The sequence below is a fragment of the Pholcus phalangioides genome, unplaced genomic scaffold, assembly GCF_987345545.1.
Source record: "Pholcus phalangioides strain wild (caught in Gottingen) unplaced genomic scaffold, Ppha-v1.0 ptg000018l_1, whole genome shotgun sequence".
Lineage (NCBI taxonomy): Eukaryota > Metazoa > Arthropoda > Arachnida > Araneae > Pholcidae > Pholcus > Pholcus phalangioides.
The window spans coordinates 16,480,388-16,552,476 of NW_028301611.1; the positions used below are offsets into that span (position 1 = coordinate 16,480,388).

At 36.1% G+C, this 72,089-nt stretch overlaps 2 protein-coding genes across 2 annotated transcripts; both read left to right on the plus strand.

The window, feature by feature from the left end:
* The first annotated feature begins 18,742 nt into the window (after positions 1 to 18,742).
* On the plus strand, positions 18,743 to 30,118 carry LOC149071774 (uncharacterized). Its single transcript, XM_089247769.1, has 3 exons — positions 18,743 to 18,992; positions 21,467 to 21,629; positions 29,867 to 30,118. Exons 1-3 carry the CDS (start codon positions 18,762 to 18,764, stop codon positions 29,881 to 29,883), a joined length of 411 nt encoding a protein of 136 aa, XP_089103895.1. The 5' UTR covers positions 18,743 to 18,761; the 3' UTR covers positions 29,884 to 30,118.
* On the plus strand, positions 30,020 to 46,422 carry LOC149071775 (polycystin-1-like protein 2). The gene is made up of 8 exons (XM_089248009.1): positions 30,020 to 30,169; positions 30,376 to 30,597; positions 32,514 to 32,594; positions 36,018 to 36,217; positions 38,852 to 39,025; positions 42,871 to 43,167; positions 44,396 to 45,068; positions 46,353 to 46,422. Exons 1-8 carry the CDS (start codon positions 30,020 to 30,022, stop codon positions 46,371 to 46,373), a joined length of 1,818 nt encoding a protein of 605 aa, XP_089104135.1. The 3' UTR covers positions 46,374 to 46,422.
* The last annotated feature ends 25,667 nt before the right edge of the window (positions 46,423 to 72,089 follow it).

Genomic DNA, 72,089 nt, shown 5'->3' on the forward strand with positions numbered 1-72,089 from the left:
GAAAAAAAAATGTATGTAAAAATTATTTTATATATAGTTCCTTATGGGCAGGTAATGTTCCACTCTGTATTTTCAAGACAAATAGATATATTATAAATGATCAAGTAAATTCTGACTAGTGCGAACACAAGCATCAGACTTTGGTGCTCCACATTCAGAATTCATAACTATGAGATAGGGCGTTCCATTTCATATGCATCTATCATGAATATCCTCATTAAAAAAATTATTTTCAATCACTGTAATTGAATAAAATTCAAAGACTACAAATTTTCCGTTTAAATTATCATGAATCTTTGTGTCGAAGGATAAATGTATGTCGGAATAGAATTTGCTAATGAAAAAAAATTGAAAAACTCCAATAACGACATGATACGCGATGATTAGATTTATTAAAAAATAACATTTATAATTAATTCAAAAATATTCATCGAGTTTTAAAAGTCCTTGAGTTGAAAATTTCAAAGGGAAAAACTAAAAATGAACGCAATTACGATTATATGAATAGTTATGAGATCAATATTCAGCTCATTATTTATTTAATTTTAATAATATTACTTTGTCGTAGGAACTTCGAGAAATTTTAGTCTTTATTCTTTACAAACGAGGTTTCTAAAATTTTATTTGAATAGAAAATCAGAATTTTCACATTCGTTTTGAGAAAAATATAATAGAATTTTAATGTTGGTTTTTGAAAATTGGATCGTGAAATTTTATGTGATAATAGAATTTTATGTAAGAATAGATAAGAAACTCGTCGCAGAATCTCTGGAAGTTGTAAATTAATATTCTATAATTAAACAACTGATGGTAGTTCAATGAAATGCATTGATTCATAATGACAATTTTTTTTGAAGACTTAGTAAGACATTGCTATACAAAACGGTGCTCTAGAAAAACTGGCGTTAAATATAAGATTGAAGGAAGTCATTGTGATCAAAGGATAGCCTACCGAATCGCCATACGGATTGCTGATACTGAGTGCATGGGTAACCTCAAATTATTAGAGAACCGTTGATCCTAGAAGCATACTTCCAGTTAGAAAAATATCCAAATTCCGTGTAGTACACAAATGCCATTAATATGCATAGTTATAAAAAAAAATAACATTTCATACGGATACCCTGTGCTCAATAACCCAATTACAAAGTTATCATCATGCCTCTGCCGATGCCAACAAAAACTTCCACGTTTTTATGTGCAATATCAACTGAGATATTCGAATTCGAGAAATGGAGCGAAGTTAGGAAAAAATAGTATTGAATGCAAGGAAAACCAATTTACCCACATTTAATGCTTTTTTCACAAACAAAAAAAAAATTTCCCGTTTTTTTCGAAGTCGAATATATCAGTAAATATTGCACTTAGAAACCTAGTTTTTTTCCATCGGGAGAGGCAGGACAACTACTTCGTGATTGAGTTTTTGAGCACAGGGTGCCGTTATGTAAAGTTAACATTTAATAACAATACAACCTCTTGAAATATGAAAATGAAATATCTAAGTATACACGTAATTTGGGCACTTTTCTAATTGGAAGTATGCTTCGAGGATCAAAGGCTGGCCAGCGAAATACTATACACCTGTTACCTATGCACTCTGTATATTACTTCAAGTTTCGTTTATATGCATACATAGATTATCTCAGCAGAGTCAGCAATCATACCGACATCATCACACACACATTCGGACAGAGAATCGTTTATTTATTTGTCCCTTACGGGGAACAAGAGTCGTATTTGGGAATGATGAGCGAATCACGCATCTAGATGTATATTAGTGAACACTGCTAGTAAGGGACAATAAATAATAAGAGAAAAACATTCTTAGTGGAAGTTACCTCATAAGTAAATGCAAAACATCTTATTTTAAATGCTTGAATGGCTGAACGAAGCATATCAATAAATAAACAGATATCAATGGCAATAATCAAAAAGGTAAACTTGGAAATAATTGAAAGTAGGCAGTACAGCAACTGTGCGAACTACCGTAATTAACAAGGTAGCAAAGTAATTGTCTCTGAAATGTATTTTGTGTTTGTTTTTGCGAATAAGAAAAAAAGTAGACGCAGTCGTTTCTGCAGGGAAATGACCTCACGCGTGACGTCAACTGGTACCACATCATGAAACAACACTTGTTATATATCCCTTGGATTATCCAAGACATTTAAACTGCAAGTCTCCTTTACTGACACGCCTGGACCCATGCCTGAAAATAATTATTATAGAAAAAAGAAAGTGAAAAGAAATAAGCAACAACCAATGAGAATAATCAATCAGCAACCAAAAAAAAAACAAACAATAGGAGTAATCAAATAGTTGAATGTTTGATTCTTTCCATTAGTTGTTATTTCCTATCGAAATTTTGCATTTCTCTGCGTCATACGATGACTTTAAGTGCTGACTCAGAAATAAATATATTGATGAGTATAACTATTGTGCGCTTTGTTATTTCTGTAGGGATATTTCGAGATTTTAGACTTGGGTATGGAAGCAGTAATAGTCGGAGGAAGCGTTAGATTCCATCATATAACGGAAATCTTAGAAGTTGATGCAACTCCCTCTCGAAATCGTAATTCTAAGAAAATAAAGTAAGTGTATAACTCACACAAAAGAAAGAAGTATATATATATATAATAGTTCATGTTCATTTTCTAGACACTTTTTTTTCCTTCTTATCTAAGAATTGTTATTGAAGTACCAATAACTTTACTAAAATTGTGGAATTTCTTAAGTTAGTTATGATAATACTGTTTATTAATAATTCAAAAATTTTGATAGATACACCTGGTTTTGTGAATCTGATCCACCCGATCATGCGAACTGCTTCGGTGCTAGGAAACCATTAACTACTCAAGGTAACTTCAGTGCATAAAAATTTAACATAATGTCCTTATACTGAAAATATAGTGGATGAAAAAGTTTTGTTGCACCTTTTTCGGCTAATTGTGAAGATACTCATCGATATTTTATCTCGACTTGAAGGGTGATCTTATGATCATATTACATCGAGGGTGATATAATGATCGTTGCATTTGTCAAACCAATGATAGAGCTATAAAGTCAGTGCTCAAGAAACAACGTAATGAAATATTTTGAGTACTTGAGTAAAACTTATTCCTATTCTCGTCTCAATTTCAGAATCTGTCTTGAAGCTCTCTCCTGGCAGCTTGCAATCAGCTAAATATTATTTCACTCTGATAGTTTCTAATCCTGTAAATGGAGCAGAGTCTAAAGTGAATCAGACGGTGATTGTTGGTAACTCGCCTACGTTATACATAAAGTACGTAATCTCATAAAAACATTTTTACTGTTACTGCTCAGTTCTTCTCGTTACTCAACAAGGTTTAGGTCGTCAGTAAGGGTCGATTCATTCATCTACAGACACTCACCGAGTCGTGTAAGACGCGACGAAACTTCTTTAACATAAAATCAATGAACGTATTCATATCTATCATATCGTGACTGCGCAGACGGACATTTTTATGTTAAAGATTGTTTGTCGCGTCTCACACGACACGGTGAGTGCCTGTAGATGTGAATTCATCCTTAAACTCAACACTTGATAAGTCAAAAGTAAATAACATAATTTTATTTTCGTAAATATTAGGCCAACTTGAAAATGTACATGGTGGCGAAATAATATTGCATGATTCATTTTTCCATTCTAATGGTTTTTCCTCAGATACGATATTCCCATAAATTTACTGAAAAATTAAAGGAAATGGTATTACACACGACAAGATAAACGGTTTTTGCAATGGAACCTAGGGTCGCAAATTATTTTTTCCAGTAACCACAGGGCCACACTCGCATCAAGTTTTGCCCAAAACGCCCCAGGTTGCTCATGGGCAAGTAGTGTGGCCACTCAACCATTGGCAATGATCGTCAAATGTTGGAGGCCGGAAGGAATTGGAAGGCTGGACGAACAGAACAATAAGTAATTTTAAGCTTCTAACCCAGGCCAAAGGTGCCGCCTTCCTTTCCGATCTTCCAACACTGGCCCACACATTGGACGAAGTAATCCAAAAATTACAACATTCAGAGCATTTTGGAAGAAAATACTCGCAAAAAGGCATTGAACCAAGATGGACCAGTGTGTAGCCAGCCTATGCCGCAGCTGTTTCTTTGTATCGGGGGAAGGCACATACTGTAAGCAAATATTTGTAAACGACTATTGGGGCCAGGCTTGACACGAGTGCGGTAACTCATGTTCAAGTGCAATTTGAGCCACAGCCACCAGAAAAGGGGGGGGGCGAAAGTTATCTTAGCCTGAGGGGAAAAATATTTTCCATATTCACATTGCCGTTACAGAGTAAAAGAGACGCATATCAGGAATCACAATTATATAACAATCGCAACATGAATAGAATATTTTTGCCCCTTATCGTAATTGTGTTCGACTGAAAAAAGAAATTCCCCTGTTGATTCTCATGAGATGCCACGGCTGTCATATTTACGCGACTTCTCAAGTGGGGGTTATGCATGTGTCTCTCGATTAAGTGGATTACGACCATCCGTTCCATTGGAAAAATTATATATCGTGACATGTACTATTAACCTTCTTATTTTGACAGTATTTATGTATGTTAACTGAGCGGTGATCCAGTCCATATCTCATTTTGGCGATCGAGTTTTAGGACGCACTGTATATAAATATTATCTATATGATTATATTTAAATGAGATAATTTTATCCATTTAAATACATCGTCAGCCATCAAACTGTTTTTTCTTATCAACAGGTGCTATTTCAATTGCCGGAAGAAAACCAATCCAAATATACCTTTAGAAATGGTGGCGGGGTGTTCAAAATGTGACCAGATGTATTTCAGGTGGACCGTCAAGGAAGCTTCTAGCAAGAGGCAAAACAGAGCAGACCCCGTTGAAAAATTACCTTACATCCGGGAGCGAAGAGGATGGACCGCTAAATCAGCATCAACAGTAAAATTTGTTGAAAATATCGAAATCCACAGCATAGAACGAGCAAGAGGCGGGAATGTACCCAGTACCATACAAATCAGAACGAAAAAAAGATCGTTGGCGAACCCTAGAGTGGATAACATAACACATCCGGTGGTCGGAAGAAATTCTGAAACTTCAAGTGAGCACATTTTCCGTGTACAGTTCCAAAAAGAAAAAGATGAGACGAAATGTTCATTCAATGGTACTGGTGCGTATTTCAATCTACATGCTGAGTGTCTGGAACCAAAAAAAAGGTATTCCGTCCTCTTGGAAGGTAAGTTGACAATCGATAAGTATTAGAAATTAATTATGATTAAAATCTGTAACATACTCTTGTCAATAGTGAAGAGAAACTTCCATTTCCTTGCACTTATTCTTGCATAGGTATGACCTCCACTGGTAGGACATCCAAGGCCACTTACGATTTGGTCACGAACTCCGCGCCCACCAAAGGCAATTGCACCATCAGCCCCAGTAGTGGGGAGGCCCTTCGTACTCGTTTCACCGTCGAATGCAATGGTTTCAAGGATCCGGATGGACCGCTGTCTTTTCAGTTATTCTACAAGAACTATTTTAATATGTTGCCGCGATTGAAGCCGGAGATCCCGAAATTATACCGAGGTGAGACCTCTCTCTCTATGTGTGTGTGTGTACCTTCATTCCAATGTGGGGATCAACATCATTTAGTGAAGTTTTCCCTATCTGATCAATATCATTTCTTCAATCAAAATCAATCATTTTAGGGGGATTTTAGCGAAAAGTTTCATCACAGACAGCAGACAGACCTCCAACACGATACTCGCATAACAAGATGATTCAGGCGTTTGTTATTTTCACTTGAAGTCATGGAAGGCAGATGACAACACCACTTTAGGCGGTATTATACTATAAACGTTTGGTAAAATTAGTTTTAAAAAAAACTTGAGGAAAATAGAATACAACCAATAAGATATATTGGTTGCATTCACTCGAATGTAACTGATAAGCTTATTGGTTACATTTTCAAGTTTTATAAAACTTTTATAGTTTAATAGTGGCCTCGAAAACGAAACACGCATGTGACTCCGACAACATAAATACGTTATGGTAACATATACTCACAACACACATTTTGAAATATACAAATTCCTCAGAAGAATGCTTACGAGATGCATGGGCGGTTACAATGTATCGGGATTACAACTTCTTGGAAAGTCAGGAAACTGTGAAAAATGGCCAGGAAAAAAATGTTTGACAATATTCAGTCAAATATAGGTGACGGCAATGAGGAGGTGCTAGTTAAATTTGAAAATATGAACATTCATTTACACGCACGTACAAGCTACTCGCGGCATAATATACCACGTTCGAATCTCTGACGATCCGTTGTAAGGTTACAATCTTTGGCAAGATGAAAAATGCTACAACGCGAGCGTGACATCACAGGGCAACATCAATGATCGGTCACTACAGAAAATGAACGAATTTTTATATACCTGTCGAATCCCGTTTTTACGAATACCGTTACAGCGAAAATCTCGTTTTAACGAGATTTCCCACTTTCCCATTCTCCCTGATAAGTTTATATAGGGAGAATGCAAAAACCTGGAATTCTTTTATAACGAAATTTCGTTATGACGAAGTGATTTCTCTGGTTTCTTGGAGTTCTTTATAACAGGATTCAACTGTATCCATGACAAATATATGAATCAGTGACATTATAATATTTTTATATTAAAAAAAATTTAAATTTTCGTTTCAATTTAAATGTTGATAAGACAAAATTGAATCATTTTTAACAGTATATAATCATCACTGTATTCATTCTACGGTTAATTTGGTTATTTTCAGGCCTCGAAATCGAGCGGTCATTTCTACCATTTACTGAAGATTTGATCTTACCGGATGGGATTCGCTCGAGAGATTATATGAGTACTTTGGATATCGTCGCAGTTGATGTATACGGAATGACTACTACATTACAGTTGAGCGTCCAGGTAATTCTATACAAAATATATGACTGACACATATTGGTGGTTGCCATTTATAAAATAACTTACGGCGTCAATTTATTTTGGATTTTAGCTTTGGATCGCCTGTGAGTAATATTTCGGCAAAAAAGCAATGTGAAGTTGAATTGCCGATATTTGGTTCATCGTCACATTTTCTTCCATGTTATTCACTATCAATATAATTGCGATAAATGTTCATATAGTAATCTGTCACTTATGCGTCAGAAACAAGAAAAAAAAAGACGTATAATTGAGAGATGCGTGTGAGTGAAAATCAAGAAACATGCACGCAAAAAATACCTATCACATGAAAATTGACAGACGCAATATATTTCAATGTATGTCTTGTATATTTCAATGCAGATACTTGTTTCATTCACAGAACACATAAAGTAATATTTCTTCATCAAAATCAATATAAACGAACCTAAAATCGAACATTGTTTTTGTTTCCGTAAGCTGTTTTTTTTATTTGTACGACTGAAAGTTAGTTATATAAATTGCGAAGAGTTTCTAGCTCTTTTAAAACCTTTTTCAGACATCCCTCAATTACTTAAATTGTCCTCCACATTGATTGTTATCCGCAATCGTTGCTATGTGCATTTTCGAAACAATGTCTTGTAGTTCGAATTCATTTATTATAAAACTTTCATTCGTTCATTTTGAATGCAATCAATAATTGCTTTCATTTATATACACATTTTAGGTATGGGAAATGTAGCACATTCCTTACAGACTGGAATGAATACTCAAACATGAAATACAATCTCTTGCGAAAACATATGTGCCATCTTTCTAAAACACTTGCCATTGGTTGCAAGTGATTAATTCTCATCAACATTCTCTCTCACCACATCATTCAAACTAGCCTTTTCAGTTGAAATAGCCGCGATTGTGCATGGGCTTGGTTGATTGATACTGATAAATATCATTGAACATTGTTTCAATCATAAACTCTCTGCTGTAGATAGGTGAGAGTTAACTTCACTCACGGTCAGCGGACCGGCTTTGAAGAAACAACGAGGTACTCCACATCGGGCTTTCCATCCGGGAGAATCATACCATTTACCTAGGGCGATGGTATAATGTGTAGCCTCGTGCGTGGTCATCAATCCTACCCTTGCGAGTAAATACCCCCTTAAAGCATACTTCTTTTGGGGTGTTGGCTGAGTGCGCAAGCCCAGGCCTTCACCAAATTTCATTAGGAACCTTTCAGGTCACTACTCTCACCGTCGTGTTTTGGATCGGACCTCTGCACACACAACATCACTTTATTCACTAAGACGGATCATGGATCATTGGTCGTCCTCCTTCAATTACTAACACGCCCCTATACGAGAAGGCATGAATGATTTAGAGGTTGAGCCTAATCTCCTCTTTGTTAGGACATACCGATAGGTACAGGATTGCCATCACTCCCTGTCTTGGAGGATCATGAGTAACAAGTCGCCACCTCTCGGGGAGGAGGGAACAGCGTCTTTCTCACATCGATTCCTCGTGATTTAATTAAGAGGGCATTAGAGAGCCCACAAACGCTAGTTTGGATATTCCCCTAGTTCGGAGCTACATTGAATATATTGTTCGGGTCCACCAACCGGCTGCCTTAGCTCTTGAAAGCCTCCCAGTTGGAATTGCCCCGAACGAGCTCGTCTCGTCCTCTTATGCCCCCGGGTTCTAATCAAAGCAAGGACCCGGTGATCTTAACTCCTTCCCCACCGTCAAACCCCTAATGCACTACCGGATCCAGACTCCACCAGGGTCATCCACTGGTCATGCCAACTTTGGCGACGCTTACCTACCGACGGATCGAACAGAACATCTATGTCGATATAGTCACATTAATCAAAGAGGTGATGAGTATTACAGAATTGGAAATGAAGTTCCTTGGCGAAGGTACGGTGATTGGCCTGAGCAAAGTCTCGTTTGCACGTTGTGTTTCCGAATATACCACAAAGACACTCTCACAGCATGTGGATGTGCGTCGTCCTATTGTAACAATGTGCGATGTATCTGGGTGAATATGTGCTTTATTGTGCTTCATCTACATCACAATGAAAATCGTATGCAAGCGTCAGTTCAGGAAATTTCAGAAATAATCTGTTAATTGTACATTCTAAATTTTATATGACACAGATTTGCATAATCTAGAGATTTGATTTCACCAGCGCTATCTATCGACAGAAATGTGAACTAATTATTTGTCCCTGTATAACAAAAAAAAAATCATAATAATTTCTCTACGTGAGTCACTTGTTAGCAGACCGCATTCAAATATATGCGATTCCTTTCATTTTTATGAATTTTGAAACCATTTATGAATGTATGGGGAAAACCTGTATATCATCACATTAAAGTTGCTTTTTCCACCAGGTCAGCCCACCACTAAGAATTTCAATATACGAAATTCAGAGAATAGCATCGCATGAACCGGGTTATTTGCGTGACATTTTCCACGTCAGAGGAAACTATAGGGGTAAGATATATTCTCTTTCAATATTTTAACGAGAAAGATAAATAACATCACATTACATATTTCTGAATAATATTAAATTAGTAGAGAGCACTTAACATAATTCAGAAAAGAAATGTAGGTCTTACAATCTACTGTCGATCACTACCGTTTGTTTGGATTTTTTCTTCGAATGATGAACCAAGTCGAATTCCCTCGATTGGATTCCAAGGGACCCCCCCCCCCTTAAAACATGGTTGAATTACACCCGGGCTGGGCAGCTTAAGCTTTAGATAGACACTATACCAGAAACAATAATTTACTCTGGAGCGTCAGAAACAAATTTCAAATTGAATATCTTAATAAAGGAAGCCTCGTTATACAACTTCTTTATATTATAAGTGTAAGCAATTATCAGGACCGCAACTAGGGGAGGGCAGAAGGATCTGATGCTCCGAACGCTGAACCACGAAGGGTGCAGTGTTTACTCTTCCCCGGTTAAAAAATTACGAGGAAGAAACGGTCAAAATTGATACTGGTCCTGGGTGACATAGTAAATTTGTCTTGTTGGTTGCGGCCCTCTAAATGATCATGATACCCTTGCACACAAGGGTGGGCTGAAGGTGCAACGGGGACGATTCCCGTCATTTTTTTTATTGTATCACAATATAAGTTCACTATAGTGGGGGACCGCCCAAGGTCCCAGCTTAGGGAATCTGCTGAAGGTTGTGAGATCCATGATAATGATAGATTACCAATAAGCGCTGTATGTATGTCAAGTTAACTGGCGTAGTTAAGAATATTAAAATTATCTTGGATCAAAATGCGGGTTAGTTTCTTTGAAAGCGGGACGCATGGTCGCGTTTACTTTTTTTGGTAAAGAATTGTGTGTGACATTTTATTAAGCGAAAATCGGGTTTATCCCACGGTCACCGGTTAATGTCTGTCAGTCACCCGCCAGGGTCTTCTTTAGAAGCGGCACATGAGGCTTTGCACTCGGGTGGCAAGTAAGCTAACCGCCCCTACGTTGAGGAGTGAAAATAGTCCTTAAAAGTTTTAGGAAATTTTTTTCAATGAAATTATTTCGTTCCGATGAAAAACAAATACTCCTCCCTCTTTTTACAAAAAAATACCCATAAAATTTTGGAGAAGAGCGAAATTACTCTTGAAAATTATATTTTTGGATAACACTGCTCCCGACGTGTGTGGTGTCGCATTTTCCTTTTTGGAATTTTAATATCCAAGCCCTCTTCGGAATGTACACAGGGTATGTGATCGGAAAAGTGTTTACGTACTGGCCACCACTCAGAGTCATTCACAGCCCAATCAGGATAGCCCATGTTATGTCAACTACACATGTCTCATACCCTGGCAGAGCCTATACCAGCTTGACCAATCTCCTGTTCATATGCAGAGTCCATGGTTTTATGCGGTTTTCTTACCCGTATACCTCCAACAGGCCGATACAACTTAAAACACGACTCATCAGCCCAAGGCAACGTATTTCCAGTAGTCAACAGTAGCATGTTGGTGTCGGCGAGCCAATGTAAGGCGCACAATTCTGTGCCTTGCGGTATGTCTACTCGAGTGGGCCTTCGGCTACAAAAGTCCATCTCAGCGAGAGACCGCTGTACAGTTCGTATGCTAACACTTGTTGACACCCCCAACATTGGAAGTTATTCGAGGCTGTGTGTGTGTTGCAAGTCTACCTCGTTAAACGATTATTGACAGCCGTCGGTGGTCCCGTTCCGTTCGTGGTCTTTTCCCGCCTGCACCTTTGTAGAATATTTGATGATTTTTCCGGATTCTTCATATTCACGTTACGCTCTGGTTGTGTGTAAAAATAAAAATTTCCTCTCTACCTCGGGAATTCTGTGACTCACCTCACGAGCACCTCCTACTACCTGCTCACCGCGTTACGTTACGTCGATTGTTTGAATTTCTCTTTTGTGAACGCTAGTCTGTACCAGTTTTCCTGGCACTTCAGTGTTTATTCTAATCAAAAATAAACATTTTTTTTTTCCATTTATTTAATAATATTTGATATGTTTTGTTTTGAACGTGTATAGCCGGTTTGGATCTCGTTTGTTCGACAGCACAAGTTTTGAATTCAGAACGATTCAAGAGTTTCACTGATATACATGACCGTAAAAAAGTACGTTTTTCATAGTCATCAGTTGCTCTAAACTCATTTGATCCGTGGTTCCTAATGAGCTATGATGAGTATTTCTCATTTGCATAAACTGATTAAGATGTGTAGTATAAATGGTTATTTTGAAGGATCATTGATTAAGTTCGTTAAATATAACAAGTTAAGACCTCTAAAACTCGCATACTGTTTGTTACCGATTTAACTGAACGTTTCTGATAATTTTCTTCAGATACGAAAAGAATTCTTAGATATACTGAGAGGGTTACCCGTAAATTCTTATGGTGTTGCCAAAGACGTTATCACAGCTGTTGAATTTCTGACTCGTACTTCTCCAGGAGAGGTGGATCTGCAAACAACGGTAATGATATTCTACAGACAGATTTTATATTTAAATAAAAAAACAACTTGTATAAAATTATTTCAAAATTTATGCACTCCCTATACTCATTTAATATTTTATGTTATGTGTTTACTTTTTTCATAGAATCCATGCTGGAAATTTTACTTGTAAGGAAAAATTTACACTTCACATATGTGATTACATTACACTGCTGAACAAAACAAAAAAAAATCGTGTTCTTAAAGAAGTTCCGACAGTTTTAGAAGATTTTATTCTTGGGATGATATTTTCAAAACTGGGAGATGTTACTTCTACTGGATTGTCAAAAAATGCATATTCCTTACTATTTCGATGTAATTTGAAGCCACTAATTTATATATGAGGCTTTTCATTTTTGCATTTTATTCACTATACCTCGAATACTAGTGCCAATCTGACAAAACCAATGCCAGATTCGGAATCATCGTCCAAAGATCATCCTCAAATCACTGAAATATCTTTGCCAATGATATACTCTGTAGTCGGGCTTCAATATGAAGAATTTTGATTTAATTAATTTTTTTTTTTTTTTAATTCTCACTCGATACAGCGATAACAACACGATTAATCTTACTGGATACAACGATTTTCCTTGATTTAACGAATTAAAATTATCAGGTTTTACCTATTCATTAAATCGCAGTTCCACAGAAATACAGTGGAACTGCGATTTAATGAATCAGTAAAACCAACACATACAACTGTTGCTATTTTTGCATCTAAAATGTCTCATTTATAAGGGAATATACATACAATTCATATATAAAAATATTTTCTTTTCCGAAGATGAATGCTGTTGATACCATACAGGGCATTATAAACAAACTCTCAGACATCATATTGTACGAAGAACACGTTCCTGATGACGATCTTTTTGAGACGCTGCTGTAAGTACAAACTTTGATGTTTGAACAAAACGAACTTCATCAGCTGATAAGAAACATTTTTTCCGAAGCAAAAATTCAAAAATTTAGCAAACTTTTCCCACCAAAACTTCTGAAGAAAGAGCACTTTTCACGCGTACTTGTTTATAATTGCTGTAAGAAGCATCTTTTTATATTGATTTTCTCATCTTTTTTCGCCTTGTCTCTGAGCACTTGTCCTACTTTGCATAATAAATAATACAGTCAGTAGCAGGTAACTTCAGGATGTCTATAAAAAAAAAGGCCAAGTTCTATTTCGACCGCAAATTTACTTTTGAATATGCAATTATACTCTAACCGTTTATCTCAGGTTGTTGAAATCCATGTATTTTCTTATCATGTTAAGAATTATATTTATTCCTATAATATAAACGTTCTTGGTTTTTTAGTGTAGTGATGAAATGAATTTTTACCTAGAACGACGGTAGCGGTAGTTTTGACCGTTACAGAGCTATTAAACTGATATGATTGTGAAAAATGCTAAAATCGACAGTCATTTTATTTGCAGAATGATATTAAGGAAACACACACTTACAGATCACGGTTCTATCACCATGTTTGCTTTTCTTCAGTACCCATTTCGTAACATTCAAAGGTGCACATTTGAAGAAGCTCGTCGTCGTACGTTATTTGATTTATACAACGTATCTATGGATCTTGAGATGCTAGCACTGCATTACATTCTCTGGTACAATGTCGAACGACGAAACGATTCTCATCGTTTTTTTTGTTTCTTCATGCTATAAATTCACTATAAAGGAGCCCCGAGGGCCGTCACTGAAATCCCGGTCCAGGGTCCTGATGGATAGTTCGGGGAGTCATTATCTTATCAATATCATGCTTTCGACTGAGAAAAATACATAAATAATTGTACAGTTGGAAGCAGATTAAATCTATGTCTAGAGTATTATGCACACACAAAATCTAAATCGGAAATTTCTGCTCGAAAATTATCAAATATTATTTCTCTGTACTGAGTTTCTGTTTTCGACAAAATAATTACATTCAGTGCACAATGCAATCGGCATCGAAAAGATGTCTCGCAGAAGTGAAAGCTGTATTTTACATTGCTCAGGATTTTGCGGTGATTGAGAGTTTTTTCGTTCCACACATTAATCCAATCTCCTCACAAATTTCTCAAGTTATTATTCTTCGAACCTTGTAGGTTCGCTGGGTATATAGGTTTGCTGGCCTACAAGATCACCATTCATAACAACAGGATTGTTTAATAGATAGAGAGAATTTCATCGATTGAAAAATGGAACAATTTCTGAAAAGCGTGTTTTGGGTTGCCCGCCCCGTTTTAGTCAAGCCTCTATTTCAAGTAACAAAACACGGGGCTATTCGTTGTCATAACGAACCCCTTCGTCCAATATCTCACAAAAATGTGTACGCGAACAGGGATTTATTGGAAATTGAGTCAAAGAAACCGAACAGATACTGCTCTAAGAAGTTCTGGAAAAGAAAAATAATTTACGTTGATTTTCTTCTATAACGATCAAAACGATTACTGCCCGTCGTTTTAGGCAGTTCGAAATAATTTCCAATTTTAAATAGTACCAATAAATTTCCCCGTTAAAAGCAACCAATAACAACGAAATTACAGTCTTTTATAAGATAAAACTCCTATACTATAACGAAACAATATTTCTCTATAACAAAACATAATCCACTAGTCAATATTTCTCTCGACGCATTATTCATGTACCTCAACCGAAGAATCATTCAATCTTTACTCAATGATTTTTGAATACATTATAAAAATTTTAATACGGTATATGTGTATGAATCTATTTACATTTTGGCTAGCTCAATTATATATCTCTGGAACGGTAAAAATTGTTCCAAAATAAGAAATGCACACACACCCATATATATATATACGCTATACCGTACACCGAATGAAATAGCTACTGAAACGAAAATATAATATATGCATGTGAGAATTTGGATCTCATGTTTAGGAATTGCACCTGAGAAGTCGTTCTAGTTTAAACATACATAAATTTCTTTTTGCTTATTCTTATCTTCGGAACGGGAGTGAAGGTTTGCATCTAAAGTAGGTGTTTACTATGCAGTATATATGTATGTATATTTCTCGAGGTTAAAGGCAAGTTTCTTATTTTTTAGTTTCCTTTTGCAATTTCCTTCAGACATCGAATAACAAGTGCGTATATATAATATTATTTTTTCCCCTGGAAAATGAGAAAGTAAAATGTAGGTGAGAAATAGGCGCATATCTGTGAAGATGGTTCCACATTTAAACGAGGTATCAAAAGAAAGAAATATTTGATTCGAGAAACTGGTATTTTTCAGAACGAAAAACTTTTTGTCTGATTGGAAACGATTTTCCTCAATATTTTCACGTACAGCTGAAATTGTTCCATGTTTGAATATTTTGACCGAAACAAATGAATCTAAATGGTAACTCTAAGGCCGGGGTTACACTATAAAACTTTAATAACTGTTCTTTTATAAAACTTGAAAAATTTCGCCAATAAGCGAATCTATTACCGATACGATTAGTGGTTACATTTTTCAAGTTTTGTAAACAAAATTTTCTATAACTTTTATAGTGTAATGCTGCCCTTAGAAATGATTCTCTGTATGTATCTTTGTACAGTGCTCGTCACTCAATGTGATTGCGTTGGGACTCCGGTGTTTCTCCGATAACAATGGCCGATTGAAAACTATATGCATATTGTCAATCTTTTTATGTAACAAAACACGGGATTAATGTTTTTCATAACAAGCTCTTTTGTCCAAAATTCTAAAAAAATCAGTACTTGAACAAGACTTTATTGCACAAGTATGTTAAAACAATATTTATTCAGTCTTTTTAAGAATTTTCGGTAAAAAATAATAATTTATATCGGTTTTTTTTTTTTTTTTTTAAATTGCGATCAAAATGACCAGTATAGTCATTCTAGATATTTCGAAAGATCCGTCGTTTAGTGTGAAATCAATCTTTCGCATCTTCTAGAGGCGTCACCAATCTTTGTCAGGGGTATCGCAGAGAGCTGTAGAAATGGTTTGTGTGCCTATTTATGCTTTGAAAGGGTAATTTCACAAGTGAAAATCGCTATGGACTATCATAGTGACGGAATCGCGCCCGGGTTTGAACTCTACAGGGGTGCATAGTGGTGGTCAGCTGAAATTGGTTTGCTGTGTTTCCCAACTTGTAGGAGCGAATGCGAGACAATCTCTCCGTTATAAAGTCTCACCACAGCGAGCCTCCGGCCTACAGCGGTACAAATATCCAATCATTACAGTTCACTCATAGTTAGAAAAATTGATGACAGCATCATATAACAAACATATTACACTGAAACAAACTTCACTATCATTGTCAACGCCGGCGCCGCGTTTTTTTAAACCATCAAATAAAAACATACACATATCTTGGTAAGGGAAATCACTAAAACGTTAATTTCATCGACAGCGCTACACTGTCCAAGTAATCGAATACTGCTCTTTATGCCGTTTCAACTCGCCATCCGACAATGCAAAATGATGAGTATTAAGTAATGTTTCGATGATGTCTGATCTGTGTTGTTATAATGTAATCTACAAATATATACGACCGCTATACCAATCAAAGCATTGCACTACCGTCATAATCGTAATTGTTTGTAAGTTTGAATTGATCATTGATTCATCGGCCTCGGATGAATTTTAGTTATATATGCACTACTATTATTATAACTATTGTCTTCATTTTCTTCAGATCAAGTTGTGGTGTAGCCTCGTTTGCAATGAAAAAGTCTGTCATTGAAAACGTTGTCTATCAGCGAGTTTTAGCGAGAATTCACGAGAGACACATTGAAGAAGGAATCGAAATGGTAAGTTAATTTACCCTACAACACTGAACCTTCCTTACACAGCGTGCATAGGTGACAGGACGTATGACATTTTAATGGCGAATCGTTGATCCAAGAGGCACACTTCCAATTAGAAAAAGTATCGAAAAATATTTGGATCGGGAAAACCGTTTTACCCGGACTTATTTTAATGCTGATTTTCTCCAACATTCCTCCGTTTTCGGAATACCTCAGTGGATATTGTACTGGGAAACGGAGAATTTGTTTGGCATCAAGAGAGACATTGCAACAACTGGGTTTTTGAGCACAGTGTTCGTATTAAAATTTTATTTTTTTATTTTAATAACCATACAACCACTTGAAACATGAATGACATATCTGAGTACTACGCGTTATATTTGGATATTTTCTCTAATTGGATGTGTGGCTTCAGAGTCAACAGTTCGATAACAAAATTGCATACCCCTTTTACTTATGCACTCTGCACATAGATACCAGACGTAGCCCAGGCTCTGTTTCATGAGGGATGTAAGCCCTTTACCCCGAACGGTTAAAACATTTATCAGAGATGGATTCGAACCCACGCCCACATTAGTGGACCAAAATTACCATTCTCCGTAGAACGGAGAAGGTTACACTTTGAGTCTGGCGCCTTAGACCGCTCGGCCACCCTGACATACTTTATCTGCATATAGATAGGGAATTTTCTTCTACTCATGCAGCAAAATAAACTACATGGAAGCATTTATTCTTGGACTCAAAGTTAATTTTTTATGAATCGAACTATTTGCATACCCTTCGAAAAAATGGTGCCTTACAAGTAAGAGGCCGTTCAAGTATTACGTAAGCAAATTTTTAGCCATTTTTGACCCCCTCCCCCCTTGTCAGCAAAATTTCATCATCAGCTCTGCCCCTCTGAATCCCAACTCATATTTTCATAAAGGGTGGTTGCTGACGTAAGCATTATCCAAACCCCCCCCCCCTCCCCCTTGCAGCAAATCGGAACCCCTCCCCCATCGATGATGACGTAATACTTGAACGGCCCCTAATGGGTCCCAAGGTGAAAAAGGTTCCTTAAAAAATAATTATGAAAAAAATTAAGCACATGCATCTCACCTACAAACACATAAAAACAAAAAAAAATAGCGGTGGGGTGCCATTATTAAAGCTGTAAAAAATTATAAAAATAAAAAAAAAATGGCTACTCATCACATCTCGCAATTCTTGGCGATACCTATAAAGAAATTGTTTTCGCGGTTTTTTAGACACTATAGCTTTCTTTTTTCTTTCCTTCCTTCTTTTTTCTGTCCTCTACTAACACCTTCTATAGCAGAAAGCCTCCGCGAGAAGATTTGACGTCACTGAAATCGTCCATTTCACTTGTAACCATTGGGTATAGCAGTCCTACGTATAAGAAACCTTTACCTTTTTTTTCCATTATATTGACTGACTATAGGTGAAATGGATGACTTCAGTGACGTCAGGATCTTCGCGAGGGGTCTTTCTGCTATAGCAGGTATTGGCTGTACCTGTAATCTTGTTCTGCCTGAATGACGTTTCTCTGGGGTTGCGGGATTTTCAAATTCCTCCTTGGGCTCTGGTGGCGTTTAGAATATTAATATCTATATATATATTTTTTGAATGACCTATAATAATCCTGCTTGAATTAAATGAAGGGAATCGGTTTATAATATTTCTAAAACTTTACGAAGATGTCACCTTTGGACCGTTTTCTTGTCAGTTGAGTACAGGCTTTTTTTTTGTTTGGACATAGTTTTAGTTACGTTGCGAAAAATGGAAATGAATTACTTATTTGTGGAAATTTTTATTTTGCATAATCACTCGCAACCCCCTCCCCCCCACCTCAGTTCATTATTGCCCCACCAAGGAGGTCACGATCCTCACTTTGGGAACCATAGAGGAAACATGGCGCAATGCATGTTTGATTCAGTTGTAGTTGAAATTTTGACGCTCATGATCGCTGGGTAATTAAAGGGAAAAAAAATTGTATTGGGGTTGCGTATGTGTTTTTAAATTAGTTGGATTTCGTTTTCTTTTCAGAAATGCAGTATCACAAAGAGAGCGATGAGAGTGATAGCCGACATTACATATTTATTCCTTAAAGTCACCAGAACGCAAAGACACAATTCAGTAATATCTAACGAGTTTAGCTTATTGCTGCAAAACATGTACACCAGTCAGAGATCTTTGCAATATTCTGTATACGCGTCAATAGGCGGCACACTAAAGCTACCCAGAGTGATGGACATTGTAGATGTAGATGACCAGGATACAGCATCTAGATTGATGGTACAAGTAAGTGGAAATAATTGTAAAATCACTACCTGTTAAAAAAAAATTATTATCTAATAATTATAGAAGAACTTAACAGTTCGTCCCGAGAATATTCGGGCTTCTCAGTTTTACATCTTTTATTTTTCATATTTATTCTCATAACGGTGACAATAGTGTTATATATATCCGGTTATCACGCATGATCACCGACTATTTTAGTGTGTTTGATAATCTCCTGAAATTTACCACTTTTACCGGTGAATTGTGCATAATCATTAACCGTGGTCGATAAACATGATGAATCTTACTAGATTCATCACATTTGCCAGATTTTATGCGTGTAATCAGCAATTCTTATTGATAAATAAATATGATAAATCAGTTCAATAATATGTATTACTTAATTAAATGATTGGACTTGTGAGCCAGAGTCTAAACAGAATGTACTTATCTCTGATGTAACTAACTTTTCTGAACATTCCTACTTGAGAAATTTAGGAAACGGACCAGGATACTATCATCTCTCATTTAACAAATTTTGCGTCCGAACGCGGATGATCTCTCACTTTACCGATTTTACGATCGTACACAGATACAATACGATGTCTCATTATAACGCTTGGGTATTATGTGTGATTACCTGTAAAAGTTGGCAACGATGCTTGGGTATTATGCATAATGGCCAGTAAAAACATTGTTATAGTAACACTGGATGTACCGGAAAAACAGGGATCAATGCGAACGAAGGATGAAAAAAAAACGTAATTACCATATTTCTATATAAATCTTCAAGTTTTGGTAACTAACCTATTTGCTACATTTTTCCTGTGAAAAAAAAGTTCAGATGGTCAAATACGATTTCGCCATACACTGATATCGATTAGACAGTCGACGCTTGATATAAAGACCACATTCGGCCCATCGAAAATGGACGTTATATTGGGAAGGTCGTTGTACGAAAGTAAAATCGTCATTCTATGAAAACATTTAGGAAGTGTCCTACCGATCATCGTAATGGAATGATCTCTATCAAGTAGGTTCGTTATATCGAGCGTCGACTCTGTCACGATTTGAGCGGCAAGTGTAAGGTAACAGATGAGATGACATGGAGGGGGGGGGGGGGCGCTCAATTGCTTTTAAAACATACCTCCATCCTAATATGTGTACATTCATCTTAACTAAACCCCGAAACTTCTCCAACTCCTAATCCCATCTCGTCTGTAATCACCACAAAATTTGTTAATCGCGACAGTACCCAATTGTCCGGGGAAAATATGTTGTAAAAAAGTTTGTATGTTTTTTTGACACTAAATAAAGTGTTCCAGACTCTGCCACGAAGCTGGGCTGGAAGAGATCTCGGCAACGGAATAAGTCCAGTGGCAAAGTTCTGGCGTTCATTCATTCATTCATTCATGTCACGATTTGAAAATGTATAATTCTTTTTCGCTGCACATATTTTGCCATGCTGGATAATGACTAATTACATTGACAAGAGTGAAATTGCGTCTGACATGAAAACATACCACCCCGAATGGTTTTGGTCTGCTGAATATGAATATCTCCATGGAAATGTTTAATGGCTCTTTATTGTTTTTGAGATATTTTCATTTCAAGCGTGAAAAAAGGGTTTGACGAGCGATATCTGCAGATAACAATGAAAGTGCGTCCGACATGTACATACATGATTCTGAATAATTTTGACCTGCTGAGCACGAATATTGCCATGAAAAAGTTCTGTGATAAATTTATGACACTTTTGTCGGAGATAAAACTTCTTAGCTTATAGATTATGGAAATATTATAAAAGTACTATTCGCGTGCATATCTGTGACACTAAAACAACACCAAAAGCGAGAGATAACTCTCAGTTAAAACCGTAAAATAAGCAATTAAAATGTTAAAATTCAGCACGTTTCGGGTGCTGATGTTCTATGCTAAAAAATAATTTTGAGCAGTGACGTCACGCAGCAAATCGAACACCACGCCCACTGAGCCAAGGCGGCAAGAGCGAGTTCAAACGTGTAGCGACAGCGTCCACCACTGGATGGCGCTGTCCACTTAATAGCGAAAAGAGTGCGCCTGCGCGATGGTGGAACTGGACTCGGGATTTTGTCGCTCAAACGAGACAGCCACGCGGTACACTCGTTCTTGTAGGTTCTGTTTATTTGTGTTTAATTAATGTTTAATTATATATTTGAATCATAGAAGGAATTGTTTGTCGTCAACCGCCTTATGCCTTCTACGACAAAGGGACTAAACAGCCCATACTATATAGCCCTGGGGTGACCACTGATAGGTGGAAACCGAAAGATTTACATTACTGTTTTTTTTTTTCCTAATACTCATGCTTGAAAGCGCGTTAAATTGATTTATCTTTGAATATTAAAGTGATTTCATTCTTGAGTGTAAGTGAGATAGCATGAATACATTTTTACTGTTGAATCAGATTACAATATACCTCGTGTACACGTAGTTTCCGTAATAACTTTTTCTAGGTACTCGTGACACCATCAAGTCCATTTTGCGCTGAAAATAATAAAATAGCCAATGCCCCTGTGTTCACGATCTCAGCAAGCGTTGAAGCAAAAAATGGGAAAATTATGCCAGTGACCGTGAAGCCATCCAAGAATTTAGTTAATCATCGCCTGAAAATAGCAGGTAATAATTCCGTATTAGATCATTTTATTTTCCTCATACTACATGCATAATAAATTTTCTTATAGGACATACCTAAGTATAGAAGTGCGTACGCGATTCGGAATCTATATCAAGCAGCTGTGATTCCATGCTTCTCGTTGATTTCCGATTCCAGACCTTCGAGAAGTTACTGTAATAATGATTCAATAAATATACATGTTACCTTAAATTTGGTAAATAGGTTGTTATATGCATAATAACCAATCGTGCTGGTAAGTTTGATAAATTTATCGCTTCTACCGGCAATTGTGCAAAATACCTAAGTGTCATTGGTATATTTCATAAACACTATAAAATTTATCACTTTTATCGGCTATTATGTATAATACCCAAATGTCGTTGGTGAATTTGATAAATGCTAAAAATGATCACTTTACGGCTATTATGCATAATACATAAGTGGCTTGTAAATTTCGTGAGTCTAAACAATTATCACCTTCACCGGCTATTATGATAATACCCAAGCGCAAGGATAAAATTGGTAAAGTTTGTTGTTATGGCAAAATTGTTATATGAGAGTTCGTTAATCGGAATACGATCTCAAAATTCGTCAAATAAGAGTTATTTCGGGAATGTTCGGAGAAGTTTGTTAAATCAGAATTCTGATTTAATCAGACATTTAGGCTGTTTTTTCATACATTGACGATAGTTTGGTTGCTAGTGAGAATCCGGAGTAGCATAGGCAGCATTGACAGAAAATTTTAAACGTTATTTTGGAATATGGTATTGTCGTTAACGAATCTAGATGTAAATTTAGCAAAGAGAAAATTGAATTTTTAGGTCACGCAATCAGTAATACAATTGAATACTTAATACAATTGAATACTTAATACAATTGAATACTTAATACAATTGAATACTTAATACAATTGAATACTTAATACAATTGAATACTTAATACAATTGAATACTTAATACAATTGAATACTTAATACAATTGAATACTTAATACAATTGAATACTTAATACAATTGAATACTTAAATAAGTTGCAGGTTGGGGTAAAAAAGAACGACAAACGGAAAATTTAATGGAATTTGGACTTAGAAACAATTTTCGAAAAGGTAAAAAATATCATTGCTGAGGCAACTTTATTGTATCATCCTTCAGCGAATGCTAAAATGGATTGGGTCACTGATTGCAGTGGCTTTGCGATGGGTGCTGTATTACATGAAGTAACACCTCATGGTCCGAAACCTATTGGTTGTTTTTCAAAAAAGTTCTCGCCCACACAATGCAATTATTCCTCTTATGATAGAGAATTGCTTGCTGCATATTCAGCAATTCAGTATTTTAGGTATTTGTTAGAGGCAAGACCTTTTACTTTATTTGTGGACCCCTATACCCCCATCATATTTGTGTTTCAGCAAAAACAGAATAAATGTTCACCTCGTAGGCTTAGGCAGCTAGACTTCATTTCACAGTTCACCACAGATATTCAATACTTACCAGGCAAAAGTAATAATGTAGCGGAAAGTTTTTCCCGCATTTGTGAAATCCAATTCTCCTCATTGGCAGACATGCAGTTATGGAGCAAAATGCAATCTGAAGATGAGGAAATGAAAAATTGTCCTGAAAGGTAATATTGAATGTAGGGTAGAATTAACGCAAAACGGAGGGTGTCTGCTTCTGATATTCACCTTTATTGTGATAATTATGCTGGGGTAAATAGATTTAGATTTTGTGTCCCTCAAACCTTAAGAAAAAAGTTTTCGAGCAGGTACACGGCTTATCTCATGCTGGCATCAAGATCAATAAGCAACTAATCAATGATCATTGTTTTTGGCCTAATCGAAACAAAGACATAACTGTTTGGTGTAGAGCTATATGAGGAACCAAAGTGCATACAAAGTCGCCTTTGACAAAATTTGCCCGATGAAGGTTTTTCACATGTTCATATAGACTTGATGGGACCACTTCCTCTGAGTCATAGTTTTCGTTATTGTCTAACGATGGTAGATAGATTCACGAGATGGTTCGAGGTAGTGCCACTATCCGATATGACGGCTGAAAGTGTCGCCAGAGCGTTGGTACATGGGTGGATTGCACGATTTGGTATGCCTCAGAGTGTAACCAGCGACAAGGGTGGACAGTTTGAATCTGGTCGTTTTCGGGCTCTTTCTCGAATGCTTGGCATCCAAATTGCATGGACGGCTGCATATACTCCACAGTGCAATGCAATTGTGGAAAGGTTTCATATGCCACTGAAGCAAGCATTGATGTGTCATATTCTAAAAGAAGTCCAGGAAGTCCTCTACCCAGTCATATATGAAACTCTCCCATTGATTCTTCTTAGATTAAGGTCAGCATACAGGAGTGACATTGATGCTTCAACAGCCAAACTGACTTATTATTCCTCACTTCTTCTTCCTGGTCAGTTGTACGACAATCAGCCATTGTCCAACCCTCCTGACTACATTGTCCGATTGTAGAGAATCATCAGTTCTCTGAAGTCAATGAGTGCTGGGCGGCATGGACTTCCAAAGATCCACGTTCCGAAGGAACTCACCACCTGCACTCATGTCTTCATCCGCCGTGATCCCTTCAAGAAGTCTCTCTGGTGCCCATACAAAGACCCAATCCGTGTCGGGCGTAGATTGACCAAGGACTTTGTGGCGGAAGTAAATGACGAAGAAATGGTGGTCAACATCGATAGATTAAAGCCGGCAATTTATCTGTTAGATGAAGCCGTTCAGGATCGCTCATCACGTTACAGTGATAAGAACAACTCTTACATCTCCCTATACGGTCGCAAAAAGTTCGGTTTCATCTCACAAATGAAGTGTGAGACTGGCGGTGGGGGGGGGGGGGTAGTGTGTAGAGGAGTTTCACCAAAGCAACTACGCAAACTGCGCGCGCTAAGCTATCGGAAAAAGAAAAAATATGCAGTTTTTGCGTGTGAGTGTCGCATATAACATGTCGATGTCTTTTTCGTATGTGTGAATTTTTGTAAATAAATTCATGTTGTGATTGTTGACAAGTTGTCTTATAATTAGAGTGGAAACAGGTATGCTTTATCGACCAACACAGTCAGCCAGCATCCCAAAGAAGGTAAAACTCAGATTAGTCTAAGTTGTTAAAATAATTTGGACCTTTAGGATCTCAAGATTAATGAATAGGGGGTTACGATAGCTGATATTAAATATCTCGGAAATCCACCACTAGCCATGCATTTACTTATTAAATCTGAGAGAGTATTCAAAACATTATATGGAAGAATTTTCAAGATCTTGGTGTTGATTGTTTCTACAAAGGACCCAGAGGTGAGTAACTTTTTGATAATTGTCAATATTTCATCAGCAGTTGTTCGAAAAAGGTATTGTTCGAAAGGTGACAATTCGATTCCATGTATTGCTTAAAATCAACATTCATGTTGATATTGAGTCAGGGAATACTAACAAAATTTGTGTTGAAGTTTTGGGACAGTAGGATATGATAAGAACCGTAGGAAAACAGTTTATTATGACCATCAGTTTTATTACATCATCAATACATTTACAACGTTTTAAGGAAGTGTTACATTTTGGAAATTGGTTGGAAAAATATACAAGTTTAGCAGATTTTATTTTGTATTTGACGAATTTTAAAACATTTTCATTGGCCATATTTAATGGGAAATCGAATGGAAATTTTCGTGTTTTATAATACAGTTTTTGCCTAATTTTTGTCAGGTAATAGGTTGCTATACATATTCTAATCTCAAATTCAAATTTTACTCTCATGTGTCGTGGGGAGAATGTAATAATGTTGATATTTCAATATTTTTCATTGTAATAATATTTACTGATGTTTAGCTTTTGCATCAAGTTATACATCTCATGTGTTTTACGGTTTTACATATAACAAAATAATCCAATTAGAGTTCGTGTGTATAATGAAATTTGTCATTCTCTGCTAGTGCTTATGAATTTCGTTTCCAAAATATTTATTTCATGTACATGATATCATTAAATACAAATTCTTTTGTACGGATAAATACATACGCTATTCCACATTCCGAATTTCACGTTTAGATTAACGTTATTTTATAATGAATTTTAGATAGGGAATAAACCAGTTTCTTATTCCAATGTTATCGTGAACAAGATATCTGTAATTGGATAATGATGATATTTTCGAGATAGCGTAAATATTAATTTTCCGCTGAAATAATTTTCTTCACGTTGCATATTTAAAAATAATATTTGAATTCGATTTAGCGTTTTGAATACAAATCACATTTTGAGGCATGGAGAAAAATTTAATAGGCTATAACATCATAATTTAATATTCTATTTCCTCGCACAGTAACGGTTTAGTTCTGATGTAAGCATTTTATACAGAAAACAGTGTCGGTGTTTTCTACCCACTAACCCCCCTAGCTGCTGAAGGTGACGCACACACATGCTTCATTATTACACATCATTCCACAATTTGGCACAAATCCTTTCGATGCCAGCCTATATCCACCGTTACGATCGAACACATAGAATATAAGTAGAGAAGGATCTTTTTGCTAGTAATTTTATTTTTATTTAGAAATTGCGATTTGTGAAATCAAATCATGTATTATTATTCATATACAGGATACACTTTAAGTCATAATCCGGTGATTATCTCATCAACCGTCCTTCGTAAAGAGATGTGGACCCAGTTTGTAAAAGTCTTAAAATGTGTTCATAAATCATTTTGTACCAGTTTTCAGAGTGAAAATGCAGTGTTCCGCAAAATAAAAGAATCTGAAGTATTATACTGCAATATTCACCGAGATATCTGAATTGAAAATCGGAGGGAAAAAAAGAGTTGGGAAAGAACAGCATTGAAATGACCGAAAAGAGCGTTTTCCTTTAGATTTTTTGCTGTACTTTCGCCACTTTTCTACGATTTTTGAATTCTAATTTTTTAGCGAATATTTTACTGGTTCACGACTTTTTTAGATGATTTTGGGCAACAATTTCCTAATTGGGTTTTTAGGGCAGGTTATATAAAAATGTAATTTTTATTTTTTGACACACAGCATTTTTACTCATGAAACAAAGTGATTCATGAACACATTTTTAGCATTTTTCAAAATGAAACCATAGCTTTACAACTAACAGTTTATGATGTAAAGACCAAAGTATGACTTACGGGACACCTTTGTTTTTTGGTTAAATATCATTCTGTAAAGGGTCCATGGCCTAGATCTTACTGACAAATAAGATCCGTAGCCTTTGTCTGATTGACACAAAATGTTAAGAACAACTGCTCTACACTGAACTTCTCCCCCTCATCCCCTTACGGAATAGTCACCGAATTCACTGGGTGTGATTCCATGAGACTTCTTCATAGTGGGCATTGCTACTCGCGGAAGGTGCTGTGAACCAAAAAATCCTCAAACGTTTCGAGAAATGGAATCGTTTTGTAATGTGCCCCCAGCTATGTCTCAGAAAATATCCTTTAACTTCGTTTCCTCAGCAAGATACGTGATCGCAGCTGGTTGTGATTGTTTCAAGAATATGGAATATGCTTTTTGTTTATACTGTCCTTATATAGTTACTGTTGTCACGTGACAGCATCACCTGCCTGAAACTTTTCGATCTAACAATACCGCAGGCAGCTGACTGAATTATTCCTGTGGCCTGTTGCACAAATGTACTGCAGAATAAAGCGTGATGGTGGTGGATTTTGATAAACCACCTGCCCATTTTCAAAACACTCTGTGTTTTATTTAGATGGACAGTTTTATGCCGATTTTTTTTTGCTCTATTGCTACTTAGACTCACGTCACCGTCTTACCCTCTAAGAAATGCAACGTGAATTACCAAGTCCGAGAATGGGCCAATAGATTACCACAGAACATAATTTATCATACCCATATTCGTGTAGGGGAAAATAAAAATCACCTTTCCCACGTATAACCGAAATCATTTACTAACCTACTGTGTATTCTCCGTATATTTAGGACCATTTTCCATGAAAACTGAGAGTTCTGTATACGTGTCGGTTGAATCCGATTATATAAGCGTCACTGGTCGCACTCACTTGCTCAACATGGATATCAGGGACGTCAAAACAACTATCATTTTAGAAAAAGATGACCCAAGCACGTCATTTTTGGTGAGTGCACTAATATGGAACTGAAATATCTGAGAATCAGAGATGGATTATACGCTTCTGAGTAGAGGTAGAACATTTAAAACTCTTTATTTCCTTAAGAATCTGATATATACAGTATTATACTGGATGTCCTAAAATGAGAGAGGAGATGGCAACATCAAGACAAATATATTTTTTTCCATGGAACTCAAGGCCCCAACCTTACTATTTGGAGGATAACGTGCAATTCCTCATTCCAGAAGTCCCCGAAAGATGGTAACCTTCTTCTCCCCATAAGGAGCGACAGAGAAATTTCTACCTTCCATTCACTAACAATCGTGCGTATATACACGGTTGATACTATCGACCGCCCAACAATTACATGCAGAATTGATTCCTTGTGAAAAACTAAAAAAAACCGATTCCATTTTAGAATCGGACAAACATTAAGGGTTTTTAAACGTTATAACGATTTTATTATTTTTTATTTTTACATTTATAACGTTTTGAAATTTTCTGACCCCCTCTTAGTCTTCTTTCTGAACGTCAGTTGCGCACAAAGCACCCAATGAAAAATAAAATGAAATCCCTCATTTATCGCTAATTGAAAATGAACTGAAATATTCAACAAGGTTAGAAACCAAGTTCTGTTATTTTCCTTCACGATTGGCACTTTTTTCCTCTTCGTGAAGAGTGATGTTCACTCACACACACACATGAAAGTTACCATCACACTAAATTTACCAGCAGATTTGTAAAGCGTTAGCCAAACGAGATCTATTGGGAAAGTTATTTTCCCAAAATTAACACTTTCTTTCCCAAGATTAGGCTTTTTTTCAATACCAGGTCAAATGTTTTTCAGGGGAAAAGGCATGGGTGAAGATTTACAAGCTTTATATTAGTTTTCTTGATACGGTCAGAGTTTTAGTATTGTTATCAGCTTAAAAACGCGAAATTATACGTTTGGTGCACTTGGCAGTATTCGAACTAACGCCATCAGTTTTTAATGTGTGGGTTATAGCTCCATAATTACTGATCAAATCAAAAAACTGGAAACACTTTTCCCATGTCAGTTTTTTTATAATGTATCACGTGTGTATTATTGGGTGGTCGATAGTATTCACCATATATAACCAGTTCTTTTAGAAGCGGCTCGTTACAGTGTTGAAAGTCTCCAAACGCATCGCATTAGCCACGAGTGGATGTTCAAAATTGATATTTTAAGTTAAGACCATTGCTTGCATACGCTGCTGAAGCTGTAGGGAGGATGTATCTATCTGAAGGTCTACTGTGTCTATCTGAAGGTTAGGGGTTCATATGGTGATGAGAGTAGTCTCTAGCAATAAAAGGGAAAAGTCTTTTATTTTTATCTCTGTTCAAAGGTGCTTTGTCTGACCAAACTAAGAGGGTTTTATCATGAAGAACCCAAAAACATCGGGTTCCCGGGTTCTTCTCGCAAGCAATAACATAATCTGTGGTTTTTGCGATAGTTTATAATATCTAATGGAGGTTTCTCTACTTCCTTCGGACTTAGCTTAGCTCTGTATCTTAGAAATTTCTATGATAACTTATGGAATTCAAATTTTTTATTTTCTAAAATGGGTTCAATTGGTTTGATTTATACTGACTCTATGAGTACAGCTAAATTTTGTCAATGTAATTGGCACAACTCTTATAACCGTACACTCGCACACTCAACTACCACATATAAACAATTTCTTATCTTCTTCATCCAGCTCGTATGGAGGAGCATCGAACAGGGAAGCTTAATGAGAGTTAATATAGTAGGTACCACCCTAAGAAAATGCATTTGTCTGTCAGTCAGTCAGTGAGTTATTGTATGTGAGAGGAGTATTTACTGTCGCCTCACTCGGTTATTTCAAGACCATCTTTGAGAGGCATTCCTGTAGGCTTCGGACCACTCAGTACCTTAAAAATTCCAGGTAAAATGCACCAACAAGAAAAGAATAATTTTTGTACAAAAATTGTTTGTCTCGACAGGTACTATCATGCCTTTTTATTTTTTAGCGGTAGAATTTTTGGAATTTGCAAACCCCCCCGTTCATTCATTGGTACGCTTGAATCATTTCATAGATAAGACATTCAAGTGCATTATTATTATTATTTTCAATGTTATTACAGTTGACATGGACTTCTGAAATACCTGATCTTCTCGCTTTCAAAGATACAGAACTCGTGTCTCCGCCAAAAAGTTTAAAAACGACAGAATTCAGCTTCCTCTTCGATAGTTACCCAGGTGAATATACAATCGGAGTATATCCTTACATTGACAGTATGGCCAAAAATCTGAGAAGGAAGGATAAGGAATTAGCGTTCAAACCTAAAAACGGTTCGAACGTGTACAAATATAGTATAACAGTTGTCATATCTCAATGTCTACGATACGATGAAAACGTGAATGAATGGACGCCTAATGGGTGCGAAGTAAGTGTGCTTCCTCTTGCATATTATAAACAATTTACTTTATGCAGTTTTAAGTTAAGATACCAACTTATATTTGAATATCGGGTACGTTTTCTGTGAATCCTATCAACGCTTACGGATCTAAACTTTCTATATACACTGTATATGCATGCATATATTATAAACAACATATGAAACTTCATTTAATATCATGTTGTAATTTTCAGCTCGTACCTGATAGCAATCTGTCGTTATTGCACTGCAAATGTGACTATATGACAGTGATAGGAGGTACGCTGTTGTCCATTCCAAACACCTTAGGACCAGACATCGAATTTTTCAGGCGTCGCAATAATATTATCATTATATTCATGACTTGTCTTTGGATAGCATTCATTTTTCTGTTCCTTTGCTGCTGTTTATGTTGGGACAGGAAAAACAAAATGAAGGTATGAGTGAATTCTTATTAAGCGATTTAAATTAATTGTGTGGCATATGTGTATTTGAGTTTATGTATGAACACCTTATACCAGTGTTTCTCAACTTCTCTATGGAAAAGGACCAATATAATATTTGAAACAATATGACGGGCCAATTGCGTCCCGTATTACGGGACGTACCTTTAATTTTCATTCTCTCGATTTTTTTTTTACGATATTTTGTAATTATTCAAATAATTCTAACGAATATTTAATAATTACACACACACCGTTTTTATAATATAAATTGTACTCATGACAAAAGTTATGAATATTCATCTCAGATTTGCGGTTATTATATATAGGAGTGCTTTGAAAATGCTCTATATTCCTCCATTAAGACGTTCCTGACTATCTCTAATTTTCCAGTGTGTAGTAAACGCTGTAGACTGCTTATGGCAGTAGGCCTGGGCGGATTAATCGATAAAATTGGTCGGTAAATCGATCAATTGTTAAACGCAGTTAAAAAATTTAGTTGAGTTAATCAAGTCAATCGAAATTCGGTCGACATTTTTATTAAAAGTTTAAGAAATAAAATGATCTAAAAAAAAAGCATCTTCGCAACAGCCAGTTGTTAAAAAATATCTGTATGGATGCAGAGAGTGACGTCTTCATTGCATAAGTTGTCATCTGGTGGCAGCGTCAGCAGTTGTGAGCTTTGCCTGAGTCAGGTCCGGCCGTCCATGTACAGTCCCGTTCAGTTTATACGAGCTCCAAAGAAAGATTGAGGGATCCGTTGCCTTTGTAGTGGTCTGGGGCGTTTACCCGGAAAATGGAAGTACAGTACGTGGGTTCGATTCCCCGCAAAGAGACAGTTGATATTTCTCTCTTTTCAAAAAAAGTCGTCTCAACAGCCAGTGGTTAAAAAATCTTCGTAATAAAATGGTTGTGCAAAAAACCGATTAAAGGTCTTATAAATCATGTTCTTTACAGAACATTTTTGGTAAGTGACTATATTAAAATTTGAATCAATATTTTGATCAAATTCGATTCAACGGAAATTTATGATTTCAATTTTAAATTGAGTCTGATTGGAGTTTTAGAAAACTAGAATTTATTGTCTCCACTATGAACAATAGTTTTGTATTCTTGAAAGATCGGTTCACAAGTACCATTCGAGAAGATTTTGTAAGAGAACAAGCAGTAGCATAATCGAAAGTAATTTCGAAATCTCTGAATAATAACCAAAAATTGCCATTAGAAAACAAGTTTGAAATGAATAAATCACAAGTTTTGACAATTATTATGTTCACCGTACTAAATTGAAGCAGGCGACCTTAATTTGTTTGGACGGCTGAAGTTGGTTTTCTGTGGTTCCGAACTTGGACGCGGAACCACATTTGAAATTGAAATCATCAGTCTTCGTTGAATCAAATTTGAAATTAAATTATTGATTCAAATATTTTTTTTGTTATTATAAGTTTTGTGTATAACGTGATTTATAAGACATCTAATCAGTTTTAGAAACACATCAAGTAAATTCACACACATTTGATAAAAAATTTTATAGAATTTTGATCGAGTTCATTAACTCAACTAAATATTTAAACTGCGATTAAAAATTGATCGATTAACCGTTCCGATTAATCGAGTTATCGGACCAGTCCTAATTTTGAGTGGTTTAGAGAACTTTACATAAGCAGAAAAATAAAGAAAAAAACATTTATGAAGGAGTAGCGGTTAAAACACTCAACTACAAGAGAGTTCATATGTTGTTTCTTTTCTTTCAAAGATTACATTAGATTACAAAGATTTTTAAGATTACATTATTATGATAAGCTCCATAACAATATATGAAATAATTTTAACGTTTCCTTCATTTCATCTCCCTTTCCTATACAAAGTGAATTTTATTCATGATAATCAAAACACTATTAATTTTCTAGAGAAGAATCACAGTCCTTGAAGACGATATGCCGCATGAAATTTATCCATACCTAATTCAAGTTTACACTGGGCTGAGATATGTAAGTATCTACATATTTTATTCGAATATAATCACGTGCGTAACTTGGCTGGGACAACGGAGCACTGTCCCGAGGTGATGAGCCCAATGAGCTCTTCCCCACCCCCATAAAAATTACTTATTGTGGTTAATAAAAACCCTCTTGGGGCCCATGAAAAATTCTGCCCCCGTGCACCGAGAAGTCATGTTACGGCCCTGGGGGTTTATTCCGCTGCGATGGTTACACGAAGAAGTCGTTAGTGACGTCACGCGCTTAACCCAAATTCTTAACGTCCCCCTCTAACGCAAACCTCAACAAACATCGTTACGAAATCGATTTTTCTGATCACTCGTTGGCTTATCTTTATCAGTTTTACGAAAAACTCTCTGGGCCGAGTTTATCCATAGGTACGAGAGGGATGTGGACCAGTCAGATAATTTTCCTTCTGCTGATAAGTACTATCAACAAGTACTGCATCACGTCAACAGCATCTATAACAGAAACTCGTGACGTCACCGAAGGTCATCTCACCTGCAGCCACTGTATATACTACAAAAAAGGGTAAAGATGAAAGATGGTGCATTCGTCGGCCTGCTATATGGCTATAGGTGAGATGATCTTCTTTAGTGACGTCTTGAGCTTCGCGAGGAGATGATGTTAGTAGTAGTCACTAGCAATAAAGAGAAAAATCTCTTATTTTTTTCTCTCTTCAACGGTGTTTTGTTTGACCAAACTAAGGGTTTTTATACTGAAGAATCAAAAACATCGGGTTCCCGAATTTTTCACGCACGGAATAACGTCGCCTGTGGTTTTTTTCTGCAGTTTATAACGTAGAGGGTGCACGAAAAGTCCGTAGAAACTTTCAAAATTTATAAAAACCGTAAAAATAACCGAAATAAAAAACGTTTTGCAGAGTTAGCATCGCTAGGTCACGGGAATTTTTTAAGACAGGAAACTAATAACTAAACAAAGACTTATGCTCTGTTTAGAACTTGCGTTCTTAATCCACAAGCAGTTCAACCGTGTATGTGGACCTGCTGCACTCAGCTGTTGCTTGATTTGAGACTCGCCTGCAATGTGTATATTGCAATATCCCCTGTGGTGGTGGTCATGTGGAACACATACTTCTGTAATAAACGATTTGGGTGCATTCTATTAGTTGACGTCAGTGCCATCTGTCGGCTTTTTTAGTAATTTTTTCCTGTCTTAAAAAACATTCCGTGACCTAGCGATGCTAACCCTGCAAACCGTTCTTTGTTTCGGTTTTTTTTCCCGCTTTTCATGAATTTTTAAAGTTTCTACGCGGACTTCTTGTCCACCCTGTATATCTCATATAGATTCCTCTACCTTCTTCAGACTTAGCTTAGCTCTTCAACTTCAAAATGTCTATGATACCGTAGAAAATTTTTCAAGTAGCTGTTCATTTACATCATTAATTAGACAGTTGGGTTGTTCGTTTCATGCAACGTATAAATAATGCATAAAACATTACAAAGATTTCGGAATGTACCAACAACAGAATAATTGAACTAATATTGAATAACACACTGAAATCTTATACACTAGCGTCCCGGTTTAATGGTAGTCTCTGGAACGAGAGAGAAAAGCCATTGTAAGTCGCTTATCACCTCAATCGGGGGGGGGGGGCAGCATTATCATCAAGCTCATCAAATTTACGCTTTTGCAAATATCTCTTCTAAATCAACGTTGATATTCCCACCAGAAAATACACTCAAGGATTAAGTATTTAGTGTATGTAATTAGAAAACATTTTGCGTACCAACAATAATGATGTGTCGATATTAATTAATGAACAACTTGATAAATTGATAATAAACAATATTCAATTCCACTAATTTGTCTCCGTTACACTCGCCTTCAACGAAAAATGTACGCACCAGTGGTCAGGTTTATTTCCCCGTAACGCGACCATAACGACTGCTTCCCAAACCTCGTTGAGATATCCATAACGAAGATCGCTAGTAACAATGTGAGAGAAATCAACCTTTGCCAAAGCTGTATAAAGAGCTAACTTTCAAGCGGCTTTGACCGATGTTAATGTAAATCTATCCCACGATGCACTGCAAAGCCCAGACACGTTTTAAACGCGGGTATAACGACATCAGTGTAATAGACCCACCTGAATGCAGTCAAACCTGCCTGTTTCTGAAACTCCTAATTTCTGGAAAAATTTCTATGTTCTTGAAGAGTTGTTCTTGCATTTACTGTACTAAAGCAATGCATTTTCATTTCTACTTTTCGAAGTAGTTATAGAAAAAAAACTATATGTGAAAGTTCAAGCCCCGATGATAGTAAAAATAAAACACGTAAATTCCTTTTCTTTCCCGTAAATGTGGATTTTTTTCTGGAGGTGAAAGGATTACTCATATTAAAACTCATTGTGTACTTGGACCTTGTGAATCCAATTGACAGGGAATTGGGCAGCACACTCAAAACTTTCGCGTACAAGCTGTTGGTGATAGATTTGAATGATGTGTATTAGATGTATAGGTTATAAATAAGGTGGCCTCGTTTACACGTTAAAAAAAAGGAAGAATGTTAAAGAGAGAAAAAAGTGATAAGGGGGAAGATGAACAGTACATACAGAGTGGATAATCAAATAAGAGAGTTTCAGATAAGCGATAGTACAGTACCTTGCTTTGTCTCGCCCTCACCTACGTGTTTTTTTTTCTTTCTTCTCATTTCCATTTGCAGTATATAATACTAGGATTTGTATTTTTAGAAAGGTACATTATATGTGGGGAATGCCATGGAGAACAAGGAGGGAGGAACACACACAGGCACACACGAATTTGTTTTATAGGGTTATGATAAAGCTTCACGATCAGGAAAAAAAGAAGTTGAAGAAACAGTCGGCTGGATTAAGTTTATTCCACTGGAACTTTATTCCACTGGATGCAATATTACATCCCTGGTCGTGAAGGGGGGTGAGAGCTATAGTGCATGGCGAAAGGTAATTCATGAATGTCGTTTTCCCTTTCATCAGGAAATTGTAAGTTGTGAAAACAATGTTTTTTTGGAAGTTTCAGGCAGAAGGAAGGTTAGTTAGAAGTGAAGATTCTTGAACATCGGTATTTATTGCGCATGTGCGAGTTTTCTCAGAAATTTCATATACATATATGTGGGGTAGGTCTCCTCTTTTTCCGATTTCTATTCACTAAGAAGGAAGAAAAATAAGTTACCCGTCCGAAATGTGTCTCTTAATTTAATTAAATTTTTTCAGCTATTGATTCTTTTTTTTCAACTTATCTTACGAAATTTAATGTATTCATGTATTTAATTTTTAATTGAAAGTTTTCGTAGTTTTGTAACTTTTGTTAAATAAATAAGCTCTTTCGAGAAAATGTCTGTTGATTTGTCATTACATTACATTGCTTTGTTACCGTAAGAAAAAATTCTCAAAATTTCTTCATATTCATACAGGGAGCTGGTACAAAAGCGACCGTAAGCATACAATTATTTGGGAAAGACTGTTTATCTCGAGTCAGGAACCTTCGAGCTATGCATAGACGATTCTTCCAGAGAGGAAACGAAGATTGGTTCATTTTAAAGACAGAAAGACCGCTTGGTTATGTGCGATGTATAGAAATAACTCACGATAATATGGGGAAATTTCCGGATTGGTGAGCAGTCACTTGGTTCTTAACGAGCGGTAATTTTAACCACTGTTGCCAAATTCCTTTTTCTTTTTCAGATTTTAAATATACTATGAATGAATTTTTTAGGAAGTAAAATTATTATTTATTTTTTCTCTCGCCCATGCTTCGTTACAAAGCACATATACAGGGGGTTTCAAAAAAAGATGAGCTAATTTCTAAAACGTGGTAGAATGCATTCAATTAATGTACGTCTTTACGTGTACATAGCACAACTATGGCATCATTATAGAATTATGAGGAATTATGCAATTGTTTGCCTGTTGCAACAACTTGAAAACCAATGCAACAGAATTGAGACGACAACGTCTCACGTTCTTTTTACTAGTAAATTAAGTTTTAGTTTGAAACGTAAAATCTCTTGACTGCTCCAGCTGGGATGGGGGCAAGGCGGGATATAGGTGGCGGAAACCTAATGACTCAGGTCACGTGATCCTCCTAGAATTTTTTATGAAGCGTGCCCTCACATCAATAATGTATCAACATACAAAACAATGCACGTACCCTCTCCTCCCACCCCACGTTTATCAAATTCCTTACATACGAAAAGTCTGGCACCCCTAGTAACCTAGGCTTATCGGGACCTCTGAGTTTGGGGAAAGAGGTGTCACTTCATTCTCGAGGGCAACTTACGTTCCGAAATTTTAAAATCAATGAATAATACGTAATGTAAATTCGAAAAAAAATAGGAACATAATATTTTTCAAGGGGTTTGGGCCCCAGGGGCCCTCGTTTCTGTAAAACCTCTCATACGAAAATATTTCAAAACAGCAACCGTAGTTTTTATGACACTTGGTTTAATCTAAAAATATATCACCATTTGCAGCAGTATCCTGAATATTTGCAGTAGCGGCCAAAAAGACCGATAGTTTTAGTTTTAAGTTAATAAAATATAATGGTATACAAATAAAATTAACATTAAAGTCTGACAGATCGACCCCACATGCGTTTTTGAGATTTTGACGTCCGTGCCGTTGGATAAAACCGATTTATTATCTAATTTATATTAAAAACTATATGTGTTATGGATTCGAACTTACGGGATTTTTCTGAAAGTACTGAACCCCATAACGTTTAAATGAAATAATTTGGAGACAGTGACAGATAGAAAGGTGGAACAAAAGACACATTTAATGGGCAGGCTCTGGAAACTTTTACACGCCGATTTGTAGAATTAGTTACAAATTTCACTAATGGATGGCGATTTTTTTATTGGACGATATTGTCCTACGTAAACATGGATCGAATCACGATAATACGATACATTCGAAATTATCGACTTGCGTAGTCAATTGCATGACAAAAATGAAGAGCGGAGCTTGAAGAGCCACTTTTCTGTAATGTCTCTGCTTTTGTGGATGCGTATGGCTTGCTCACAGATGAACGAGCTGATACAGCATTTGAGAAACCTTACTCTGACAATGATCTTCGAATGGCCCACACAGAAAGAGTCCGTGATATACGACGACTGTGGTTACTCATAAGTTAATTAAAATTGTAATTAATTTCGCAAACCGGTGCATTTGAAATTCCGGGCTTGCCCATTGAACACAATGATTGGTTCATCTATACTGGGTGAACTATGACTAATCTGTCAAACGAAAGTAGGTGATAGATCAGCCCAAATGACACATAAAGCACCATAGCAACTCTATCCTGCCTCTAACCGTTTTCGAGTTCTGGTTGTAAATGGATGGGGAATGATAACAAAATGGAATTGATAAAAAAAAAGGAAAACTGGGAGGTCGTGCAATTTCTGAATGATCTACACGCAATCAAGCACATACATAGAAAGAACAAAAAAAAAATCACATAAAGTGATGATTTCCATGAGAATATCTGGATTTAATGGCGAGCAAGTGCCGATAGTTTGGCGATAGATTGTCTCTAAAGTCTACTTCGACAACCACTGATTTCAGTGATGAATTCTATGCTCAAAGTGCGAATTTTCCTGAACTAGAACACTGATATGAGTTATTTTAGCATCTTTCAAAAACTGGAGAAATTGGTAAAATTTTGGTGAATTTGATCAATTGTAGTTGCATAAAAGGGTGTTTACGGAACTGACGATTACAGATTTTGGCGACAATTCTATTTTACACTTCGCCAATCGTTCAGCGCTCGAAGTCAACACCCACTAAATTTTCTTCTTTAGAGGGTTGTTGCAGTATGTTGCCATAAAATATCCACATATTCTGATGAAATTAATGTCACCTTTTCGGATTTCTTCTGTTTATTTTTTTTTCAAATATGTTCTTAAATTTCGCGTAGTTTTCTCAAATGCTTCACAAATTTGAGTTCTGCTCCGACAAATTTCCCTTTCCTAATCCATTACCCACCGTAACTCAAAAACGCTTAGAGATAAGACAATAATATCTTATGTTCCGCTTGGGCTTGCCTATCACCCTCTTTCATTAGACAGATTAGTCGCAGTAATCCTGTATATAACGGTTTTCAGTTTATGTAATTTTGGTGTCGGGGGGGGGGGGAGGGGTTGTGTGATCAGTTCTGAAACACCCGTATACTACATTTTTATATGACAGAAAATTCACAGAATTTATTTGAACCTATATAAATTCAACATCAATTACTATTCCATAGGTATGTGAATCAAGTGAGAGTGAAGGATTTGATAACACGTAGATGCTGGATATTTTTAATCAACGCGTGGCTCACTGCTGGGTATGCACAACGGAATTTAATCAGGGAAGTGGCGGTGACAACAAATAATAAACTCAGAACGTTCATAACTGTTTTCAGAGTTGAAGGTCTCAAGTAAGTGACATATGACACATTGCAAAAATAAGTCAGAATAGATTTTATTATATTTTTGTGAGCTTTAGAAAACCGTATTCATGTGCGATCGAAGGATCTATTTGGGAAATTGTACATGTGTCCTAGCCGAAGAAGGAAATCGGCCAGTTCACGAATTGACCAATTTCGTTGTAAATTAATCCGTCAATATACGAATTGCCGGACAGTTCGCGAAGTGTAGATTCCTGCACTAAGTCAGAAGTACCACTATATACAATAGAACCTCTCGTTAACGGACACCCATGGGACCAAAAACTTTTCCCGTTAACGGGGAGTGTCCGCTAATGGGGGAAATACTATGTACAATTTAACTTTGTTTATACGACTTTCAAATTTATACGGTGTTTTGTTTTGATCTCAATCGATTCCTGTGATTGTTAATGTATATGTAAAATTAAATACCGGGGCTCTGGTTATGCATAATCACCAGTTTCTCGATAAAGAAAGTTTGATTAAATTTCACTATCATTATCACATTTATTCTGCGAATATGCATGATCCCAAATAAAAATGGAAATTTTGATGAATATGGGGAAATTTATAACCTTTGTTCACTTCATTAACCCGATTAATTATTTTTACCCGTGCAGGATACGTGCACTACACGTATTTTGAAATAAAAATTGAATTAAGTTAAAATGAGTGTGAAGAATGAAAAAAAAAGCATTCGACAACATTATATCAGTTTTGTTATGTTGGATTTCTTCACATGCACGTTTGCATGTGCAAAAAAAACTAACATTTTCCAATAAGAGCTTTGGATTAAACAACCTTAGTTGAATATGATAAATTTTCGGTTTATAAATAAAAATTAACAAATTAGTGTTTTAGGAAAAATAACAATTTGCCTGATTTTACTGTCCGCTATGTAGAGTATCCGCTAACGGGGAGTGAAATATATTGAAGCCATATTCCTCAGGACCGAGGATCAGAAAAGTCTCCGTTAATGGGAGTTGTCCGTTAACGGACAAGGGAGGTTCCGCTGTATTGTCACGTATCACATTTGGCGATGAGAAAAATAGATGTGCCGCCTACCCGATCGTCTTACATCAGCACATTGGACTTTGCCCAGAGATCTGCGGCCACTTCTCGAATTGGCTGGCCAAAGCCCGAAAAAACACTACTCTTTCTTAAATTCAAACTAGCGAAATAACTCGGAGAATTCGCGAACTGGCCGTAACATGCGCATATATAAAATTCGGTTCCTGTAATTAGAGTACCACATCGACAAAATGTATAAACTAATGACACATAGGATTACGGACATTCGATGCCAACTTCTCCTAATTGTTTCGGCCATTATATTGATGTCATGTGGTTATTGATCTGTGCTAGTGTAACATTATACTCGACACTGTCTTCCATTTGATAAAGTCAGTGGTCGCACGTGTCACTTTCTCTTGCGCTGATTAATTATTGAATGCGTCCGGGTTAAGTTTCGAGTTTTGTCAGAATGATTAATTAAAGCGAAACCGCAATTCACTTATCGAACCCAAAAACTTATTGATGTTTCTAACTATTGGATTCCAGTTGTCATTGACCAAAACTCTGAGAACATATATCTACATTTAGATTATTAAAGAGGACTTGAGATGAGAGAAACTCCATCCGGTAAATTTTTATTACACTCGCCTGACACACTGATTAATAGATAGAAACAATATCTTTTAAAACGGTATTAATGAATGAAACATGAATATATTATATTGATTACAGCCGCAATTGGAGTTCTAGAACAGTTTTAAAGAACATTACCTAGAACATTTTTTTACAATACCCAAGCTGTATTGGTTGCGTAATTTATTAATTGTAGCTTAAATTATAAAAATTATCCGCTTTTCCGTGTCTTGGCCCATTTACGACCGCTGACGAAATATTTCGTCCAAACACAAGTTGAATCAATTCAAGCCAGTTTGTGTTTTCTTACCTCTCTCATCACCATCGCAAAGTTTTCTTGTGACCCTATCGACAGGAATTCTGTTTTCCCACCCATTTTTCCTACTATATACATGCAAGAGTGAAAGAGAACACGTCGGGTGAAGGGGAAAATAGACTACAAAAATACTCTTATCTGTTATACTGTTTCTCTTTTTACATATTTTCTCCTATTTTTCCTTTTTCTCCTCCCTTTTTCTAACGTGCGCTTAAGTCAGAACATGGCTACCAGGTTTATCACCAATTCGTCAAATACCCTAAATTTATGACATGAATGTCGCTCTTCACTTGTTAATACAAGATATACGGAAGACTGGATGTTGTGAAGATATTTATTATTTGAGATGTTAATTTTTTTAAGGAAGGAAAAACTCATCTCTGCCTCTACCGGGAGTCGAGCCCCTGTCCTTCGATTACCGGACTTCGCGAAGGAAAATCTCTATCTCCTCTGTAGCTTAGTGTTCAGAGCACTCGTCCGGCAATCGAAGGACCCGGGTTCGACTCCCGGTAGAGGTAGAGATGAGTTTTTCCTTCCTTAAAAAATTCGTATAAGTCTTCCGTATATCTTGTACCCTAAATTTGTTGTCAAAATATTGTACGTAAAGTGATTAATTCGTTCTGGCCAGGACAAATTTTCATAGATGGCAGAAATAATTTATCGAAAAAAAGTTAACAAAATTTTGTAACCCTTTATGACTGAGAACGTTTCTTCATATTTCTACTCTTATTACCCACGCGATAAACGAAATTCAGCTAATACCCCAGCTACCCCCTATTGAATTAAAGCAAAACTTATAATTCTGAAAGGAAAATCTGTTGCTTGTTCAAAACCGCTGCGCAGCATCAGATAATCAATTTATGGAATCATGCCGTATGTTCTTTTTTCTGTTTTTTTTTAATAATAAAGTGTATATTTTATGTGCTATATGGTTAGTTTTTATGTTTCCGTGTTTGCTACAATTTTTGTGTATGTGTCTGACATTTTTTTCCGATTGTTTTCCACACCTTTTCAGAACACAGGAATTTGAAAAGGGGGGGGGGGAACGAATGGTCTGTATCCCTTGTTTTTACCCTATAAAAAGTTTCTCCGTTTGTAAACATTCAATTCTTCCTTCTTCTTATTTCCCTCTTTGAATTTTTTCACATAGTTATTATATAACCTTCAACTTCACAAAACCTTTTTTTTTTACATTTTTTATTAGCGATGAGTTTTTTCCTGATTGCCAATTTTTTTAATACTCCCCTATTTTTGATTCCTTGAAGCGTATACTGCATTTGCACTTTAGACATGACGCTGCATTTGATTTTTCAAAAATCAAATGCATGGATTTGTTACTTTCCATGAGAAAAAAGATGCTTACAGGGTAGTTGAGTGAAAGTATTTCTCGTAGCTGTGTTCAAATTCATGTCCCTTCATCTAAACTTCTGTTGTGCTAACAAAGTTTTTTTTTATCTGCTCTAGTCACATGAAACTTAAAAGTTTTGCTTACACGCTCGTTGCCACACGCTCGTGAAGAGAAGCAAGACAAGTTTTACACTTACATGTACAAACTTGTCTTACAGAAAAGTCATGCGTAAGTCATCAGACAGTCTCATTAGGATTAGATTTAGATATAGGAATTAAATTCTGTTCTGTTAATAGTTTCTCCGCAAGAAGAGGATTTTAACATAATACTTTTACATATACATTTTTACATAAGGAGGCCATAGAAATGCCAAAAACAAATTTTTAATAATTTTTCAAAAAATAATACAGATTTTCGTGGTATATTTTTGTATACTTGTGAATCGTTGAGAATAATGCTCATTTTTTAATTTCAATTGTTATTTAACCATTGTAATTAATTTTCGTTTTTATTCATTTCTTACAGAGAACTTCGTGACAGACATCTTCTATTCAGTGTGTGTTATAGTTCACCTCGATCGTCATTCACAAGGGCCCAGAGATTGACATGTTTCTTCGCAATACTCTTACTGACGTATTTATCGAATATCATATTTTTCAAGGCAATTCCCAACAGTTTTAAAGAGAAGAAAGACATACCTGCAAGACCCATCAAATTCTTACTCTTCACCAGTTTAGGTTTGACGTATTTTCCTGTAGTTGTTGGGATATTGAGCGCTTTGATAGGTTACAGCCTTGGATTCGTATTGATCGCCATGTTCACGTAAGCTAAGAATTATTTATATTATAAAAAATTCAAAAAAATAATAATAATTGACATTAACGTTATCATTCAATTAATTAATTCACGCATAATTGCGTAGGAGAGGATGTCACATATTTTACGGGCATTGCAAGACAAATTGGAATTTTCCCACAAAGTAATATCGATTTTGACGGATTTTATTAATCATTAATTTTGTTTAATCCTGGAGCTATTTCTTTCATTAATTATCAACTTTGATTTATCCTCTTTTTTCTTCTTTTAGTTATCAATTTTGTTTGATGCTGAAATTATTATTTTTTATTAAGCATCAATTTTTATTGAACCGGAAATTATTTTTTTAAATAAAAAAATCGATTATTTAACATTGATTTTGAAATTATTTCTTTCAATGATTCTAAATGTAACTATTTCAGTAATTCTAAAAATATTTCTTTCAGTTGTCCTGAAATTATTGTTTATTAATTATTTTCTAAAAATTGTTGGCAGGCCACGGCAAAATATTTTTCAGGGCCACAAGCTGTTTCCGGGCCAAGCTATAAATCAGGGGTGCACGAACTATTGCGCGTAAGTCAAATACGGTATTCCCAGGGGTTTTATCCAGCCCGCGAAAGTTTCTGAGATAGAAAATGATCAATACTCACAGTACCATGAATTCCTAGGCCAGCCATATTTATTTGGCAAAAATACGGGACATCGCCAAAAGAATTATGTCGAGGGCAAGTGAAGTTGCTGGGTACAGCCCAAATCTTTGTCATAGGCAAATAAGTTTGCCAGATACATCAAAAAAATTTCCAATAGCAATTAAATTTAGCTATGACAGGCATGAATTGTTAAACGCACGTAAATTTTCCCATTATAAAACAGTCAAAACCAAGCAAAATACTCAATTAAATTCAAAAAATTCAAAGTCAATTAAAGTTGAAAATGTTGATAAAACGTCAACGTTAAAAAATAAAAGTTAATTACAGTTGGAAAAAGTCGAAAAATGTGTATGCATCCCCGCTTTCAAGGCTTCGTGGTGTAAATTATCATTAGGCAGGATATTAAGTAATAGTGACAATCGTCCAATTTTATAGAGGTCATGAAACTGTACGAATATCTGAATGGAAGCTGTCACTATATCCAAGGCTATAACTTGAATAATTGGTACATGAATGTATATAAATCTGGATCATTTATGTGTTATTTTAGTAACTTCCATCGATTTTCTACTCTCTTCTTACAGTCACGTGAAACCCCGACAGAGAATGCAAGTGGGTAATCGGGCACAATATGCGACTGCCAATTCGAATTACTCACTGGGATCACTGATGTCTTCTGAAATGAGTGGTCAGCTGCGTAACTCTGAAACAAAAACGGATTGTACCACGCATTCCGAAGCCAAAGAACCTGATGATGATAAAGATCCTCTATATCTATTCCACAGTAGTCTCTTCACCACTACGCATGCAGAAACACCTAAAGGGATATGCATTCCACACGAGGAGTTTCGGGACCCTCCGCTGGGTTCAAAAATCCTTCACAACCTTCACTTTTGGAAAGATCTTAATCAACATGAGGAAGATACGTTGTATCCGGTACCGATGAAAATCAGAACGAACTTGATGACAGAGAAAGCTCCGGAAATATCCATACCCACAAATTGGGAAATCTCAGGTACGATAGAAACCAAGGAAAGTAAGATCTATTTCGCCTGGTATTTCGTCTACGTCAGTTGGTTCATACACGCCGCAATACTCGTCACTTGTACATATTTCATACTCTACTATGGAATTGAATACTCAATCAAGAAGGGATATATGTGGCTTGCTTCCAATCTATGGTCCTATCTGTTTATCATTTTGGTGCTGGACCCACTTCAAGTGCTTTTTGTCCTCATTTGTATATTTGTGCACAACGTAAGTAGTTCTTCATGTTATTTTTTTTTTCGGTTACATTTAAGATATAGAATTTCTTGTCAATTGTGTGCGTTATTTACATACATATTCTGCGTCATTCTTGAAGAATATATAGCAAAAATTAATTTCCATATCATGTGACATGCGTAATTTTTATTCACCCGGATTATTTACTGATTTCAATTGAGGTCTCGAAATTGACTACATCACCACAACATCAAAATTCGGATATTCCAACCTTTTTTGTACCCTTTTTGACATAACTTACAGTATCAATTCGTCATGGTATACCTTTTATGAGCCCATGTAATACGAATGCAGTTACTGGAGTCACAACAGGCAAAATGCCCTACGAAGTGGCTCAAAAAGGATGCCCAATAAAATGATGGATAGAAAAAATAACTATAATTCGGCAACCTGATATAAGAGCAATTTATCACTAAAATAATGATGGCACACCAAAAAAAACTGCCCAAAACACTCATGTCTGTCTTATCCGAATATGTATATCTTTTCTATTTACTTCAACATGTTTATCGTATTTTAAACACGTAAATTGTATTAGAAATCATGACCACACAGCCAATCAGTGCACGGCACATCTACTCAAACCAGCCAAAATGTCTCTTGTGCAGCCGATCAAGTCTCTGAAGTTTATTCTATATAGAGAATATCTCTACGAAGCCTTTCCCGTGTGCCGCAGAAACCTACGTGCGTTTAACTTCAGACGATGTGTCACAGATGCAAGCAAAACGTCAGAAAAAAGATGCCTTAGAACATGGCCAAAAGCCCAAAAAGTGTTCATAACTCACAGATAGATCTGCGTCTGTTTTACGTATTTTTAAATATTCAATGTGTCCGATACCCATCATGAGTATAAACGATAATTCATCATTAATAGGTTCAAGTTTGATGTTTTGTCCTAGCCTCTAAGCACTCAGGGCACGTCAATCCTAGTTTACCACGCACCAACTCCGATCATATATCGCCATACGACAATTTCCAACCAGTGGAGATGGGTGAGAAATAAAGGCGCCATCTATCGGTGGTCGCCCCAGTCTCTGTAGATAAATAACTTGTTTCTGATATTCCTCCCCGGATTTGAACCCGTGGACCTAGACGGTAACCTTGCAGACTGGCACCTCTTTTGCTAGTGCCTCTTCTCCTAGAGTCTAAGAAATATGTTACTACATGAGGTTGAATATCAAATATGTACTATTTATGGAGAAGAAAATTAAAATTTTGATCTATTGAAGTATCAACAAAAATTTCATTTTCTTGCAGCGGATGAAGAAAGAAGACTGATGAAAGTAAATATTGGAAGATATCTTTGAACATTATTCTTTAGTAGCGGTGTTGAATACGACACAAGATTATATCTTGGAGAGATATTAACTAATAATGTGTTTCATTGCTAACTGCTTATTTTTCCAACATTGGGCTGATTAATAAACTGTGAATATGTTTATCTATGTTAGTTAAATTTTATCTTCTCTCTCTCTCTATATATATATATATGTATATTACATTAAACAACTTTTTGCCAATCAACCATGATGAATTAAAACACGTATTATATATATATATATATATATATATACTTTTGCCATGAATACGTGTTTTAATTCATCATGGTTGATTGGCAAAAAGTTTATTAACGACACAATTTATAAACGGTCGTACCTGAAGAAGTATTCAGTATATATCAATGATTTTTTGATGTCGGCTGGTAGATGTCCTTAAAGCAAATCCAACGAATCCCTCTGGATTCAATACCTCTTTTTGTCTCGGCACTAGACTTGCCCTTTTGTAACTTAAATTGTTTTACGCTATATTTTGAGAGGTTCCAAATCAAATAAAAACCAAATGGGTGACCGGCTCACGTTCGCGTCCCAAGGTGGAAAACCGAAATTTTTAACATACTGGAGAATATCGAATAATAAAATGAATATCGATACTGAAAGTCCTGATAATATTAGAGTAAACTGTATATATACTGATCGAAAATAAAAAAAGTTTATCTAAAACTTACATCACTGAACACAAAGCGAAAATAATTATTTTTCTTATTTTAATTCCATAAGCATCAGCTGTTCTCTCTATCCTCATTCTCATTTTTTTTCTCAATTAATATTACCACAGATAACTCATAACTGACAAGAAAGAAATTATTGAAGAGCGAATGTGCTCTCGAACGAAATAGAAACGAAACGTATTTAAATTAGCTTCTGTGCTTTCCGTGATTAGAACTAAGAAAAGGGGATGTTTGGTTTCTCGGATTAATCACTGAAACATGTAGAATTTTCCATAATGGAAATAGCGCGTAATTTGTATGGTAATTATCTGCGGAACACAAAAAATAGAGTAAAACATCGCATTTGGTTCATCGTGTACATTTTTACTTTAGCTGCGCTATTCAATCCGAAAGCAAGAAAACAGAATCTCGCATTGGATTCGTTTTTGTTTTTATATCCGTACCAGATTTTCATTAGCATCGATTCCCTTTCGCGTGTCGTTGTTTGAATCATACTCTCATTCAACTTTTTATTTAACCTCTAACCGTGAAAATTGATATTTGCGAAGCTTTAGAAATCACAAATTTCTTTATAGGAACAGTATAGCAAAACAACACGAAAACACATGTTCAATTCCTGCGGAGTATTCAAGCTGAATATACCACAGTGATTTTTCTTTACATGCAATGGTTAAGGTGCATAAAAATATATAAAGCAGCGGTTCCTCAACCTTTATCGACTCGCGGAACCCATTTTAGTATATAAATTCTATAGCGGAGTTCAGGCTCGTAGCCAGAAATGTCGTTCGGGAAGGGGGGGGGGTGGTGACCGAAGTGATACAAATATAAATACAAATACAAAAACAACGCCACAACAGGCAAAATGCCCAACGAGGTGGCTGAGAAAAAGATGCCCATAAAAATATAGAACAATAGATTTGGCCATCTTTTTCCTTCTTTTTGGTCATTTTCTCACATTTCGGGGACAGACCAAGTCCAAGATCCCCAAGTCCCCCCTCGTGCTACGGCCTTGGCGGAGCCCCGTAGGATCCTCTCTTTTATTTATTTTTATCAAATTTCCTCCTTTATTTTATTTTATTCGATTGGAGGCTGAGCCCCTGGGAAATTCACACGGATCATCGAGTGCTCCGCGGAGCACCGGCTGAGAACCACTGCTATAAAGCAAATATTGACGGTTGTTGATTGAAAACATCAATAAAGTTAGACAACTCTCACTCAGATCGGACATGGGGGGTCGTATTGTGCACGAGTTGCTCTGGTGATCAAAGGGTTCAGGTTGTTTGCAAAGTTCGCGTTCTTGAATGGGAGCTGACTTACTTACCCAATATAGGTTTCACTACAGTCAGTTTTTTCATTTGTCAACGTATAAATCTACCTAAAGAGAGAAGAAGGGTTCCAACTAGTATACCATGCCAATAAATGGACATGGTTGTGACCGTGGTAATTTATGGAATGGATATGGGCCACCGCTGAATTGATTCAGAAATCAAAATTTAATACGTTGAGTTCAAGCAGCTACAAGTTTCAAGCACTTACGACGCCCCTCGCCATATCTCCCGAGATGTATTAAACCAGTGTTTCCGAACTCTCTTGCTGACGCGGACTCCCTTCAGTGAAATTCAATACATCACAGATACACTATTGTGAATACCAATTCTCCGTGGATGAATCCCCCTGAAGCGAAGGTCAAGTTCTAAGTGGTAAAATGTTTAAAAGCAAAGTTTTAAGGAAAAATTATAAATTCTCAACTTGCTAGAAAAAAAGTAAAAGATACAATATTTATATGTCAAAATATCCACACAGTGAAAAATTAGCAATAACTACATACAGGGAAGCATTCTCAGAATTCGATAAATAACGCGATAAGGTCTGTAATTGTTAGTAAACATTTATGTCCAAACCGGGATTCGAACCCAGGCCTGACAGTCATAGGCTAGTTCCCTAATCACTGGACTGCCAGGCAGCCGACCATGTCTTCTTTATCATTATTAACAACCATGCTATTTAAACTTACTCACCAGAAAAAAAATGGCGTCTTTTTTTAGTGTTTCTTGTCGAAACTGATTAACAGGAAAAAATAAAATTCCATCAACAAAAAATATGGCTTCTAGAAAATTCTGAAAATAGACAATACACAGTATTCTATTATATATTAAAACATCATTGAACTAAAACTCCTGCTGCCACCTATCAAATAAAAAACGCAGCTCTTATAATTATTTGATTGAAATTGTGACCGGTTTTCGATTATTATCCCGCATAAGAAAAAATAATATGATATAGAATTAATATATATTTTTTTAGCAATAATATATATATATATATATATATATATTTATAATTATCAAGTTTGACTCAGGATTTTAACAGCTGATGTCTTTTTTTTTTCTTTTTTTTTTGTAAAATAGAACAAGTAATACACTGAAAGAAGAAAGAACATTGTTATTCTGGTATTGTTCCTGTTTCATCATATTTATGGGAAGCCAAGGAGGCATGTCTCCTGTTTTCAGGTTTTACTCGTGATATTTTACACGCACAACAACTGTTATAATTCCGAGGCACTTGATCATTTAATTCATATTGTCACGGTTATTACAGAAAAAAAACAGATCAAAATCAGTGAACGATTTCATTAAGCTAAGCTAAGAAAAATACAAGAAGGAAAGGAATAGGTCAGAACTGCCTAAGAAATAAAATAATCAAAAAGGATAAACTTAAGTAACTAATAACTAAACAAATGAGATGGAGAAAACAGTCCTTTGTCAAGGCCTGTAGTCCTTATAAGTTGCAATATCATCTCCCAAAAATATCTATTCATATCGTATCATATTCTTCCTTAATGCGAGCCATTAACCAACAGCAGGTAACCAATTTCAATAGAAAAAAAGCTACAGCAGCTGTGTTTTTTATTTGATAGGTGACATCAGGAGTTCTAGTTCAATCATGTTTTTATATGTAATACGTTTCATAGTTTTTGATGATGTAATTTTATTTTCACTTGTTCATTGGTTATGGATAAAAAGTAACTAAAAAGAAATTTTTTTTGATGATATATATATGAAAAAAGGATAAATATGCAAAAATTTGTTTGAGTTCCGTAGAATAGAATCATTATCAACAAGGGCTGCACGGAACAGCCTTGTAACTATGAAGGATTCTACGAGAAACTTTACGATGGAAACCCCTGCTCTAAATTGTTGTCTATCCCTATTTCCATGGCACAAATATTTGGAAACCGTTGATATAATATGCACACAATAGAAATTGTCTTTTAAGAAAATTCCAAATTAAATTGATATTCTTCAGTATGCCTAACAACTATAGAAAAAAATCGATTTTTTTTTTCTATAGTCTAGGATGAAAGATATGACGATAGCTGAGAAGAAAAAAAAATGAATGTTAATGAAATTCATGGACAAGAAAAGAAAATATAGCTAAATATAATGATAATGTCTTCTTTTTTTTTTTCGTGGCCTTGCTGCAACACATACCTCCTACCAAGTAAATGTTTCTTCTCTCCGTGGATGATAATACCGATGGGCTATGAAGATAAAAACCGTTATAATAATATCACTATGTTTACACTGTTTTCTTGTTTTTTTTAGACTGTATTAGCCTCGTGTGCTATTTCTCTTAATTACGTTTCCAGCGGAGTAGTGAGTGGTGATGTGGGGGTACAGAATACAAAAAAAAAACCACTGCAAATTCTTGGATGGCGTAAACATTACATGCTTCGTTTAGCAAAGAGCTTTGATGTCGCTGTTGTTATTAATCTCTTAAGGGAATGAAATCAGTGGCGTAATGAGAATACATTTTTTTTTCGATCCAAAATTCCTTGAAACTTTATGCTTGAAATACCATTATGATTTTTTTTACTATAATATTAGCGAAAGTAGTGTTTTCGTACCTAAAAGCAAATTTGAATAAGTGAGAAAATTTAAAACAAGTATAGAATGTTGAATTTTCCCAACATTTTATCATTTTATTTTATGAGCGTACAATACAGGCCCGTCATTTAGGGGGTGCAGGGGGAGGCAACGCCCCCCCCCCGGCTTTCGAAAATACACTAAAAATGGTATATATATATATATATACATATACAAATATATATATACATACGAGTAGCTGTGCTTTGCCCCCCCCCCCGGAAAAAAATTGAAATGACGGCCCTGGTACAATATGTACTGATATGTATATATAGACCACTCCGTGTATATTTTTTGTTTAATCGCCCCTTTCTTCAGAACTTTTTCTCTCTCATCACCCCCACCCCAAGCAAACCTATAGAATCCAATATTATACCAGTATCTTCTATCGCTCCCTAGACTATTCCATTGCCCACTTTGGGAAATATTGCATTAGATTATATTTTTTTATAATTGTTTTCCCTGATTGCAGCCGTTTTAAAATACAAACGAAAAAAAAAAACCCTAAAATTACAAAAGAGTATATTTGTAGAAATTGATTTGTTATCGATCGAAATTTCATCGATTCAAGCCATCCGTTATCGATTATAGTTAATCTATCCAAGTGTTCTCTTGCCATTACTTAATATCGCTATTCATTCATTGTCATTTTGTCCACGGTTCGACTGTACTTACGTAAGTTTGAATTGCCTTTGCCCATTATACCTTTATTTATTTCTGTTTGTTTATATTACTTTCTACGTGGAGAAATAAATTGGAAATGCGTGTTGTGAAAGAAAGAGTGAATTAAATTTTCGCGAGTATCACTTCAAACTCCCTGAGTTCTAAAGAAGAGAGAGAATATAATCAAAAAGTTAGTAATATATATATACTTATTCTAGAAATTATTTTATTTTATGTATGAGTATTTGTTTTATTTATTTTTTGGTCACCAAAAGTGAGTAATGGCACACAAGTATTCTACTCAACTTCAAAGGTTTCACTTTCCAAAGTATACAAAGGCTCGGGGAATCTTCAATCTTTCAACATAAACGCCACTAATTCAATTCCATGCTCAATCCAATAGAATCTCACCAACCAACGACAAAAATAAAACTAATAAATAAATAAAAAAAATTCCTAGAAGCTCCTCGAAAATTTTCCCTTTTCTTTATTACAAATTCTTTTTCTTTTGAAGTAGAAAGTAAAGTTTTTTTTTTTTGTTTTTTTTTTCTGCTTTTTATCAGAGAACTAAGCAATGTTCTTAAGAGATAAGGCAACAAAAAATAATAAAGAACCAGAAATATTTTCTTTCATGTTTTATACTGAACATAGGAGGGGGGAAAAAACGGAATTTTTTCTCTCGTTGAAATTCTTTCATTCAAAGGTTTCTTGGAATTCTTTCCTATTTTCTGAAATTCCAACATCTGAGCACGGAATCATTGGAAAATGTAGTGTTTGAAAAGGTGAGGTTTGATGGAAGAGGGGAAGAGTCCTTCAGAAGTCCTCAAATAGACATTATTTTCATCCGTTTCCCGTTTGTAGAAAGAGTGCCTCTGGGAATCTTGCTGTTCCCAATCACGTGAGTCAAAAGGATTGACGTGTGCCCATTTTTGTGCAGATTAATCGGATTTGTGGACTTGAAGGACTAATTAAACACTACCATATAAAATCTAACGGAATAAACACTTACTCGCTCCTCAAATGTTCATGGCATGCTGCTATTTACTGATTGTCCGATCTAAATGGATGAAGGGAGATCCTTTATTGGCAATTTTCAGAAATTATTGCTCAGCCTCGAAGCGATTGGATTCAGCAACACGATTTTACGCGATTATCCCTGTTTTCAAGGATCCTTTTAACAACGCGTCTGTTCAAAACCGAATCAATTGTCTTCATCACCAATTTGCACACTCTGATGAGTGAACACTAACGAGGGGACCTCAGTAAATTTGAGACTAAAACGTGATAAACGTGGTTAGTGCAAAAAGCAAAAACATTGAGAAATGACAAAAAAACGTTTCTGCTGCCCGGAGGGAAGTTAACACTAGCCGCCATTTCACACACTCTTTTGAACTACTTATAGTACATTTTCATCTTTTCACGTTTACCACACTACAAAACATTGCTCATTGAGCACTCTAATGTGAAAAAACGATGTCTTAGATTATTTGGCACTTTTACATCGTTTACCAATGTAAGTCTTCAATTCATGAGACATCCAGGTCTTAGAAAACCGCAGAATACCAACTTCAGCTGACCACCACTGTGCGTCAACGGGGTTCGAACCCAGATGATCACGATTAGTGTTTAGCACGCTGTTCACACGACCGCACAGCGGCACTCTATTGACACTGCTGACACGAATGGATGAACGCCAGAACTCTGCCGCCAAACCTTATCTCCCTCCCCACCTTCACAGTATATTCTAGAGCACTTTGATTCAAAAAGAAAAAAAAAATACAAACGCACAATGGTATAACAATACGATTCTTCGAAAAAATGAGTGTATACTGTAGCGATTAACAGATTCTTTACACTTGCCATATTATACCGGGTGCAACTAAACTGGTGGGGAACATGAAACTCGCCAAAGCAGACAACATTCGCTATACAATGTGGGGTCGCAAAGCAAGCGGCGAACCGAGAGAGGCGACTTTCTCTGAGGTGAATGAAATTTCGCCTGCCGCATTCAGCTGCTATCCGTCGTCGATGTGAATCCGGTATTACACACAATGGGTGCTCATTTGAGCATTTGCTTTAAAGTTTTCAATAATAAAGATTCTTCGTCTTTTATTTTATTCGGCTTTACTGTTTTCTCCATTTTTACCATGCAAGCGCACTCTCGCCGCTTGCTTTCTGGTCCCACATTGCATAATGGAAGTTGTGTGTTTTGGCGAGTTCTGGCATCAGTTATACTCTGTATACGTAGAATGCATAGGAATTTTCATGTTATAATATAAAATGCACACTGGAGCGAGTCATTTCGCTTAGCACCTTGCAGGTGAGCAAACGGAATTGGTTGGCGTTGTTAATTTCAACCACTGTCATTCGCTCACCTTCAGTAATTATCATCTCTTGACAGATCGCAAAAAATAATTATATCAGTAAATTTTCATCAGTAAATCATAAGGCTCTTGGGCAGGAATATTTTTTGTGGAATATTGTGAATGAAAATTATTTTTCATGGCATCCGTAGAAAATTTTGATTATTGCGTTTCAAAAAAATGGGTTAAAATTAAATTCTTATTTACGTAGGATTTTTTTTTTGTCACGTATAGGTAATCTGAACGATATCCTTTATTACTATGACTCCGCTAGTCCACTTGTTCCGCAGAGTATCGTTGTACTGAAACTTGTCTATACTGCATTGTAATAAGCAGAATGTATATTATATATTTTTTAAATAACGTTCAATGGAGTTGTAACGTGTTCTATGCTACTGATAATACAGCTTTCTTACTTCAGTTTTAATATCCGTATCTCATGGCAGTTTCTTAGTGTTACTTCTCGGAAGTTGCGAAAAGTATTTAATGAAAAAAAAAAAAAAAACTATAAGTATGAGAAGAAGATAACCGTTCGATTTCCAAAGCATACAATCATAACTTTTACGCAACCTCACAGCTCAAACACACTAATTCAATTTCGTGTTCGCTAGAGTAGGTTTTCCACTTTCGAGGAAATAAGAACAAAAAAGAGAAGGAGAATTATTTCTTTCCTGTATTTTATTTTATTTTTTTTTCAACATTGGTGTAAAAATATTTGCTGCCTAACTGGAAATTCTTGAGGGAAAAAACATAGTATAAGTGAAGCAAGTGTTATATCTGATGGGTGTAATATTTGATAAAGAAGGAGAGAGAGGCGGGGGTGGGGGGAAGCAATCGACACTTTCTCGGATTTATTTATTTTTTTTCCGGAAATAAAAATAATTTTGTTTCTTGAACCCTTACATTTCTTAGTTTCTTTATTTCTTCGATTCTTTATAATGAAAAAGTAAAGTTGTAATGTAGGAAGTTTTGCAATAGTTGTATATCCAATAAGAACGGTTATTCTAAACATTACTCGGATATTTATTTTATACTTGTTACGGATACACGCAACGGTTTTAGTCCGTGGACCGATATGCAGTATTTCGGTAGCTCGCGTTCCAGAATCTTGTATACATAGGGTGACCATATGAGTTCCATTTTAAAAGACATTCCCGTAAATTTGACCTACCTAACTGTTTTATAAAACCGCCCGTTTTGCTCCTTATTTCCAACTAGTTCTCTGAAATTTTTCAAATCTAGAATTAAGATTATTTTGTTGAGTTATTAATTATATTATGATTATTATCACTCTACTATGATTGGTAATGGTCGTGTGAAAATGTTTATTTTACAAATTTTTCAAACATCTACGTTTGTTTAAAAAAAGTAAATTGAATTTTTACCAATTGCGAGTTTAGTATCCCCTCACAGGATGACTATAAATAAACTGACACTACTCAGACTTATGTAGCGCAAATTCTGAGGGAAGTTATTTTGATGAAACTTTATATGCAAGATATATTGACCATGGAAGAAAAGAAAGATTCAATAAAAAGTTCAATTTTTGAACAACAGGGAAAAAAGGCGTTTTTTTTGTTTTTTTAATGAGACAATACACTATACACAAAACAAAAAAACTGAAATGAAATACGTACACTACAACGGAAACTAGATAAGTCGGAGTAATGTCACTTGAATTATAGTGTATAACTTTGACCTATGTAGCTCCCGTTGTGTTGAACGTATTTAATTCGAACTGCATATATAGGTTCTTTGAACCGTGAGGGGGCAGGGGGTCATAACGTGGGGGCGCCACGTTCTCACCTGGTGGTAAACAATTTAATGTTTTTTCATTGAATAGTTATTTGCTCCATGGTCCGTGTATACAGAGTATACATATTTACATACCAAGTTTCATCGAAATACCTCCAACAAAATGGGCGTTACATATGTCTGAGTAGTGTCAGTTTATTTATAGTCACCCTTTATTTCCCGGCATTGACAGTATTTCGGCAATCTCAGCGACAGTTGAAGACTTTATTTACATTTGACAATTTTTTTTTGGCTGTAATTGGCAACTTTACTTGCCAGTGACATTTTCTTTTGAGATGTGATTGGCCAATTTAATAGTCATTTACACTTGCCTCTTTTGGTGTTGATTGTCAATGTCTAGTATGGATCCTAATTCCCGCATTCTTGAGAAATAAATATGGCCATACTAGGTATTTAATCGCATAGATAATTGTCTACCGGGACATCTTTCGCTGGCCAGATGGAACCTCGTGGTGAGCCACATTTGATCCGTGGGCCGGACGTTGTTCACCCCTGCAGCGAGAAGTGGCCAACTAAGTTTATAAACGATGAAAAAATAATTTATAGTTGCGTGAACATAGCAGTTGCTCTTTTGCCTACCAAAGCAATTTCCAATTATTCGTTATTTTGAAAATCCTCTCCGCTGATCTGAGTTCATTCTTCCTAAAAGACCGCTTAGAGTTTTCCAAGAATCTTGAATCTCTGATGAGACAGTAATATCTTTGTCTAAAGAAGAATTGCTGTGGTGGGAAAGTCGAATGAAGTGGAATATGCCAAAGCATCTTCGACACGTATTAGTTAGTTCAAATGAGTATGAGTTGAATGTAATGTGAATCAGGAGTGCTGAAACCTATTGAAGAAGCATGGAAACAATCAAGAGATCGGTAAATACATGATTTCGTCAAACCTGGTAATTAAAATTTTACACGTTGTGTGAACAAACATCAAAATATATATATTTTTTATTATTATTCACTGTTTTTAAGATATCCGATGCTCCGCCTGTCAGACCTTCTTCAGGACGAATTCTGTAAGTCTCGAGCAGCGTATCTGAACGTATGGTTTTCGATCCAGAAGCGAGGGTCAGTGACGATGACATAGGTGGTCCGCAGAGAGAAGCGGATTGACAATCCAATTTTGAATGAATAAAAGGATATCCCACTGTTTTCTTGCAGGTTTCGACGTCACGCAGGAACGACAAAAAGTACAATAATAACAACGAAAAGATTTATTTGATTAATTATCACAAGAGTTGTTGGAAGTGGCGGCTACTGACATCGTTGCACAGTCTATATCGACGTAAAAACGATTCCCGGACGCGCTCGAAGATACGCATTGAAACAGGACTTCAACTATCAGATTAACTAACATAAACTGACTTCAACACGTGTTTGCTACCGCAATAACGCTAATTTACGTCGTCCGCAGCGCATGCGTTTCGCGACGCTGATTACGTCAGATATGGTGAGCGAACCCACGAACGCATTCAGCGATCATACCACCTCTCGTCTCCTCTGGACTGAGAGCCTGCATGCGTTTTTTTTTCAGATTTTCCTCCTCTCAAAGTGATTTGCGACACCATGTTCCATTTGAATTTTTGTTCCTCTTGATGTCTACTAACAACCCTCTGAGTTCATCGGTCCAATAACAGAACAACCTTTTTACACTTTAGTTATATATATAGATATATATCAATTTTTTTTATATGAAAACGTAAAACAAATTAGTTATGTGAACTGGAAAGCAAAAATATACGAACAATGAAAGTTTCAAAAATGAAAGTCATAGCCAATGTATGGCTCTCATCGGTGGGCGGGGGGGCGAACTCCCTGACATTCGCTTAACACAGAACGTTTCTGAGAGCATATCCTGGCATTCATAGCCGAAATAGATGCTCGATCTCCGACGTTCTGTTGAAGTTACAATTGAATTAAAAAACCAAAATAGAGAGAAGCAAAAACAAATGTTTTTTTTTTTGTCAAGTAGAAAAGATGCGAAGTAAAAATAATAAAAAGAAAATGGACAAATATTAAATTTCCATAATGTTCATTTTGCACATTTTTAATATATATACACACACACACACACACACACACACACACACACACACACACACACACACACACACACACACAAGTAACTATACATCGCACTTAACAAAAATTTATTAAAAAAAAAAACATGCATCGTGACAAATTGACCATATTCCATCGAGAAAAAATACAGTAAACAGGGATCAAATACGGCATAATACCTTACACGTCAATTGTTACCAAAATAAAATATTATTATAAATAATATTTAGAAATAAGAAATTCCTGAAAATTTTTTAATAGATTGGATATGGATGGCTAGCAGAAATCATGGACAATTGTATAAAAAGTTCGAACGGTCAAAATAAAATAATAGAATATTTTATTCTATTATTTTATTATTCTCAAAAATATCGAAATGTTTCATAAAATACGGGTATATGCTCACTTTATTCACCCTGTAAGTCAGAGGTCTGTCAATTTTTTTTAAGACATTTTACTAATCATTGAATTTGAGAAACGCTGGTCTTGAGGACAGATCTCTGCATAAAAATGTTCTCATTCCGCATTCCACAACATATTCTTTAAAAGTTAGAATGCCTTTTTCCCGGCATCCTGAGTATTTGAGTTCATATATCGATTGCAAGGCTTCTTAAATCAAAGAAAATGTGTTGCAAACATATATTTCTGTGGCTTCGTATTTCTCACTCTGGTGTAAACAAATTTTCTCTACGCGTCTCGTAGTGCATCCGTATCATACGAATGGGATTAATTAGAAATGTCTATATTGATTATGAAGCAAACAACCTTCATTTATGTCCTACCTTCACCTCTCTAGTTAAGGGTTAATAACAATAACAGTAATAATAATAATAATAATAACTAAGAAGAAGAAGAATCTGATTTATTTTAATCTTATAATGCATTTAAGTTTAATTCTATTTATAATATTTTTTATTGAGATGTTGAGTTCCTCCATAGAGCCCCTGGAAATAGATTATTGATATTCGTTCGTAATAGCGAGGGTATAATTCTCGAATTTGAATATGAAAACAGACATCGAAAGCAACCAGAGGGAGAAAAAAAATGCCAAGAAGATAATGTTTTCCCAGTATTTGAGAGAAAAAATCAACATCACAAATGAAACTTTGTGAAGATCAAAAAGGAACGAAAAAAATGCGTCTAATTGCGAAACGGCAAACCTGCAATCGATCTATTTTATGTCTGTGTTTAATTTCCGGAATAGAAAAGGATTTCCGCCAGAAGGTAGACAAAGTGCGAGACAGTCCATGGACTTTCTCTCTTGATACTTCTTATTCGAGTGGTCCTCGAGGCTCAATGAGATAATAGAACTTCTTTAAAGACTTGGATATTTCCTATCTTGGTGGAATGGCTCTTTATCAAGTCGTCTTATCGCTTAAGGCTCGGTTCTTCCAATTACTTCAAAAACCGCTTTCACTTCAGAAATTCACCTTTAATTTGACCTTTTAAAAAAAAAGAAACATACGGAAGTAATATTTGACAATGTTCCTTGAATTAAAAAATTATAAAAAGACTCCATAACTAAAAGCCCCGGTTTTTCCTTCATTAGCTATGAGAGGTTATGACAGTTTTCACCGTTTATTTCGATTGAAATTATTAAAAAATGCATTTCAAGCAAAAGAGACATGTGAGAACTTTAATTAAACCATTTTTGACAATCAAAATTGTTTCTTACCGTGTTCATGGAGGACCAATGATTGTTTATGAGCCAAACTTCGGAAACATATCCTTAGAATCGCATTAAAACATGCAATTCGGTAGCTGTACAGCACTTCCAACACCAAAAAAAGTAAAAAATAATAATGACAGAAATGACAAGTGTTTTTGAACAGCACTATAAAGATTATGAATTTGAATTGGACGACTATAAAAATAATAGAGATTACGTGAGTCAGTTGAGAGGACGAGTCCACATTTTCAGGAATGGAGTCAGTTGTGATATATTGCGTTTCATATAGCTTATCAGATAATATCAAGAACCAATCCAAGCGGGACTTGGTGTTTGCTAAATACATGTCATTAGGACATGGCTTTAAATTTTTGAAACTTATTTTACTTGATATTTCTAAACAATATTCGAGAACAAAATAAATCTATAATTTACAGTGATAAAATGCGTACTTCTTTGAATACCTTCTGTAATGATTTAAATGAAATATTTCCTTATATATTCATGAAAAGTTTGTGTGTTTGAAATAACGACATTGTATTTGTTAATACAAATGTCGACGACATAAATTTCTTTTAATTAGTTCCTTGAAGTAACTCTTTGAACCAACTGCTGTTTAGTAACTTGGGCACCGATTCCCGATTATGCAAATCTCAGATCGATCCCGGTTCCGGCATGAATGTATTAGTTCAATTAGTTTGGAATTCTACGAATCCTTCTTGCTGGATCGTGGACGAAATAATATGCGTTTATGAATCTAATTGAAGCGTATAAACTGATTGTTTGCCGAAGGCCACCGATCACCAATGGTCGAAACACACTAAAAGGCTATGTTCGTTAACACTGGAACAAATTGTGTTTTGTACTGTACAAACACAAAGACCGCAGGCAAATCACCGAAATAATATATATTACGTCCTTCAGCTTATCTAATTCCTCTCTCAATGAACCAACTACGAATTATCTCAAATTACTTCTTCCAGTAATTCTAGAATTATTCTTCTATTAATTGGAAATTTTTATCAATTTCGAAATAATTTCAATTTTTTTTTAAAATTATTTCTGACATTATTCTGACATTATTTCTTTGAGTAGTTATAAAATTGTTTTTATGTTGAGGTATGTACTTTCTGTGGATTATGTAATTAGGTATGCCCGTTTTGATGACGGCTTTTCCATCTGAAATCAAGAGCTACAAAAACTGATTGGTCCTCGCTCACGTGCTCAGTCTTTTTCACTGGCCTTCGGACAAAATTATTATGCTTTTCTAATTCGTCTTTCGATGCTTTTAGACATTTTGTATAAATGGTCAGCGGCCCGGTTTAAGGAAAATTCACCGACCAACTATTCACCAGTAAGAAAATTCACCGACAACAGTTCGACACCAGTGAGTGAGCCAATAAGCGAGCAACGAATGATCGAGTGAGTGAGGTCAGTAAATGGTGCAGTATTTAGTGAGTGAGCGAGTGTCAGAGTAAGGGACCTGGTGATTTAGAAACAGAATGAGTGACCTAGTCATAGAGCAACAGATTGAGCGACCTAGTTAGTAAGTGAGCGGCTTAGGAAATAGGGAGTATTTATTGTCCTTGTAAGTAAGTGAGTGGCCATGACCTAGAGAGAGTAAATGAGCCACCTGGAGTTCAAGCGAGTGACCAACCTACTGAAAGAGTGATCGAGTGGCATAGCGAACGACATTGTGTGGGATTGACCTGGTGAGTAAGTGAGTGACCTATGAAGTAAATGAGTGACCTATGAAGTAAATGAGTGACCTGTGAAGTGAATGAGTGATCTGATGAGCAAGTAAGTAACCTAGGGAGTAAGTGAGTGACCTAGTGAGTGAGTGATGGGGAGTGACCCAGTGTGTGAGTGATAGGGAGTGAACCAGCGAGTGAGTGATAGAATTAGCTACCAGAAGATTGACTGAGTGACCTTGTGGGTGAGTGGGTGAGTGAGCGAGAGTGAGCTAGCTGAAGCCCGGTCGATTTTTCCACCGTTGAATTGTTTCTTGGTGAATTTTCCTAGTGGTGAATTGTTGGTCGGTGAATTACATGGCGGAGAATTTTCCGGACACGCAGTGGTCCACGGGAAAAAAGCTCCGCGAGCCAAAAGTGGCACCAGGATCATACGTTGAAAACCCCTGCTGTAAAGAAATCCAGCCTTCACATTACCCTATGGCATTTTTTCAACTGGCTACCCAAAGCCTAGAATCAAAAGACGATCCGACATTGGCCAGTCGATTCACAGCGAAATTTGCAGATTCGCAAACAATTTGGTTTCAGCCAATTCAGTTATCTTAGACTTTGTCTATAACAAAAGTAAATCCTTTATACTGTATGATTCAGCCAAATTATTCATTTTACACTTTAACTGCCTTGATCAGTTATTTCATGAAACAACAATTCTGTGGTGTGTGGTCAGAACATGACAACTCCAAAATCACTTTTTTGAGATATAGCATTTTCATTGTCATTTAAAAATCAGAAATAAATCATACATACAAATGCAAATGGAAATATCATAATTCAGAATGTTGTTTTTAGCCGTACGCACGTATTTGTGCATTTACCTCACTTCTAATTAGTTATAATTAGCAAGACCTACTACTAGATCAAAAAGACATTTTTTGGAGATATCATGTTCTGACCAAACGCCACAGAATTAGTTATTCTATGAAATAACAGAATATATTATACAATTTAATAGTAACACATACATTAAAATATTGTATTAATTATTATCAATATAACGTATATATACATATATGTATTCAACTAATACTGGGTGTACGGGCTAAGTGGATCCAAAAGTGATAGTTTCTACAGAGGGAACCTTCACATGCTGAATTATGAAAACGCTGCACCGTTGATGGAGAATCGCTTCAAGATTTCTACCGAAATCGAGCTTGCGCATCGTCAACAGCTGCTTTGAAACGCTTTTCGCAGCAGTTGTGCAGCTGCCAGAATAGGAAAGCTGATGTTGGTTTTCTGTGGGTTTTCTAAATTCAAGATACAAACGAGAGACGATCTTCCATTCACGATAAAAAGTCTCTCCACATAGAGTATCGGGACTACAACATTTAAAATCCACACGTAGTACATGATACATTATGAACAGACTTCCAAGCAGTTTGCTTCCGAAATCGAAAGACAGGCAACAGCACTTCCCGGATACTGACAGGCATTTCGCAGAAACAAATTTTAAAATCGTACACAACAAAATATGCCACAATGCGACATGCACCAATTCGTTTGAAGTTTTTAAGGTGCACGGCGGATTTTTACCAGTATCACCATGCGGGCAACTCGAAATCAGGTTCAGTGCATGCTTGGACTAGCTTTATACGGATCCGCGACGCGTGTTAAACAGTTCGTAGGAACTCAGTAGAATATAAAGTCTCCCTTTCGATTTGAAACTTAGTAGTAGTTATAATATCTACACCCATGAAAATACCTACTACATGAAAACACCCCATATGGTACTAAACACTTTGCATGAGAACGAGCAAAGTTTGGACAACTGCAGGGCCATCAAAGGTTCTTACATTAAAGTTAACCAGCCTGCAAAGTAATCATGTTGCGGTTAGAAGCCAGACAGTTGAGATGCGAAACGGGCTGTGTCCGGTATTTCAATGTTCAATGTAGCAATTCGCACGTCTCATATACAGGGTGATTATAATTAACGTCCTTGTGCTCTGAGTATTTCTCAAAAACAGCCCATCCTAATACAGAAAATTTTTAGGATATCTTAATGAGACCATGGGAGAAAGATTTATGAAATAACAAAATAGTTCAATTTTCAAGTATCAGGTGAAGAAGTGGAGCTTTGATTTCTTGAATTGTCCTTTCTCCATCAAGTATTAATGGAATACGTCCTCCAGAACGGCACTATATAGGTCAGAGTTTTATCACTATGCTGAGAGTTGCTATATTGGTCTGAGCAGTGTCAGTATATTAACACTCCTGCGACTTATGCTACGTAGCGCCCGTACTTGAAGACGTATTCCATTGAAAATTGCTTTATATGCTGTATGATCACACACAAATATGGAAAACTGAAACTATATATATTTTTATTTCACAAATGTTTTCCCATGGCCACACTAAGATATCATAAAATTGGCCTGTATACGGATAAGCAGTTTCTGAGAGAAAACTACCCAGAGTGCAGGATCTTTAATTATAATTAATCTGTATATTGGAATCTAGAATTTGTTAGAATCCAAATTTGCCCGATATTTTTGTTCAAAATTTTATTGTAAAGGCTGAAGTTTTTGAAAATCAGGGTTAGAGATGTTTTACTTTTTTATACTTTTAATGTGCCAACATTTGGAAAAAAAAATGAATGGAAGAAATGGAGAGACAAATGGCAGCTCAACCAACAAACAGTTGATATTTCGTTGAAATACGTAGTTAAGAGTCTTTAAACCGAAGGCATCCTTCAAAAATCTGTGTTTACATCATCCGTCTTTTTCAAGGTCTAGTGGAAAGTTTGAAGAGGAGAAAGTGGTGAACCAATTTGGTCGAGATATCTGTTTTGGCATTTCGCCTCTCGATATAGCTCCTGCATGACAGGCTAATAGTTTATCACATACTCATGTATCACGATATAGAGAGGATCATTTCCCGTTCGAACATAATGTTTCAAAAGAAAATAAATAAAGGATTTTTTGTAACTGTAATAATCGCATGTTTTTTTGCTGAAAATTTATTTCATTTGCAAAAAGTCATTAATTATTTGATGAGAAAGAGTAAACGTTCATTTTATTTATTTGCTGTCCAACAACGTGATAAAATAGTTTCTATCTTAAAATGCGTGGTCAATAATTGGCCAAAATAAGCAAAAAAATAAATGTTTTGACACCAATATTGATTGAGCAGCCTATCTGATAGTTGTAAAATATAAAAATGAAAAGTCGCTGTAAAAACCTTTCAGCCATTGCGGGACAAATTAAAATTTTTCAAGAAGCCCGCTGTCCATGCAGTTATACCGTGGTATTACCTATTATTAAACAGTGTTGCTTAAGTTATTGAACACTTTTATTCACTCAGAAAATATTTCTTTAATTACATTTGAAACTTTAGTTATTTTGAAATTATTTTTTTTCTCTGTGATTCCAAATTTTGTAAATAATTAATTGAATTATTTCTTTAATCTGAAATTATTTGCCCTGAAAATTTTGAAATTCTTTTTTTTTTCAATTATAAGTTTTCAATAAATATGAAATTATTTCTTTCGCGAATTCAATTCTTAATTTTTTTCGTCTTGAATTATTTGAGATGATTGAGACTCAATATAATTTTGAAATTTGTCTGAATACTTCTTAAATTATTTCTTTCAGTTCTGCAATAATTTTATTTCACTAAATAGTTAACTAATTTTTAATTGCTTTTAAATTTTCGTCAATTCTGAAATTATTTTTTTCACTAACTTTAAAACTATATCTTTCATTAAGGGTTTTTTTTCAGAATTTTTCTAAATTCTGTAAATATTTGTAATTTTTTCACGCCGAATTTTGTTTCATTTCGGACGAAGTAAAAAAATATATTAGATCTATTCACATTCCCTGATAATTGCAGCGGAAATTTATTAATGAAAATGGTTAGAAAATGGTTAATGAAAATGCTAACAAAATGCCAATAATGAATTACCTGCACGTGTGTGTGTACTCATGTTTGAACTCTGCAATATCAATGGTCGAGGTCGAATACGGTTTAGGCAAACGACATACACGGACTGCATTTATTTGCAAAGAAAATATGCGTGGCGGAGCTGAGTTTGGGCGTTGTATTGGGCAGGATGATCTTTGTAGGTCGTTATATTGGATGAAAACTAACATGAGATGGATAGGGAAAAACTTAATCTTCCTTAAGGACTATCACCCTTGTCGTTAGGTTTCTGTGAATGGGATAAATTGGCTGCTATGTATAATAACTTTTTTTTTTTTTTTTGCTATGCATAATCGCCAATCGGATCGGAAAGTTTGATAAATTTATCATTTTTACCGGATACTATGCATAATAACCAAGTTTCATTTGTCAATTTGGTATATACCTGAAATATATCGTTTTTGCCGTTGATTAGGCATAATACCCCCAGTATAATTGGTGAATTTCATATGAAAAAGAAATGAAATGTGTATATCGGTTTAAGATTGTAAAAATGGTCAAATAGGAGTTGTGGGCACATACTGTTGGGTAATGTAAATTTATTTACACGAAAAAAAACTGAAAAAGCCAAAAAAAACTGGTACAGACATGCGTATGCAAATAAAGAGATATGGAACCAATCAGAGTACTGCGCTGCAGTCGGCAACGCCTATATAACACGACACATGTCTGGCATAGTTGTTAGATCGGTTACTGCTGCTACAATGGCAGGTTATCGAGATTTAAGTGAGTTTGAACGTGGTGTTATAGTCGGCGCACGAGAGATGGGACATAGCATCTCCGAGGTAGCGATGAAATTTGGATTTTCACGTACGACCAATTCACGAGTGTACCGTGAATATCGGGAATATGGTAAAAAATTAAATCTACGACATCGCTGCGGCCGGAAAAAGATCATGCAAGAACGGGACCAACGACGACTGACGAGAATCATTAAACGTGACAGACGTGCAACCCTTCCGGAAATTGCTGCAGATTTCAATGCTGGGCCATCAACAAGTGTCAGCGTGCGAACCATTCAACGAAACATCATCGATATGGGCTTTCGGAGCACTCGTGTACCCTTGATGACTGCACGACACAAAGCTTTACGCCTGGGCCCGACAACACCGACATTGGACTGTTGAGGACTGGAAACACGGCGCCTGGTCTGACGAGTCTCGGTTCCAATTGCTTCGAGCTGATGGACGTGTACGGGTATGGAGACAACCTCATGAATCCATGGACCCTACATGTCAACAGGGGACTGTTCAAGCTGGTGGAGGCTCTGTGATGGTATGGGGCGTGTGCAGTTGGCGTGATATGGTCTGATACGTCTAGATACGACTCTGACAGGTGACAGGTACGTAAGCATCCTGTCTGATTACCTGCACCCATTCATGCCCATTGTGCATTCCGACGGACTTGGACAATTTCAGCAGGACAATGCGACACCCCATACGTCCAGAATTGCTACAAAGTGGCTCCAGGAACACTCTTCTGACTTTAGACACTTCCGCTGGCCACCTAAATCCTCAGACATGAACATTATTGAACAAATCTGGGATGCCTTGCAACGTGCTGTTCAGAAGAGATCTCCATCCCCTCTTACTCCTACGGATTTATGGACAGCCTGCAGGATTCATGGTGTCAATTATCTCCAGCACTACTTCAGACATTAGTCGAGTCCATGCCACGTCGTGTTGCGGCACTTCTGCGGGCTCGCGGGGGCCCTACACGATATTAGGCAGGTGTACCAGTTTTTTTGGTTCTTCAGTGTATTAACTATCGTGCAACAGAGCTTGAACATTTAGTCACTCGTTTGCAAAGAAAACCAGAATGTTGTCTCTACAATTCAAATGGGAAACAGCCTAAACTGAAAAAAAATGTGGGATTTGATTTTTATTTATGTGTATTTCTCTCTCTCTCAATATATTTACCATTACCCCGACATGAGTGGGCTGCAGCAACTCTGGCGATGACAATGACGACATTGTCATTTCCTCGCCGTACGTATCGTTCATGTGGGCCATGACTCGCTATGTGTCTCTGAAAGTCACTCTTCTGCGCAAAAATGACCTGACAGTTTGAGTGTATCACTCGTATTTTCCGGGCACAGACTTTGCTGTCTCACAGCTGTTGGTGAACTATAACCGGTATTGATGTGATGCTGAACAACTTGAGTTGGATCTTCCACTGGTTTGAAGGCATGCCGATGTTCGCTTATCAGAGCACTAAGTTGACTCTTTTGTTTGGGAGACAGATCTCTTTCCTTATCTCACGCAATTGATATATATGCATGAAGTCGATACTGCACACCAAGCCGTTGGAACCTGTGGGAATGAGAATCGGCGATGAGACGTGTCGCTAAAAACCAAATTTTTTTTTAGGATCTAATGTGATGTCTGCTGCCGTCAGAAAGTCCAATCCCGACAGTGATCGGTTATCCTTTGCTTCTTCCAACACTAAGAAGGTGGCCAGGACAGTTCAATTTCTAACGCGCGTACAGGTACTTTCACTTCATAGACACTGTAGATAGACTAGGTACAATCAGACAAATATTCGTGGTAGTACATTACTTTTCATTGGTGCATTTTTACAAAGCTTGTAAAAAATCGCTTGCCGCGACCGAGTGCGTCACACTTGTGTCGATGCATATCATACCATGATCTTGACATGCTTGAATTTCCATCAGAGGTTGCGATACCTGAACCTCTGTGAGAGTGATAGTGATAGGAACCGAGAGACACACAGGCTCTGTCACACTCGGTGATATAAGCACATTGTCCCTGGGGACTCCGGTGTCTCCTGGGAACCTATCCATTTATTCAGCTTGAGAAAGATATATTACATACGTGAGCAGGTGCCGTTACGCATCTCGCCAGTAAACAAGTATAAAATAAAATTTATAATCAAAAAATGGTGATTCATGTAAATAAATCCCAAAATCATCATAACAATCATCAAAATCGAGAATAGTTCTTGATAAAATTCGGTCTGCTTCTCTTCAGGAATTTTCATTGAATCAGTAACTAACACATCAATGGAAGCTGTCAATCTGCTGCTGGGATGCTGTACCGTGTTGTTTGATTTGGTCCAAACACATTCGTCAGTAATTGCTGCCTGTATCCAACTTTTCTATAAGCCAGCGTGGACCAAACTATCATCGGCTCTACTCAGGCTCCTCTTCTTCCTCTTCTCTAAACAGATGTACGAGATCGCTGTCTGGGTGTAGTTGACGTTGTAGTCTAGTGGATCTCCTAACTGGCATAGGTGGCCTTCTATCTGGTTGACTAACCTCTGCGGGTTGACAGTTGTACAAGATTTGGTTGGAGATTTGATATGGTTGGGCATTTCCCTTGGTGAACCCTACCATACGAAATTCATAGCAGACAATAGAAGCCCTGTCATGAAATGGTGTGGATTTTTGATTTTGTACTTTTCTCTGCATGCACTCAGCAACTTTATGACCGAGTATGTTACATCAGAAACATTTGACACTATGTGATCTATTCCTACAATCCATTGAGAGATAATTTTTTTTCTTCACAACTGTAATAGCTAATACAGTCAAATCTAGTTTTAACGTACACTTTTCTAATCCCACAGAGAAGTTTACATAGGAACAACGAAATACCTGGAATTCTTTTATAACTGAATTTCGATATAACGACGTGATTTCTTCGGTATCCTGGAGTTCATTATAACAGAATTGGACTATATCAGTTTCTTGAACAACATCTGAAACCACCCTTGGTCTGGGCTTAGGGATGTAGAAAGATTTTGTTTTATGCTCACTCTGGCGTTGACACTCACTTAATGGTTGGATAGTGACGTCCTCGACTCTCGCTAGATTTCAGATCATCGTACGACCCTAACTCCGTCTTAAATTCTCTCACCGATGTTGCACCATATAGCAGGACACTTCATAGACACTGTAGATTGACCGGGTACAATCAGAGAAATATTAATGGTAGTACATTACTTTTAAAGGTACAGTTTTACTTAGGAGAAGCTTGTATAACAGTTCCCCTGCGACGGAGTGCGTCGCACTTGTGTCGATGCATAACAGACCATGATCTTAACATACTTGAATTTCCATCAGAGGTATTTTGTGTCTGCCCTCCCAAATGCTGTACAGGACATACTCGATTTTTGTGGCATCCTCGATATTTGCTATGCTGGCCATCCCTTTCATGTGTAAGAAGTACTCACGAGCTGTCTCGTTGTTCAATTTTTTTTCGGATAGCATCTTAAGCACTTACGCACTGCTCAATTTCTAAACCGAACTCTGCTAGAAGCGCATATTTCAAGATCGGCCATGAGCTGATTCATCTTTTACCTTGGATGACCAATTTTGAAGACCGCGGAGACACTTCTTCACGAACAGAAGCAAATGTAAGTCCGAGTACCTGAATATCTGATCCATGTTTCTCAGCTTGCACCATCAAATGTCTGTACCGAGTCCTGGACATCCTTCAGGTTCATAGAGAAGTTCATCGCGATGGACTGGGAATCAGCGGTACTAGGTCTTGGAACTATCGACCCGTTGTAGTTGTTAACCGGAAGCACTGTCTCTGACATCTGATAAAAACGCTGAAGTGAGATCGCGAGTCAGAGTTTAAAAAAAAAAAAAAAAACTGTTGAATCGAACAATTTGTCGAATTATAGTTTATTATATCGGGGCAAAATTTTGTTAAACAGTAATTTGTAATACATCGATGTCAGAATTTGTCAAATAGGAGTAATTACGGGGATGTTCGGAAAAATTCGTTTAATCAGAGCTCACTAGATCCGGTTCATACGCTGGCTTACACGAGGACAGTAATTTAAATAAAACGTTATCACGTCAATTGCACCGATTTATTATACTCATCAATACAAAATGGCGATTATGCATCACAACCGACACGTGATAAATTTAGTACAATTAATCATGTATATCAACGACACTTGGATATTATGCATAATTACCGGTAAAAGTTCGATTAGTTTAGGAAAATGCATCAAACTTACCAAAATGGTCATCGATTATGTATAATAACGGTATTTATCACATTTACTGTAACAGTTATAACAGAACGGTTGCCGATACGCATAGTCACTATTTCGTGAGTCAACTGCAATGGAAAATACTGAAGATAATTTGAGTGTCTTTTTTGATTTGATAGTTTTATATTCTAATTTAAAAGATGGTGATACAGATGAATCTAAGATATCGGATTATATCTATTGTATCATGATAATACTGATCAAAATTATATTGGAAATATGCATAAACTATTTTAATGAGGATAAGAGAATAACGTTGTCAAGCCAATTAAAATTCATCCCACATCACTTTGAGTTTCCACAAACTTTTGAGTCTCAGTGAATAATTTGTTGTAAACTTATTAGCTTATAAGAATAATGTAAGTCGCTTTAATAGGATTAGAATACACTAATTTAAAATGTGGGATTAATTTTAAGCATGAATTGAACTAATGGATGCATTTCGTAGAACGTTGTTCGTTTTTGGTGACTTGGAATGAAGCCAGTAACTTTCTGACTGACTTTATTACCTTTGAGAAAAATTGTTGGTGTGTTTACGGATTTGAATGACAAAACTAATATAAAATTGACTTCAGACTTTGAAAGAGCAACCACGATAATAACAGAATATGGAAGACATACCTTGACGTATTATTTAACAAAAACTTTTTTTTCTCAGTTTTTATCGGAAAATTTCACTAAATTCGTTTTTAGTATCTGTATAATGTGTATGAATCATGAAAATTTTGAAACGTTATTTTTTCTTACTGTAATCACGAAATATGTATTTTTGAAAAGACAAAAATGTTCCAAGGTACAACGAGAGCTCTTGTATCTTCAAGCATAACACTGTTGTATCTTGAAACGGGTAAAATTACAAAGACGAAATAATGTAAATATTACTGGGGAAAAATAATATGGATATTGATAATTGAGGCATACAGACAGGGTTTTATTAAATATGAATTTTTTTTGTCATAATAGTTACGTTTATTGCCGACAGGTAGTGGTAAATTTGAAAAAAAAATCATCTGTGATAAGAATTGTAATAAATTTGGCAATGTAATTTCTCCTAGATTGAAGAATTTTAGATATTTTTGTGAGAAAACGCCAAGATATCACCCGCATCCAATAAATGTTGTACAAAAATAGTTTGACAAAATTTTTGTATGTTTCTTGTTATGTTATATCCGAAATATTTTCTTGGTTAAGACCATTGTTTTTGTATGTTACGTCTACAGAGTATATTCTCGTAAAGAAACATATTTTTTTTATAGCTATGTGGTGTCGGAAATAAAAAGTGTTGGCAGAAAAGTACGAAATGATGAGGAAATGAAAAGAAAACAACTTATTCACATTAATAATTACAGGAAGTGATCAAATGCGCCGTCACCAACATCAATACAGTCCTGGTAGGCCTTAATCGTCGGACGTTTCAGAATTCAATAGTACCAAACCACTCATAGCAAATGATGCACATATGACGTTTTCGCCCTAATTTCCTGATTATTTCGTGTTTTTCCGCCAACACTTTTCATTTCCGACCCCTCATATTGCTATACAAAAAAATGCTTCTTTATGTGTATTTTACCCTACCTTAATGTTTGGTCCATGAGTTCAGGGACACCCTGTAGACGCGAATGGACCTAATTTCAAGGATTGCACAATCGTATGTTATAAACTTGGTATGTTATAAGCGTACTCGACTGCATTTCAATTCTCGCTGTGAAATAGTATATAACTTATCCAAAAAAAGTTTAAAAGTGAGAAGAAAATCTACACTATGATAAGTATTTTAGTACATACCTCACCTTTTTTCT

Excerpts from the sequence above, each read along its gene's own strand:
- LOC149071774 (XM_089247769.1), top strand. The coding sequence starts at position 18,762 with ATGAGAGTGATAGCCGACATTACATATTTATTCCTTAAAGTCACCAGA. Across the intron at positions 18,993-21,466 it reads CATCTAGATTGATGGTACAA|GTACTCGTGACACCATCAAG; the intron begins GTAAGTGGAAAT and ends AACTTTTTCTAG.
- LOC149071775 (XM_089248009.1), top strand. The coding sequence starts at position 30,020 with ATGGCCAAAAATCTGAGAAGGAAGGATAAGGAATTAGCGTTCAAACCT. Across the intron at positions 30,170-30,375 it reads GGACGCCTAATGGGTGCGAA|CTCGTACCTGATAGCAATCT; the intron begins GTAAGTGTGCTT and ends TGTAATTTTCAG. Across the intron at positions 32,595-36,017 it reads TTTACACTGGGCTGAGATAT|GGAGCTGGTACAAAAGCGAC; the intron begins GTAAGTATCTAC and ends ATATTCATACAG.